At 35.1% G+C, this 72089-nt stretch overlaps 3 protein-coding genes and 1 pseudogene across 3 annotated transcripts; 2 read left to right on the top strand and 2 right to left on the bottom strand.

The window, feature by feature from the left end:
- The first annotated feature begins 36281 nt into the window (after window positions 1-36281).
- On the top strand, window positions 36282-37282 carry LOC128284000 (uncharacterized mitochondrial protein AtMg00810-like). Its single transcript, XM_053021459.1, has 3 exons — window positions 36282-36476; window positions 36667-36984; window positions 37037-37282. Exons 1-3 carry the CDS (start codon window positions 36282-36284, stop codon window positions 37280-37282), a joined length of 759 nt encoding a protein of 252 aa, XP_052877419.1.
- A 1328-nt stretch (window positions 37283-38610) lies between these two features.
- On the bottom strand, window positions 38611-41454 carry LOC108471906 (putative disease resistance RPP13-like protein 1). The gene has a single exon (XM_017773451.2). The coding sequence runs from the start codon at window positions 41452-41454 to the stop codon at window positions 38611-38613; it is 2844 nt and encodes a 947-aa protein (XP_017628940.1).
- Window positions 41455-43309: 1855 nt separating this feature from the next.
- On the top strand, window positions 43310-52305 carry LOC108473143 (ATP synthase subunit beta, chloroplastic-like; annotated as a pseudogene).
- A 12982-nt stretch (window positions 52306-65287) lies between these two features.
- LOC108471905 (putative disease resistance RPP13-like protein 1) lies at window positions 65288-71101 on the bottom strand. Its single transcript, XM_053021460.1, is given in 5 exon segments — window positions 65288-65359; window positions 65802-67339; window positions 67342-69322; window positions 69374-69840; window positions 70648-71101. Coding segments are annotated over 5 exon segments (4512 nt in total).
- Between the last annotated feature and the right edge of the window lie 988 nt (window positions 71102-72089).

Consider the following 72089-nt stretch of genomic DNA (forward strand, 5'->3'; position numbering starts at 1 on the left):
TGGGACGTAAGTGAAGCGAAACAGTCTTTTCTTCAAGTGGAGCTTATTTTGACTGTTTTTTTTCAAAAAAATTTCTTCAAGTGCCACCCATAGCTTATTTGCAGAAGTCTCCTTTGAAAAAGCATACCTCTGCTCTCGAGAAAGGCATGATCGAATTGTGCCACATGTCAACCGATTGATCGCCTTCCAATCATTTTCCTGTACATCATCTGGTTTCTCTTCATCAATGGCAATGTCTAGACCCTGCTGAAAAAGGGCATCTAGAACCTCACTTTGCCACATACCAAAATGGCCTGTGCCATCAAAGATCTCCACGGCCAATCTTGCATTTCCAATTGTCGGTCTTGTCTACATGGACGATGTTGAAGCTCCTAAACCGTCCATCTTCTCCATAATCTTTCAATATACCTAAGAAAATCTTTTCGAATGTGGAAGATCAATTTAAACTGCAACCACAGAGCATACTACGATTAACCTTCGGCTCTGATACCACTTGTTCCAATAGGGTCAGAAACGTGTAAATTATTGTACTAAAAAATCACACAAAGTTCAATCCCCAGGAAAGAGAGGTGGATCACAAGGATCTCTTAAGTACCAAGTCTTTCCTTAGTCAGAATATCCCTTCTATCGTAATTTATATTCTTCTATCGTAATTTAATAGCACAATTGAATACTACTATTATACCCTCAAATATTGAAAGAAAAATAGGACAAGAAAGAACACAAGAGTTTTAACGAGATTCGGTAAATTATACCTACGTCCTCGGGCACTAACACCAGATGATAACTTTATTATCTTACAGATGCTGGTGGTAGAAATTGGGTTTGTAAGCTGAACAAATCGCTATATGGATTGAAGCAATCCCTGAGGCAGTGGTACAAGCGATTTGATAGCTTTATGAGAAGGCAGAAGTATACAAGAAACAAATATGACAATTGTGTGTATTTGCAGAAGCTGTATGACGGATCTTTCATTTATCTACTATTGTATGTTGATGATATGTTAATCGCTTCGAAGAGCCAAAAGGAGATAGATAAGCTCAAGGCTCAGTTGAATCAAGAGTTCGAGATAAAAGATCTAGGTGAGGCCAAGAAGATTCTCGGCATGGAGATAAGTAGAGATAGACAGAGAGGCAAGCTTTATTTGAATCAGAAGCAATATCTAAAAAAGGTATTACAATGTTTTGGTGTAAATGAAAACACAAAACATGTAAGTACCCCACTTGCTTCTCATTTGAAACTTAGTGCTCAATTATCTCTGAAAAGTGAAGAAGAAAGAGAATATATGGCAAAAGTCCCATATGCTAATGTAGTTGGGAGTTTGATGTATGTGATGGTGTGTACGCGGCCTGACATTTCACAAGTTGTTGGAGTTGTGAACAGGTATATGCATGATCCTGGAAAAGGACATTGGCAAGCTGTGAAATGGATTCTACGGTATCTTCGAAAAACCGTAGACATTGGTTTAGTTTTTGAGAAGGATGAAGCACTTGGTCAGTTTGTAGTTGGATATGTTAATTCTGACTTTGCTGGTGATTGAGAAAAATTTCGTTCAACTATGGGGTATCTGTTTACTCTTGCTAAAGCCCCAGTGAGTTGGAAGTCTACCTTACAGTCTACAGTAGCTGTGTCTACTACAGAGGTAGAATATATGGCAATTACAGAAACTGTTAAGGAGGCTATTTGGCTTAATGTGTTGTTGAAAGACTTAGGAGTTGTTCAAAGTCACATTAGTCTATATTGTGACAGTCAGAGTGCTATTCATTTAGCGAAAAATCAAGTCTATCATTCAAGAACCAAGCATATCGACGTAAGATATCACTTTGTGCGGGAAGTATTTGAAAAAGGAAAAATTCTACTTCAAAAGATTCCGACAGCAGATAATCCCGCAGATATGATGACCAAGGTGGTAACAACAATCAAGTTTAATCATTGTTTGAACTTGATTAACATCCTGAGAATTTGAGCACCTTCAGGTGTATGGGGCTCGAGAGCGCATTTGTAGGCACTACAATAGATAGCTTTATCGAATTTGGGGAGTTGAAGGAAGTGTGTGAGATGTGATTATCCTAATCAAATCTTCAAGGTGGAGATTGTTAACATTAATGGGAGACAACATTAATGGCAAACAATACAAAGTGGTGCAAGTTTAGCACCCTAAAATTGACTTTGAAAAAGTGGCATGGGATAATTTTTTTTTGGTCCTTGAGATAATGGGCTATTTATTGTTTGGTCATTGAACCTCAACTATAAATAGGCTTTCTCATTTCTCATTTCAATTTACCCCAACCAATCTTTCTCTCTTAGTTTTCTCTCTTCTCCCATTTGAGAATTCTTAAGGAATTCTATTTGTTTGTAATATTTTGGAGATAATAAAGTTATCATCTGGTGTTAGTGCCCGAGGACGTAGGTATAATTTACCGAACCTCGTTAAAACTCTTGCGTTCTTTCTTGTCCTATTTTACTTTCAATATTTGAGGGTATAATAGTAGTATTTAATTGTGCTATTAAATTACGATAGAAGGGATATTCTGACTAAGGAAAGACTTGGTACTTAAGAGATCCTTGTGATCCACCTCTTTTTCATAGGAATTGAACTTTGTTTGATTTTTTAGTACAATAATTTACACGCTTCCGACCCTATTGGAACAACAGTACTATCGTCTACTAAGACTAGTACGAAGCCTCGGTCGTAGCCCATCATAGGCTTACGAGTTCAATTCGAGGGATTACATTTACTTATGCCTATGCGGAGGGACAAGTTAACTAATGAAAGCATAAGTCATATGTAACTCGGAAGTATTCACTAGCCTATGCGGAGGGATGAGTTAACTCACGAAGGCATAGCGTTTACTTCCACTTAAACGGACGGAGCCCGGTAGAGAGCTCATGTTATGCAAAATGCAAGTGCACGGTGTGTGGGAAGAAACTCACAAACTTTTCATCTTATTTTAAAACTAAGAAACTAAAACTATAAAAACATAGAGCTGAAAAGCAAAAGATAAAACAAGTTAAAAAAATATTTACAACAAGATGCAAATGCATGATTTTTTGAAAATAAAATTTGAGGATCACGACTAAATATTAATTTGAAAAGGAAATTCAAAAATTTTGACAACACGCATTTAATTCGACTCGACTCTCAAAAATAATTCCCCAATGGAGTCGCCAGCTGTAGCGATGTAAAAATTTTACTTTGATCGCTAGTGTTATGTATTAGGCTTGCTGTTGGGTTTTGGATTTTTGGTTTAAGGGATAGTTGGGTATTGGTTAGGGTCTGTTTTGGGTAGATTTGGTGTGGGTCAAAATTGGCCTGTAACAGTCTATCAGTGATCTCTTTCACCTTGGGAATCATGGAATTCTTAAACAGGAAAGAAGTGGAAGCGAAATTACTACTGGTACAGCAGGTAGGAATGAGTTTCCATACCTTGCTAGTGCTGGCTTGAGCTTGCGATTTGTTGAGCTTGAGACGTAACTCTTCATAAGCGAACTCATCCAAGATGTCATCCACATCGTAAGCCAAGTCCTGGAGATCCTCCAACCATTTCTTCACGCCCTCTTCTTGATCTGTTTCTCCTCTGCATCGTCCAACGCTGCTTGGATATCGGGCAATATGGACTGCCACTGCTTGAGCTGCTGGTGGAGTTGGTTGTGATCAGCAACAAAGTTGACTGCAGAGTCAATCAATTTGCCCACCAACAGGTCCAGGAACCCAGAAAGAGCAGTCTCTCCAATGACAGACATGGTGAAATTATAAGAAGGAAGCAGAAGGGAGAAATGAAGAAGCCAAATGGAAATTCAGGAACGGAATGGAGATTGTGTATAATCAGTGAAAGTTGAAAAAATCAGAGTAGGAGGCAGTGAGCTGATAGTCTGACAAATAAAATAGAGCCCAAGTAGTTTTTTGGGCAGTGAAACGAATAAAGAAGGCGGAAAAAGACAATGGCTGAGCCACCCACCCACATTGTTTATGAATTTTGATGCTTTTCTCCATTATCCCAATTTCCAAGTAAATGAACGTTGAGTGCCATAGCAATGGCATCCAATGCCCATATTTTGTACTTAAATTAATAGGCAATATAGCAAGCACATGTCAGTCTTTGTTTTTGGGAATGAAAAAAATTCATCCCTTTTTTTAAAAATTTCCAAAATTTCATCCCATTTTAATTCTTTTTAAAATGTATATTATTTTAATTTAATATTTTCTTTTATTTTGTTGGTGAATTTTATTAAAATTTAAATGTTTATATCATAATATTATATATTTAATTTAATTTGATATAAATTACATTCTATACATATATGATAAAGTAGAAAATGGGTTGAGCTTGAGCATTTTAATTTTGGAGTCCAAGCATGGCTCATTTTAAATAAATTTAAATTTTTTGTTTAAACTTATTTTTAAGTCTCATTCTTTTTATCTAAACCTTTTCATATTTTGAGCGTATTTAGAGTAAGTCTATCTACAAAAGAACAACTTTTAAAAAGCACATAATTAGTAATTAGAATTTGTCACACATGTAAAAGTATAATATATTATATATAAATTTAAATTTTAAAATTATATTTCATATATAAATTTTATATTTTGACAAATAATAATATTTAAAAAAATGGATAGGTTTCTTTTTCTAATAATTAGAAGTTTGAGTAGTTTAGTTTTGTGAAAAAACAAAAAATGGTTTTAATTGAGAAAATGATTTTTAAGAAGTTAGTTTAAGAGTAGTGAAATAATTTATTTTATTTTATAAAATGTTGAAATGATATAATCATCTCTATATTTAACAAAATAATAACATTAGATTTTCATTTTTACCAATTGAGTTTGTGTCACTCAACTTGAGGTACCAAATTTAACTAGACATTTTATCATAATGTAAATAATTATCCTGTAATTATATGTATTCAAATTAACTTAATTTTTAAATCCGTCACCAACCTTTATATTTTTCTCTCTTATAATTATATTTTTACATAATATTTTTATAATATATGATATGATCATAAATTAAACCCTTAATTATAGTGATAAAGCTTCCATTTTTCCACTAAAGTCAATAAATTAATTTTTATTGGGAAACATTTTTTATGTGAAAGTGTATTTAACTAATCATATTATAGAAATGTATATTTGATAATAGGCTCAGTTTACATGTTTATTGTACTTAAATTTGATAAATTCTTTAATGAGGTATCATTAATTTTGAGTTTATTATTTGATTTTTGATTAGGTGCAAAAGCAAACTTAGAAAATAAAAAAGAGTCGGAAATGCAAGTTGTCATAAAAGTTTTGGGCCATGATCTATTTTTTTGGGGTACAATAACAGGGCAAAACCCGAACAACGAATATGACTAACGTGACTCAAACCCAAACCACACTTGGGACAGTGAACACCCTTTACCATCAAGCTATAATAGGGTTTGGAAAAGAAAGAGAGTAATTTTAATTTTTGATTAGAATAATATTTTAATTTTCTAATATTTTATCTTTTGATATATATTTAGATAACACTTTAATATTGGATTAGATTAAAGAATTGAAGTAGGATTAGGCATTTTGAGTTTTATATATATTCTAAAGGGGACAGCAATTCAATTGCTTTCTTTTCTTCTCTGTTTCTATTTCTTTTCTTTCTTTGTCTTGCACAATATTGTGCCGCCACTCCACCCTCCCCTTTTTTTTTTTCCTTTCTTTTATTTGTTTATTTCTTTTATTTAATTTTTGTTGAACCCTTTATAAGAGTATGCTTAATTTCATGAGTAATTAAACTTCCCATTTAGCTTTAAGTCGAGAGTCAATTTGGGAGAGAATAGTAAGATTTGAAATCATACTTTAAAACCTTCATTCCGATATTTGTTATTTTTCTATTTTAGGAGATAGATACTATCGTTTTATAAAATTGTTTTGGCACCAAGTCAAAATAAGTTTGTTGATTCGGTATTGATAAGCTTATAGTTGAAAGAATCAATACTATCAATTGTCGTATTCAATTTACTGAAAAGCACATTGGCGTAAATATTGCTTAAACAAATAAGTACTACATGGATGCTAAGGATGAGTAAAAACTTTTAATAAGTAAAAACTTTTAATAAAATCCATATCCTTTATAGATGATGTATTGCTTTATAGAATACATTTAATGGGTTGACCCATATAAGTGTAAAGTAGGGTCGCTTTTATGAGATCTTTGACAATTTCTAGAGCACATGTGAAAACTAGGTGCATGCATGGCCTATTATATGTTCAAGAATGAATCATATAATGTGGTAAGTGAGAAAGTTAGTTACAAATTAAATAATTGGTTCATAGAAACTTATTTCACCAATTATTTAAATAAATTATATCTCATTTGTTAAAAATTCGGGTTCATAGTCCAAATGACAATATGATTATTGCATATATCAAAACACTCAGCTAAAATTGTAGCTTAACTTTTTGAAATATGTGAGAGATTATTGAAAGTTTTCATGAATTTCAAGGAACTATAAAAATCTCACATTTTTAAAGAAAGACATTGAATCCTTATTTATAAGTCATTATATTTCATTGGACTTAGTAAGAATCAAGGTAGACTCATGCACATTTGAGCCTTTTTGTTTTTGGACTTATTTTTTACTAAATTTTTTAGAGTCAAAGAAAAGTGAACTTGTAACACCTATATTTCGCTTGGCTAAATATAACCTAATCGATTGAAGTTATTTTTAATTAAGTCCAGATTCATTGAACCATAACTATTTTTAACTAATTCAATCAACTTACCATTGCTATATTTAGCCAATTAGTGAAATCCCTATAAATACCATGTATGACAACTTACAAAGCTACTCATTAGCTTTCACGTTCTCTTCTAAATTTCGTATGTATTCTCTTTAGAAAATCCTTCCTCCTACAATTTCAATTGGGTGTTTATTTGGTTGGCTCTTTAAAAAAGCCTTCAAGGATAGTAATATATTATATTGTATATTGTATCTTATAATAGTAAGTTTACAGATTGTTTGATTGATCGAAGCATTGATTATTAAGAAATTCAAAATAAGAAAAGAAAATAGAAAAAGAGAACAAAATGATTTACGAGGTTCGGGAATATTCCCTACCTTCATGTGCAAAATCAAAAATGAAATTTACTATTAATTAATGGAGATTACAATAGAATTATATCATAAAATAAAATAACTCACCAAAAATCCATCCACGATTTTTGAGTAAACTTCTAAATAATCATCGATTGTACACGTTCCACATTTTAAGAAATACCTGGCAACAATAAATAACAAGTGACCAACAACTTTTTTTCAATCTCAAAATGTCAAAATCAATAATTTATTTAAAACATCCTAGCATCTTACCAATCATCAATGGAGACCTAAGACAGGTATTTCCCTCCATTCCTTTTGTCAAGATCCGTCGACCAACGACGTTGTGCTGTTGTTGTGCTCATAAGCTGTATTGCCCTCTTTGGATGCCCACCATTCAAGGCTTAATCACCCCAATGTATGTACACCTCCTCGGTGGTACCATTTGGCCTTTTATCTGCCACCAGTTTCCTACTGTGCTTTATAAATTGCTTGCCATTTAGAGGGTGCTATACCATTTTCTGAGAAACTGAAGCCTTATACTTCTTTATTGTCAACGCTAAAAGTGGACATAATCAAAAAGGAAGACTTGTTCACTATTGTGTTGTCTATAGAATATATTGTCCAAGAGAGAATTTCTTCATATATATTAATGATATGAGACTCAAGGCACAATTTCAAATCCATGAATATGATGGGTTCATATATATTTAATTATTGACACTATCGATTAGCGGTGAGCACAATTTAATTTGATTTAAAAAAATTAAAAAAAATTAAATATCGAGTTAATCGAATCAAGCAAATTGGTCTCTCTCTCAACAAAATTACAAAATAATTTTTATAATTCAAAATAGTTATAAAAAATTTCAAAATTTATATTTTAAAAAATATAAAAAATATAAAAATACATAAAATATTAAAAGTTTTCTAAAATAATAATTTTGGGATCTAATAAATGATTCAAATTTATCATACTCAAGTATCTTATTTTTATTATTAATTTTCTTTGAATTTTTTTCAAATATATATAGTTTTAGATTTATGTGCCTTAACATGAGATTAGTTATCCTGTAACAATATTTTTATTTGACATGTTATTTTTTTAATTTAACTTGAACAATTTCACTCGAGTCGGTTTGATTCGAAAAAAATTCGAATTGAGTTAGGATGATAAAATAGGACTTGTGAACTTGATTAACTCAAATTTTTTTCACTCGATTCAACTCGATTTAATCGAATGCTCTGCTATATGTGCTTGAGAAGAAAATGGAAGAATTGGAAGTAATATTCAAATACAAAGGTAATATTCAAATATTTTAAATCATAATTTCAGAAATACAATTAAAATATTTATAACATTAAATTTGTAGGAAAAGAAACCTCCTAAAAAGAAGAGGAAGAAGACATATCTAAAAAGCAATATGAAATGACGATGACTTAACCTTGCATGACTTCAAAAATTCGAAATAGAAAGATTAAAGTAGAGGAAGATTAGTTTTTTTTATTTTTATTTTCTATTATTATTTTATTGTTTATTAGCATTTAACATTAAAAATTCTCTTAAATTCTTATTTTATATATTTATTTATAACTTCAATTTAAAATATATATTATCTTATCTATTAATATTTGTATAGATTTAATTATATTAAATTTTACAACAATCACGTGTGTAGCACTTGACATTAATACTAGTTATATAATAAAAGTAAATTTAAATAATAAAATAAATAAATTATAATTTTTATTATATAAATAATTATATAAACTTTATTCTTTTATATGCTTATGTAATAAATATAAATTTATTATCATAAAAATATTTTAATATATTTTATTATTTAATATAAGTATATTTTAAGTTTTTTTTTTTGTTTAGTAAAGATATAAATCTAGATATATGATAAGTTGTAATTGAACTAAGTGATTACAACGGTTAAAATAGAGATGGCGCCAAAAACTTTGTTCACGCAGTTCGGAAACTTCCTACCTCTGCGGCGAATTGACCAGATAATTAATCCACTATACTTTAATGAGTACAAATTCTAATATAAGTCTTACACACTCACCAAATAGTTACCTCACTTTTATATTTTAACGAAATCACCTCTCTCTAAAACTTTTCTCGGAAAGCTTAAATGTAACGAAGTATCTCACATTTAATTTACTTACAATTTTACAATCAATTAAGCAATTCAACAAATAAAGTGCCCTCTAATCTCGTACAATTTACCTAAAACAATTTTTGCATGACTTCCCAAATTGCAATCACTTTCTCCTCATAAATAGTCACATCAAAATGTCTTCAATTATCTTCAAAATGACAGAGTTTTCTTTAATATTAAATAGTCATCATGATCTGACCTTCTGAACATAGGAACTTGAATCGTATTGAAAATCTTCAATTCGATCTTGCTTAGTTTGGTTCCTACACGTTTAAGCTTCACAAATGAGCCATAGATAGTCTTCGAGATCCATCGAATAGAGGTCCATAAAGTTCGGATAAACGATAACAGATATGACAAGTTTTATCCTTTAGCCAGCTATGCCTCAAGCTGCAACATGCCTTGTAGCTGGGAGATAAAACCAACACTAACAAACTGAATTAACCATACCTCGCAGTTTACCGACCCATAAAAAAGATTAGTCTTTACCGACCCATTCAAGCAGTTTTACAAAATTACTAGTTGTTGAACTATTTCAGTGTGGGTCTGACATAAGAGATAAGCAACGTATGCAGAAAAGAAGCTTAGAAATTATAAGATGCAGATGAAAACAGAGCATTCAATTTGCTAAATAAATGTTGCAGAGCATTAAGTAACCGCTTTATTAAATCAAATAAGCTATAGAAAATCAGTTGACTATAGCTTTCAGTGCCTGCAAAATTGAATACAAAATATACACGACTGATTGCTATTATCATCTTGTTCCTGAGGACAGTCAGGTACCTGGGACTAAAACAGCTAAATGATTGCCCAATGTTTAAAACAGTTTCATACCTGTGATACAACATAAGGTATGTGGGTGAAGAAATCTTAGGTAAAGATTTATGTATAGAGAAAATGAATATTAAAATTTCTGCTTGATCCCTCTTGAGCAATACAATTGATATATTTATAGAGGTCAACCACTGACTATCTTTTCCCTAACAGCTTAACCACTAGACGTACCAGACTAACAACTTGTAACTAACTATTCTCACATGCATCCATCTTCTCAACTGGTAAGACTCGAAGAAACTGTCGAAACCGAGTAAAAAGAGTCAAAGAAAGAGGCTTGGTAAGAATGTCAGCAACCTCATCACAAGTGTACTTCGCCAACAACAAGAGTCCCGGCAGCAATCTTTTCACGAACAAAGAACAAGTCAAGCTCCACATGCTTGAACTTGGAGTGAAGAACGAGATTAGCGACAACGACAAGCTGCACTAGAACTATCACACCAGATGGTAAGAGTATCGACAGAAGAGACCTGTAACTCCTGAAGCAAGGAGAGCAACCAAGTGACATCACTAGTAGCGGCAGCAAGACTACGATATTCCGCTTCAGCCGTAGAACGAGAGACGACTTGCTGCTTATTGGAACACCAAGAGACAGGCGAATGACCAAAGTACACACAGTAGCCAGAGGTGGATCGACGATCATCAAAATCCAACCCCCAGTTAGCATCAGCATACCCCACAAGAGACAACCGGGTAGAAGGACAAAACACAATACCATAACCAAGAGTACCACATAAATATCTCAATATGTGTTTCAAAGCTATCAAATGAACCGTAGTAGGGCTGTGCATGAATTGACAAATACGATTAACAGCATAAGCAATATCAGGACGAGTGAGGACAACGTACTGCAAGGCACCTGCAAGACTCCGGTACTCAGTAGGATCACTCAACGGATCGCCATCACTCTTTAATAACCGTGAAGAACTGACCATGGGAGTAGGGACCGGTTTCGCATTAGAAAGTGAACTACGAGCAAGAAGGTCACGAATATATTTTGTTTGACATAAGTGCAGACTCCCAGAAGAGGAGCGAGTAACCTCAACCCCAAGGAAATAATGCAAATCACCCATATCTTTAAGAGCAAACTCAGCATTTAACTGGTCAACAAAATTCACGATGACAGACGAGTCACTTCCAGTGATAATTATATCATCAACATATACCAGGACATAGAGCACAGACTCAGACGTAATCCGAATGAAACGAGAGGCATCAGACTTAGAAACGACAAACCCAATTGACACTAGGAACCGCTTGAGTTTGTCAAACCAGGCTCGAGGAGCCTGACGAAGCCCGTACAAAGCCTTCTTCAATCGACAGACAAACGGTTGCCCAGAAGAATCATACTAAACAAACCCGAGAGGCTGTTGCATGAACACCTCAGTATCCAGATCCCCGTTTAAGAAGGCATTATTCACATCGACTTGACAAAGAGACCATCGTCTCGAAACTGCAATCGACAAAATGACACGAATAGTAGTCGGTTTAACAACAGGGCTAAATGTTTCCATAAAATCACAACCTGGTGCCTGTGAACATCCCTTGGCAACCAAACGAGCCTTTCGACTACTAACAGACCCATCAGGATTCCGCTTAATCTTGAATAACCATTTACACCCGATCACCTTCCGGCCAGGAGGAGGAGACACGAGATCCCAGGTTGAATTAGCCAGAAGAGCATCAAATTCATCTTGAACAGCCACCTTCCAGTCGGGATGAGCTAGAGCCTCACCAATAAAACAAGGCTCAAAATCAGCAGCTTCAGCTGTCAAAACCTTGGGTTTGAAAATTCATGCCTTCGATCGGGTAACCATAGCATGTGTATTACCAGACGGATCACACGGTACCTGGTACGGACTCGCAGAAGGACTATGCCGTGAGTCCCCCAAATCAGCAGCGCCAGACAGACCAGATTTTGAGGGAGAGTCAGAACCAGACTGCGCACCCACAGAATGAGCACCCATAGAAACAGACGCAGAGTCAGACACATGATTTGATAAGGAAACAGCAGGAGTAAGAGATGAATAGACATGTGAAGTTGGAGGGTTAGACGGGAATAGTCGAATAATTGGAACATACGTAGCAGTCTGCCCGGATTGATCCTCAGTAGTTGGTGACGAAGGCAAAGACAAAAATCGATGCTCATCAAAAACAACATGACGTGAAACAACAACCTTTCCATCAGGAGTGAGACAAAAATAACCCTTATGTTGAGAGCTGTAACCCAAAAACGTACAAGGTTGAGAACGAAAATCCAGTTTATACTGTAAGAACGGACGTAGATATGGAAAGCAACAGCAACCAAAAACCCGGAGGTGATTGTATTGAGGAGCACACCCATACAGCTTTTGAAACGGGGACTGACCTTGAAGAACAGGAGTAGGCAGTCTATTAATAAGATGAACGGCACTGCTAAAGGCATAACCCCAGTATTTCAGAGGAAGATTGGCTTGAGCAAGTAACGTTAAGCCAGTTTCCACAATATGACGATGTTTACGTTCAGCAACCCCATTCTGCTCAGAAGTGTGAGGGCACGAAAGGCGATGTAAGATCCCTTAATCAGCAAGAATGGAAGCAAATGCACGAAATTCGCCGCCCCAATCACTTTGAAACTTCTTAATACGCTTCCCAAACTGAGTCGCTATCATTTGTTGAAACTGAAGGAAATAGTCTAGTGCTTGAGACTTACGTTTGAGTAAGTACACCCAAGTAAAACGACTACACATGTCCACAAAAGAAATGTAATCTGATTCTCTTCACAGCAGCAGATCTTTGGACCCACAAGTCGAAGCTACTAATTCAAACAATTCCATATACTCAGTACTAGAATTAGAAAATGGCAGTTTATGAGACTTGCCCTTCTGACATGCAACACAAACATTAGAGAGAGTCTTTGTATTAGAAACAATTCCACATTTATTTAAAACATCATTAACAACCCGAGCAGACGGATGACCAAGTCGATTATGCCAGAGAGTAAAGGTGTTAGAAATCATCAGAGAGGCTGGACCATCAACATTATGAACCGCGGCTACTGTGGAAGACGAGATAGGTGACGCGACTGAAAAATGATAGAGCCCATCACGAACTTGGCCCCGCAACAAAATTTCCTGCGTCTTGATGTCCTTAATGACACAATAAGTGGGGTGAAATTCAAAAAACACACTGTTGTCCTTAGCAAACTGTGAAACTGACAACAAATTCTTGCGAATACTCGGAACACACAACACATTAGTCAATTGTAAGAGCTTGGAATTGGTAGAAATAATCGTATTTCCAACAGATAAAATTTGAGTAGGTACCCCATTGCCCATTAAAAGTTTCGATGTACCTGAATAGGGAGTAGAGGCATTCAAATCGGCAGCGTTTTGGCAAACATGATGAGACGCACCAGAGTCAGGGTACCAGGATGAAGACCCAACTTGAGTAGGCACATACGGGGCAACATTCCCAAAACTCGAGTCGTATTGAGACGAGTTAGAAAAATCTGAAGCACGAAAATCAGGAACACGAGGCAAGCCGATGTTAGAATCATCAACATCAAAGACCCGATCACGTGGTTTTGTAGGCCACGGGACCTCCGGTGCAGCAGTCGGACGACCCACAAAATTCACAACAGGAGATCCAGGAGACTGTTGGGACACAGGTTGAGAACCACGCATGAAACCAGGCTGCTGATCGGGTGGCCTAGTCATACGGCCTGCCAAAATTGGCCTAGGAGCAGTAGCACAAAATTGGGCCTCGTGGCCCCCAACAGGCCTGCTAGGGCGAGTATAAGTCCCAGGCGCATGGAATCGGGGCACATAAGAACCCCCATGCAGACCAATGTGTAAATCGGCCCAATTGGGCTGGGAATAACCAGCAGTAGAGGGCTGCCAGACCCACTGTCCTCCTGCAACATTGTGCATCGGAGAATATCCACGTGCACGAGCGGGACCACCACCGGCCAAAGCTCCGGCATCAGAACCCCCGTAATCTCTGTCAAACCGATAATAGCACCTCTGTGCAACATGACCCAGGCGATTACAGATCTGACACTGGACCCTCGATCGGAAGCCACGACCACCACGAGATCCAGTCGACGATCAGCCCCCACGCACAACTCGCGAGTCACAATCCACAGTCGTAGGAGCTTCAACAACATTTGCCACCATCGGAAGATCACGCGCAACCTGCGTTTGCCGACTTTCAAAAGCCATCAAGACATCAACCAATTTCTGGAATGTCAATGGCTCCGACGAGACCGAAACGAACATGAAAACAGAGTCAAACTCAGGAGGAAGACCGCCAAGAAGGACCTCTACTTTCTCCGCCTCAGACACAGCCGAGCCTGATGCCTCAAGGAGTGCACAAAGAGTTCTGATCTTCGAAACATACTCTTTGACCGTGGATCCACCTTTCTGAACAGCATGAAGATCGTGCCGGATCTGAGACACTTTCTCAATGGAAGTCGCTGCAAACAAATGACTCGCAGCACTCCAAATATCACAGGCAGTTTTAGTTGAAATAAAATAAGAAATGAGAGAGGAATTAACCGTGGAGAGGAGCCACGATGCAAGCAATTTATCCTGCTGTGTAAACAGAATCGCGTCGGGATTCGGGGCAATGGTGCCATCAGGCAGGGTCACCACCTTCGACGGAGCAGTCACAGAGCCATCCAAAAAACCTTGGAGGTCATAACCCTCAACGATGAGGCGAACCTGAAACTGCCACTAAACAAAGTTTGTTTCATCCAATTTCACGGTGTCATGGCAAGAAAAACTGTGAACCAGTCGAGAACTGGAGAAGAATGCAAATGAAGCACCACCAGGCGGAGAGTCAACGGACGGATCCATGCGCACGGAGCAAAGAACAACCACCAGGAACTAGGCGACTGATACCATGAAGAAATCTTAGGTAAAGATTTATGTATAGAGAAAATGAATATTAAAATTTCTGCTTGATCCCTCTTGAGCAATACAATTGATATATTTATAGAGGTCAACCACTGACTATCTTTTCCCTAACAGCTTAACCACTAGACGTACCAGACTAACAACTTGTAACTAACTATTCTCACAGTGGGAAATCTTGGACCACTTTCGTTCTTTATCCCTAAAAGTGGACATAATAAAAAAGGAGAACTTGTCTGTGATAGAAAATGAGGGGCTGTAATTAAATTACAACCAACCAGGATGAACTCTGCTTTTGGATTGAAATAATGGAATTGTGTTGGGTTTTTGAATAATTTATCCGGAGGAAGTATGAAGCTTAGTGTAAAACTTGAGCAACAACGTAATAAATCCGGATAAAGAATGACAAAAGCTTGTAATTCAAGTCTGGAGGTTTTTTGAGCAAATGAACAGAATTTGGCTTGAACTATGAAAGCAAAAATTGAGAGAGTATTTTTCTTGAATGATTTTTATTAAAATTCATTAATAAAAAAGATGGCATAATGCCAATACATATTCTAGCCATAAGCTGGTCAGCTTTAAAATATTTATTATTTTTAGACTTCATTGTAACTTGCACCGCTTGCACATTGCAACTTGCAAATCACAACTTGCACAATTAGGTAAGCTGATCTATCAATCTTATCAGCACCAAATGCATTAAATAAATTACCTACTTGGTTCTAATTAAATTAAGTTACAAAATATTACTTAAAGTAACAAAATGAAACCGAAATTGAACAGTAGCATCAACTTCAGTAGCTGCATGTACTTCATCTGGAAAGACTACAACAACTTGATCTTCATACTTCATCGACATAACTTGGACTGCATGGACTGCTCCTTGGCTATTCATTTGCTACATGCATGCCAACTTCAACAAATTGGTTATCAGTGACTTATTCATTAAGAACTAACTATTCTGTCACCTTATATTTTTCCTATAATTTCAAGTTTAATCCTGTAGATTTATACATTCAATTACAATCGCAACATGAACCCATGAAAACCACACTAAATGAAACTGATGTTTAAGGACCCCATTCATATGATGCAGACCTTGCAATGGGTAATTAAACCCCACATCCTTGACCTCTTTTTTCTTCTTAATTTTGAATTTCTTGAATGATGAGTTTTTATTTGTGGAGTTTATTAATCAATATTTTATATAATTGATGAATAGTTTTACATTTAAATTTAGTTAGAATTATTTATTTAATATTTGTATATTTATTTATTTAAATATATTAAATATTTTAAAAATATTGATAAATTCAAAATGGTACATTAAATAGACTAGTACCAATTCGTACCAATTCTCATAAAAAAGTGGTGTGTCCACCAATGTGGTAATGGTTACCTTGAAAGTCAACTATGTGGCATACTTGTTTGCGAAGAAATGGACTAAAACATGTTGAGTTAGTACTGTGGGTGGCTTATAATGTTTGATGCTTTGTTTTCTTTGAATATTTTGCTTTGATGCTTTTGATTTGTGCTGATCTTTAGTGTGAAACTATTGGGATATATATGGTTATCTGAATTTTTATGATTTACTATGCATTGATTGTAGTTGTTTTATTAATAAATTTATATTTTGGATTGAAAAAAAAATAAGAAATTTGAAACATAAAAAAGAAAGTAGAGAAAGTGAACACAATGATATATGTGGTTCGAGAATATTTCCTACATCCACGGACAGAACCAAAAATGAAATTCACTATTAAAAAAATGGAGATTACAATAGAATTACATCATAAAAAAAAAAACCTTGCCAATAACTATCCATAAACTTGGAGCAATTTTCTTGTAACGCCCCAATTTTCGGGAATTCTGTGAATGTTGCCATAGGTTTAATTATGTTAGTGGGCCTCTAAAAAGCCCAAACTTAAGATAGAACCCGACAATTTTAGTTAATTTTTGTTCCATAAGAAAAAGAGGGTGAAATTATGAAATAGGACCTATGTGAAAATGTTTGAAAATGCTATAGGCTAAATTGAAGTGGCCAAATAAATAGGAGTGCAAAACAGGAGGATTTGCATGACAAACCTCCCATTTTACATGAAGTGGCCAGCCATCATGTTGTTGTAGACAAAATGTACACTTGATATCCATAATTTATGGTACAAATTGATACAAATTGATAATAGGTTAGGTAAATGTTCCATGATAATGGGTTAGGTAAATGTTTCATGATAATAGGTTACGTAAATGTTCCATGATAATGGGTTAGGTAAATGTTTCATGATAAAGGATTAGGTAAATATTTCATGATAAGAATATCATGCCTTTTGTATTAAAGAATTAAATGGATGAAATATGAAGTTTTATTAAAAGAAAAAGGGGTGAAAAGAACAAAGTTTTGTCCATCTTTGTTCATCATAGCTGAAAGTTAGAGAAGAGAAAGGAGAGGAGAAAACTCTTGAGTATTCGGTCATTAGAAGGAGGAAAATTGAAGGTAAGTTCTTGGTACCTTGCTTCTATTTTGAGGTTCATGAGTTCTTCTTGATTCTACCTTAACTCTTGAAGTATATTTTGATTTTTAGTTGTGTTGTGAGCATTTAGTCATGAATTAAAATGAAGGAAATGGTTGTTGTTTCATGTTCTTTTGATGAAAAATGGAAGATAGGTGAAGTTGAGCCAAACAAATGAACATGCATGTGCCTTAGATGCTAAAGGAAAAATCGGCTAACATGTTGTGCTTTAAAATGATGAAATGGAGATTAAACTTAAGTAAAATCATAGATATATGATGATTGATTGGTGATATACATGTTTAAATAACAAGCATGCAAGTTAGGTGTGAAAGAGTGATTTGGTAATAAATCTGCTTGGGACAGCAGCAGTAATGTGACTTTGGAAAATCACCATAAATTGTGGGAGATGAGTTAGAAGCTGCATAAATTATGTAATTAAAGCTTATTGAGTCTAGTTTCTAATGAAATAAACAAGAACATATTTTGAATTCTGTACAATGAGAAATTTGATTCGTAATGAAGAGTGGTCAGATTAGTTAAACAGTGAAACATGGGAAACTTTAAGAAAAATCTGGTATTGATTGGCCATACCAAAAATTCTGAAAATTTTATGGATAAAAGATATATAAGTCTATTTTCAAGGAAAATTAACGGCACTTGATTTGGAGTTTCGTAGCTCCAGTTATAAATAATTTAGTGACCGTTGCTCAGGAAGACAGCTTGCAGTGAAATTATGATTATGTGGTAAACATTGACAAAAATTTGTTAATGAGTTGCTTATTGATTTCTTATAAGCTTACTATGATCTGTATAGGTGTGGTTGGCGAATATTGTAAGGGGGTTAATCGTAGTTTGTATTTGAATAGTTAGATTAACGTGTTAGTAATCCAATTGTAGGCGGTTCGTGTGTGGATCTAACAAGATATCGTCGCATAAGCGGTGTGTGTGTGACACCCTCTCATAGACTAGATGGCAAAAGCGAAAAGTCGAAATCTTAAAAGTCGGTATTTTGGGAATTTGCAAGTGTGCAAATGCTCGTAAGATAGTTGGGTTTGTATATTTGGTAATCTAAAGTAATAAAGCTGCGATACACGCGATTTCGTACATTTTGATAATTTGGGCTTAATGGGCCAAAGATCGGGTTCATGGGCCAACGGCCCAATTGATAAGTATGTGCGGTAAGTGTTACGATAGTACGTAAATAGTTAGGATATGCATGAAAACCCTAAAAGTAGCTAAATTACTATAATACCCTATGTATGGAAAATTAACATTATACCTCTAGGTGCAAAATTACCGTTATACCCTAGGGTTAATTTTTTCGAAAAGCATGACGATCGATTACGTATGATGTATGCCATGATTATATATCATTGCATGGGGACATGGGTTATATTATGGAGGAAGCGTTCGGTGGCTATGCCACAAATATCGATCTGGTGGCTCGCCACATATATCTGATACGGTGGCTCGCCACGATTATCTGTATCTGGTGACTCTGTCACATTATTCGCTCAGCAGCCATGCTGCAAATTACGTGGTGTGTAGCGGTTGGGTGGGTCGAGTTGTCTCCCACACGGTGTAAGGTTGGTACGGGGTGTATACGGTTGGATATGGTTGGGTTTCGCATAAACATGTAATATCATTACGTTACATTATGGGCCTATGGGCTTTATTCAGATACATTGCAGGCTAAGGCCAACTTATTCTATTTACGTGGTTTGAGCTGATATAGGCTATGGTTGGGTTAATTTACACTGAGTTTCCCCAAACTCACCCTTTTATTTTCATCCACGCAGAAATCCCCAACCATAGTGGGCTTGGAGTCGTGAGGGAATTGGAGTGGCCACCCGTTCGAAAGTTTGATTTTCTTCGGTGAACTGGACATCCTTTTAATTACGTTTGAGGTTTTGGGCTTTTAAATGTAATAAGCCCGCTTATTTATTTTGATGGTTTTAATATGTATTACTAAGATAGGTAATACTTATTTTAAGCTATTGAAATTGGATAGCTTTAGGGCGTTTTCAAAAACAACATTGATTTCAAAATAACACGACAACAAGCAAAGCTTCCGCAATGAAAGTATTTTCCAAAATTAATCACTTTTCCTAAAATGACTTAATCAAATCGGTTTCCTAGAAATATCCATGACGTTAAGGTGTGGCAATGGCGGTATGCATGTCTAGGATTGGATCCGAAGGAGCTTGGTACTTAAGTAGTCCGATGGACTCACCACCTCTTTTCCGGTTTCCTACGGTGCATGACTTCCATTCACTTTAACCCTTAATGAATTAATCTTTTGAACATCAAGTGCGATTTTACGGACTTAGAATGGAAAATTTTTTAACGTTTTGATGTGGCATGCGGATCCGCCATAACTTCGGGCGGGTTTGGGGTGCTACATTTAGTGGTATCAGAGCCTAGGTTATAACAAAATTTAGATCTTCGAAAACAAAAATTTTATAAAGATTGCGAAAAACGCAGTTTTAAAAATTTAGATCTTTAGAAGGTGGCATTCCGAATCTCCGGCCCAAGCCTGTAAGTATTACTCTGAACTCTTCTGAATATTTTTCTGACTTATCTATCTATACTGAAATCCTGCTAGGATACTCTAGATAGGATGATACTGAAACCATAGGAAAATCGATAAGAAAGCTGAAGCGTAGCTAGACTTGATTCTCGAAAACAAACTTTGAATTCTTATCGATTCATAAAACATCGTAATAAACACTGGAATATTGAATTGATGCATAAAAATTGGTAATCAAGATAAATCGATATGAGTACGAGAGCTACTCGGGGAAGAGGCCGTGGTCGAGGCCGAGGTAGTACTCAAGCTGGAACTTCGTCTTCTGAACACATACCCACTGGAGTAGCACGACCACCACTGACGGATGAGAATGGGCCGTATGATAGAGCCGCCGAGGATGATGCCCTGTCACAGGCAATACTTCGTGTTCTGGAAAGGGTTGTTGGGACAAGTTCAGGCAACGGAATTCGAGGATCGATTTCTAAACGACTCTGGGCCAACGGAGCGGAGATCTTTAGGGGTGTGTCTGGTATCGCCTCGAATGTGGCAGAATATTGGTTGGAGGCCACAGAACGGATTATGGACGACTTGGACTACTCTGAGGAGATTGTGAGTGGGGTATCTGTACTATGTCCTTTGGGTCACTCGGTTAGGGTAGACAAACTGTATAGAGATGTACCCTTAGAAACTCAAGGTAGGATTTTCCCTGGAGATCTGATGGAGTTACCGTTCGGAGAGTTTGATCTCATTTTGGGAATGGGTGGCTTGTTAAGCATAAGCGACCTGGATTGTGCTACTAAACGAATGGTGTTGAGGACCACAAAGGATGAGGAGGTTATGGTGATAGGTGAGCGAAGGGATTATTTGTCTAATGTGGTGTCGGCATTAAGAGCCGAGAAGTGGATTCGAAAAGGTTGTGAGGCCTATTTGGCATTTGTAAGTCAGTTGGAAGAGGAGGGACTGACAGTGGATAAGGTTAGGACTGTAAAGGAGTTCCAAGATGTTTTTCCGGAGGAGCTTCCAAGATTGCCTCCGAATCGAGAAGTTGAGTTTGGAATAGACTTGTTGCCTGGAACGGCGCCCGTGTCCATCGCACCGTATAGGATGGCACCGAAGGAGTTAGTGGAGTTAAAGGCTCAAATTCAAGAGTTGTTGGATAGGGACTTCATTAGGCCAAGCGTGTCTTCATGGGGAGCACCAGTGCTATTCGTGAAAAAGAAGGATGGTACGATGCGGATGTGCATTGATTATCGCCAGTTGAACAAACTGATGATTAAGAATAAGTATCCACTGCCAAGGATTGACGATCTATTCGACCAGCTTAGAGGAGCTTCTGTATTTTCCAAGATCAACCTTCGATATGGATATCATCAGTTAAGGGTCAAGGAGGTAGATATCCAAAAGACGACATTCAGGACTCGGTATGGTCATTACGAGTTTCTAGTTATGCCATTTGGACTAACGAACGCTCCTGCAGTGTTTATGGATCTGATGAATCGTATGTTCCAACCATTTTTGGATCAGTTCGTAGTCGTCTTTATTGACGATATCTTGGTATATTTTGAAACTGAAACGAAACATGATGAGCATCTCCGTATAGTGTTGTAAGTATTAAGGGAGAAGGAACTCTTTGCGAAGTTCAGCAAGTGTGAATTTTGGTTGAGGGAGGTAACCTTCTTAGGACATGTGGTCTCTGCTGAGGGGATTAAGGTGGACTCTCGGAAAATTGAAGTGATTTTAGAGTGGAAGCCGCCTAGGTCAGTGTTGGAAATACGGAGTTTCTTAGGACTGGTAAGATACTACAGAAGGTTTGTGAAAGGTTTTTCTGTGATGGCAGCACCTCTGACAAAACTCATAAGAAAATGAGTACCGTTTGTATAGACTGAGAAGCAGCAGGAAGCTTTTGAGAAGTTGAAGAAAGTTCTGACTAAAGCACTGTGTTGATTCAACCGAGTCTGGAATGATTTTCTTGTGTGCGAGTGACGCATCACACGTGGGTTTGGGCTACGTGTTAATGCAAGAGGGTAAGGTGGTTGCATATGCATCACGATAGCTTAAGCCTCATGAGGAAACTATTTGACTCATGATTTAGAGTTGGCGATGATATTTGCACTTAAGATTTGGAGACATTACTTATGCGGAGAAAGGTGTATTATATACACTGACCATAAGAGTCTTAAGTATTTGTTGACTCGAAGGAGCTGAACCTTAGGCAAAGGAGATGGATTGAGTTGCTTAAGGATTATGATTCGATCGAGTATCACCCAAGCAAGGCTAATGTGGTAGCTGATGCTCTAAGTCGTAGAGCTGTATCTGATCTGAGAGCAATGTTTGCTCGTCTGAGTCTGTATGATGATGGAAGTCTGTTGGCTGAGTTACAAGTCTCTTAAGGAAAAACAGTTGAACGATGAGTCTCTGGTCGCTCGTTTTCAGTAAGTTAAGGAAGGGGAAACTTCTGAGTTTGGGAGCCAGAAGAGACGATGCAACAACAATACCCTCATCTGTTTGGATTAGGTAAATTTCGAGGAAGAAATTTCTTTAAGGAGGGTAGAGTTATAGCGCCCCAATTTTCGGAATTTGTGAATGTTGGCATAGGTTTAATTATGTTAGTGGGCCTCTAGAAAGCCCAAACTTAAGATAGAACCCGACAATTTTAGTTAATTTTTGTTCCATAAGAAAAAGAGGGTGAAATTATGAAATAAGACCTATGTGAAAATGTTTGAAAATGCTATAGGCTAAATTGAAGTGGCCAAATAAATAGGAGTGCAAAATAGGAGGATTTGCATGACAAACCTCCCATTTTACATGAAGTGGCCAGCCATCATGTTGTTGTAGACAAAATGTACACTTGATATCCATAATTTATGGTACAAATTGATACAAATTGATAATAGGTTAGGTAAATGTTCCATGATAATGGGTTAGGTAAATGTTTCATGATAATAGGTTAGGTAAATGTTCCATGATAATGGGTTAGGTAAATGTTTCATGATAATGGGTTAGGTAAATGTTTCATGATAAGAATATCATGCCTTTTGTATTAAAGAATTAAATGGATGAAATATGAAGTTTTATTAAAAGAAAAAGGGGTGAAAAGAACAAAGTTTTGTCCATCTTTGTTCATCATAGCTGAAAGTTAGAGAAGAGAAAGGAGAGGAGAAAGCTCTTGAGTATTCGGTCATTAGAAGGAGGAAAATTGAAGGTAAGTTCTTGGTACCTTGCTTCTATTTTGAGGTTCATGAGTTCTTCTTGATTCTACCTTAACTCTTGAAGTATATTTTGATTTTTAGTTGTGTTGTGAGCATTTAGTCATGAATTAAAATGAAGGAAATGGTTGTTGTTTCATGTTCTTTTGATGAAAAATGGAAGATAGGTGAAGTTGAGCCAAACAAATGAACATGCATGTGCCTTAGATGCTAAAGGGAAAAATCGGCTAACATGTTGTGCTTTAAAATGATGAAATGGAGATTAAACTTAAGTAAAATCATAGATATGTGATGATTGATTGGTGATATACATGTTTAAATAACAAGCATGCAAGTTAGGTGTGAAAGAGTGATTTGGTAATAAATCTGCTTGGGACAGCAGCAGTAACGTGACTTTGGAAAATCACCATAAATTGTGGGAGATGAGTTAGAAGCTGCATAAATTATGTAATTAAAGCTTATTGAGTCTAGTTTCTAATGAAATAAACAAGAACATATTTTGAATTCTGTACAATGAGAAATTTGATTCGTAATGAAGAGTGGTCAGATTAGTTAAACAGTGAAACATGGGAAACTTTAAGAAAAATCTGGTATTGATTGGCCATACCAAAAATTCTGAAAATTTTATGGATAAAAGATATATGAGTCTATTTTCAGGGAAAATTAACGGTACTTGATTTGGAGTTTCGTAGCTCCAGTTATAAATAATTTAGTGACCGTTGCTCAGGAAGACAGCTTGCAGTGAAATTATGATTATGTGGTAAACATTGACAAAAATTTGTTAATGAGTTGCTTATTGATTTCTTATAAGCTTACTATGATCTGTATAGGTGTGGTTGGCGAATATTGTAAGGGGGTTAATCGTAGTTTGTATTTGAATAGTTAGATTAACGTGTTAGTAATCCAATTGTAGGCGGTTCGTGTGTGGATCTCATCGACATATATCGTAAGCAATGTGTGTAATCGACACCCTCTCATAGACTAGATTGGCAAAAGCCGAAAAGCCGAAATGCCGAAAAGTCGGTATTTTGGGAATTTGCAAGTGTGCAAATGCTCGTAAGATAGTTGGGTTTGTATATTTGGTAATCTAAAGTAATAAACTGCAGTACACGCGATTTCGTACATTTTGATAATTTGGGCTTAATGGGCCAAAGATCGGGTTCATGGGCCAACGGGCCCAATTCAGTAAGTATGTGCGGTAAGTGTTCTGATAGTACGTAAATAGTTAGGATATGCATGAAAACCCTAAAAGTAGCTAAATTACTATAATACCCCTATGTATGGAAAATTGCTGTTATACCTCTAGGTGCAAAATTACCGTTATACCCCTAGGGTTAATTTTTTCTGAAAAGCATGACGATCTGATTCTGTATGATGTATGCCATGATTATATATCTGTTGCATGGGGACATGGGTTATATTATGGAGGAAGCGTTACGGTGGCTATGCCACAAATATCGATCTGGTGGCTCGCCACATATATCTGATACGGTGGCTCGCCACGATTATCATATCTGGTGACTCTGTCACATTATACATTCAGCGACCATGCTGCAAATTACGTGGTGTGTAGCGGTTGGGTGGGTCGAGTTGTCTCCCACACGGTGTAAGGTTGGTACGGGGTGTATACGGTTGGATATGGTTGGGTTTACGCATAAACATGTAATATCATTACGTTACATTATGGGCCTATGGGCTTTATTCGAATTACATTGCAGGCTAAGGCCAACTTATTCTATTTCGTGGTTTGAGTGATATAGGCTATGGTTGGGTTAATTTACACACTGAGTTTCCCCAAACTCACCCCTTTTATTTTCATCCACGCAGGAAATCCCCAACCATAGTGGGCTTGGAGCTGTGAGGGAATTCGGAGTGGCCACCCGTTCGAAAGTTTGATTTTCTTCCGTGAACTGGACATCCTTTTAATTACGTTTGAGGTTTTGGGCTTTTAAATGTAATAAGCCCGCTTATTTATTTTGATGGTTTTAATATGTATTACTAAGATAGGTAATACTTATTTTAACTGTTGAAATTGGATAGCTTGGTAGCGTTTTCAAAAACAACAGTTGATTTCAAAATAACACGACAACAAGCAAAGCTTCCGCAATGAAAGTATTTTCCAAAATTAATCACTTTTCCTAAAATGACTTAATCAAATCGGTTTCCTAGAAATATCCATGACGTTAAGGTGTGGCAATGGCGGTATGCATGTCTAGGATTGGATCCGAAGGAGCTTGGTACTTAAGTAGTCCGATGGACTCACCACCTCTTTTCGGTTTCCTACGGTGCATGACTTCCATTCACTTTAACCCTTAATGAATTAATCTTTTGAACATCAAGTACGATTTTCTGGACTTAGAATGGAAATTTTTTTTAACGTTTTTGATGTGGCATGCCAGATCTGGCCATAACTTCTGGGCCGGGTTTGGGGTGCTACATTTCTAAATTAACATCAGCTACACGCTTTCCGCGTATTGAGAAATACCTGGCAATAATAAATAACAACTGACCAACAATCTCAAAATGTCAAAAACAATACTTTATTTAGAACATCATAGCCTCTTATCAATCATCAATGGAGACCTAAGGCAGATTCATGATTTGAGTAGATAGAAATAGATGATACTAAAAGCATTAGAAACCAAACTTACCACGTTGTGCCTTTGTTGTGCCCATAAGCTGGTATTACCTTCTTTGGATGCCCACCATTCAAGTACGTACACCTCCCCAGTGGTACCATTTGGCCTTTTATCTGCCACCAATTTCATGGTTCTCAAAGCTGAATGAAAGTACAAGATTAAATAAATAACATATTTGGCTCCTCAACTACAACTATATATCAAGCACCAAAATATGCTCCAACACCGGAAAGGAATGTCAGAAGAACAATTTTCTCCATATAACTTATACTTACCCTATCATAAACATTGATAACATCACAGTTGAAGCCTTTCAAAGCAGGGGAAATTCATAAAAGATTGGTAGAAAACAGTAAGTTTGATTACGTCGCTCAATCCACATGATCAAAGAAGCAATTCCTCATCAAGTGAAGTGATGAAGCCTTTGAATGGATTCATGGTCTGAGAAATTCGGAAAACTAAGATGGACATCTTTGAGATTGGACAGAACAATATTTTGGGAACTCTGTTGTCTTACATGTGTTAAATTGAGCTCTCTAATGCCATGTTGTAACGTGTACTGTATCCCTCCATTAATCCTGGAAGGATCAAACTATCACGTAAAAGACTTGTTCTTCTGAAAAACCATTGGTTAGTAGTACTACGAAATGTCAGATATTTTTAACTAAAATCCCATTCTTATATACCAAAATAGCTTAGAAATTAGAAGATGCAAATGAAAACAGAACATTCAATTTGCTGAATAAATGTTGCAGAGAATTGACTAACCGCTTTACTAAATCAAATAAGCTGAAGCAGATGAGTTGAAGTTCTCCACTATTTTTCGCCAATATAGCCTTCAATGGCTGCAAAAATTGAATACAAAATATGTAAGACTGATACTGTTATCATGTTGTTCATGACGACAATCAGATATTAAAAAAAAAAAAAAAAAGCTGAAATTTATAAATGTTTAACATGCGTTTCACACCTGTGGTTTGCGTTTCACACCTGTGGAGAAATCAATACCAGATTTTGCTGCTTAAATTTCAATCTAATTCCCTCGGGATGACTGTTTCATGATTAATTTTCACTAAAGGTATGTGGGAAATCTTGGACCACTCTCGTCCTCTACCCCTACTGCACCCTTCTTTTAGCGACCGGCAATAGGAAATATCTAGCTTCTCAAGTGAGAGAAGCATATCTTTTTCTGGAAGAGAGGCGAGCTTAGGACAATTGCAGATGGTCAGTTGTTGAAGAGAGGTGAGGTGTTGTAAGCCCTTGGAGCAAATGAATTCCAAATTCCCAAAATTATATATTACGATTTCGGTGAGAGAAGGAGGCAGCATCATTCCTATCGCTTCTTCTGGAAATGACACCACATGTGAGCTTCCTTCACCGGTGATGGTGAGTTGTTGAAGAGAGGTGAGTCTGTTAAATCCCCATTCAACAAGTGATGTATAAATTTTGGGTGCGTTTGAGATTGCAAGTGATGTGAGGTTGGTAGGGAAACCCTCTTCTGGAAAGGATATGTCAGCCGAACACTTCCACACCTTTAATAATCGAAGGAGGGTGAAGTTGTTGATGTACTTGGGAAGGGCTCTAAAATTTTTACAACCCTGAATCCAGAAAACTCTGAGATTTGCGGTGGGCAACCCCCTTTCTTCAAATGAAACCAGACTTGGACATCCATAAACTTTAATCTCTTGAAGATGGCTGAGCTTGTCCAATCCTCTTGGTAATGATTTAATATTTTGAGTATTCGAAATATGAATACTTACAAGATTGTTGGTTTCATAGAAATCTTGGGCTATGCATTCCAACACCAGACAATTCCAAATAGCTAGCTTCTTAAGCATTACCGGTAACTTGGCATTTAAAAAAAAATCACAAACAAAATTCGAATGAAAATTTAATCTAAATCGGGAGTGGACAAATAAACACATGTACAACAAAATATTGAATGAAATAGTTTAAAAATAAGACGGATAATAAAAATAATAGTAATAATAATAAAATATAATGATAATTATATTAAAAAAAGTAAATATAATGATGATAATAGTGTTAAAAATAATAATAATAATAAACAAACGACATATTAATGATTGAAGCATTGATTAATTAAGAAATTCAAAACAAGAAAAGAAAATAGAAAGAAGAGAACAAAATGATTTACGGGGTTCGAGAATATTCTCTACCTTCACTGGCAAAACCAAAAACTGAAATTTTCTATTAATGAATGGAGATTACAATAGAATTATATCATAAAATAAAATAACTCACCAAAAATCTATCCATGAATTTTGAGCAAACTTCTAAATGATCATCGATTGTACACTTTCCACATGTTCAAGAAATACCTAGCGACATTAAATAACAAGTGACCAACAACTTTTTTTCAATCTCAAAATGTCAAAAACAACAATTTATTTAAAACATCCTAGCATCTTATCAATCATCAATGGAGACCTAAGACAGGAATTTCCCTCCATTCCTTTTGTCAAGCTCCGTCGACCAACGACGTTGTGCTGTTGTTGAGCTCATAAGCTGGTATTGCCCTCTTTGGATGCCCACCACTCAAGGCTTTATCACCCCAAGGTATGTACACCTCCCCGGTTGTACCATTTGGCCTTTTATCTGCCACCAATTTCCTACTCTGCTTTATAAATTGCTTGTCATGTAGAGTGTGCTATACCATTTTATGAGAAACTGAAGCCTTGTACTTCTTTATTGTCAACGCTAAAAGTGGATATAATTAAAAAGCAAGACTTGTTCACTATTGTGTCTGTCTATAGAATATATTGTCCAAGAAGGAAATTCTCCATATATATTAATGATGTGAGACTCAAGGCACAATTTTAAACCCATGAATGTGATGGGTTCACACTATCTCAAAGCCTAACAATAATGTCAAAGATTAAGCAAATCAAATAAGGATTCAATCAAAGACAAAATTCAAGGAAGAATCCTTTTGAGAAAAGAGAGAATGATACATATATGGATAAGGTGAAATTTATTAAATTCCAATCATCAAAACTGTCGATTTTTAAATTTGGAAAATTAACAGACTTGTGACGACTTTTTGGACGTAATCTCTATAGTTAACAAAATAATAACTTTATTATAATATAAATAATTATCTTGTAATTATATACATACAAACTAACTTAATATTAAATTCGGTATCAATCCTCATATTTTTTTCGCTCTTATAATTATCTTTTTATACAATATTTTCATGTTTTAGCCTCTATGATAAAAAACTATATTTATTTATAAAGTGCAGGGGAGCAAGAATTTCAGCAGTGTTGTTCAATAAAACAATAACAAAGTTTCAAAAATCCTAGATGAAAGACAAGTCATACATCATATCTAATACTTCGGTGAAATCTGTTAATGTTAACCAAAAGATTGAGCTAACATTAACATCTTATACTGATGTAAGGAAGCAGAAACCTCCATCAGTTTGGAAAAGACATTACTTCGTATCATTGGAAATTCCGAAAGAACAAAACATTGGTATGTTTGATTTTATATTATATGAATTTTGTTATTTAATTACTAAATTTCAATTTGTTATATATAGATACAGTGGGTTTTGTTATTTAATTACTGACACTGTCGATTAGCGGTGAGCACAAGTTGATTCGATTTGAAAAATCGAAAAAAATTAAATTTCGAGTTAATCGAATCGAACAAATTGATCTCCTCTCAACAAAAATTATAAAATAATTTTTATAATTCAAAATAGTTATAAAAAATTCAAAATTTATATTTTAAAAAATATAAAAATACATAAAAATTAAAATATTAAAATTTTCTAAAATAATATTTTGGGATCTAATTAATGATTCAAATTTATCATACTCAAGTATCTCATTTTATTTTTAATTTTCTTTGAATTTTTAAATATATATGATTTTAGATTTATGTGCTTTAACATGAGATTAGTTATCCTGTAACAATATTTTTATTTGACATATTTATTTTTTAATTTAACTTGAACAATTTCACTCGAGTCGATTCGATTCGAAAAAAATTTAAATTGAATTAGGATGATAAAATAGGATTTGTGAACTTGATTAACTCAAATTTTTTTCACTCGATTCAATCGAATGTTCTGCTATATGTGCTTGAAAAGAAAATGGAAGAATTGGAAGTAATATTCAAATACGAAGGTAATATTCAAATATTTTAAATCATAATTTCAGAAATACAATTAAAAATATTTATAACATTACATTTGTAGGAAAAGAAACCTCCTAAAAAGAAGAAGAAGAAGACATATCTAAAGAAGCAATATGAAACGACAATGACTTAACCTTGCATGACTTCAAAAATTCTAAATCGAAAGATTAAAGTAGAGGAAGATTAGTTTATTTTATTTTCTATTATTATTTTATTGTTTATTAGCATTTAACATTAAAAATTCTCTTAAATTCTTATTTTATATATTTATTTATAACTTCAATTTAAAAATATATATTATCTTATCTATTAATATTTGTATAGATTTAACTATATTAAATTTTACAACAATCACGTGTATAGCACTTGACATTAATACTAGTTATATAATAAAAGTGAATTTAAAATAATAAAATAAATAAATTATAAATTTTATTATATAAATAATTATATAAACTTTATTCTTTTATATGATTATGTAATAAATATAAATTTATTATCATAAAAATATTTTAATATATTTTTATTTAATATAAATATATTTTAAATTTTTTTTTTGTTTGGTAAAGATATAAATCTAGATATATGATAAGTTGTAATTGAACTAAGTGATTACTACGGTTAAAATGAGATGTCACTAAAAACTTTGTTCACGCAGTTCGGAAACTTCCTACGTCTGCGGGGCCTTACCCAGATAGTTAATCCACTAGACTTCAACGAGTACAAGCTCTAATATAAGTCTCACACACTCACCAAACAGTAACCTCACTTTTATATTTTAACAGAATAACCTCCCTCTAAAATTTTTCCCAGAAAGCTTAATGTAACTAAGTATCTCACATTTAGTTTACTTACAATTTTGCAATCAATTAAACAATTCTTATACGAACAAATAAAGTGCCCTCTAATCTCGTACATCCTAAAACAAGTTGTGCATGACTTCTTAAATTGCAATTACTTTCTCCTCATAAATAGTGATATCAAAAGTTCTTCAATTATCTTCAAAATGACACAGTTTTCTTTAATATTAAATAGTCATCATGATCCGATCTTCTGAACATGGAAACTTGAATCGTATTGAAAATCTTCAATTCGATCTTGCTTAGTTTGGTTCCTACACGTTTAAGCTTCACAAATGAGCCATAGATATTCTTCGAGATCCATCGAATAGGGGTCCATAAAGTTTGGATAAACTATAACAGATATGACAAGTTTTATCCTTTAGCCAGCGATGCCTCAAGCTGCAACTTGCGTCGTAGCTGGGAGATAAAACCAACACTAACAAACTGAATTAACCATACCTCACGAAGGAGTTTGTATAGTGGAATGAGACCACCATAGCCATCAATATGGAAAACCAAGCAAAAATAGATGTTTTTGAACAAGGAGAGATCTTGAAGAAAAGAACACACTTCATTGTAATTGATTCAAAATATATATAGGTTACAAAGTAAAATGAGTAAGTTACCTACTAACATAACTACTCCCACTAATATATCAAATACAAACTTGAATTACACACAAAAGAAAGCTGGCATATCAGCTTCTACATCAATTTCAAATCAAGTTCTAATCCTATTGACTTTAAGTACAAGTTACATTTGAACAAAATAAATCAAAATGGACCAAGTTGCTGCTGCTCTTGGTTCTGCTCTAATGCAGGTCAGCTTGGTGAGCTGCTGGTCACATGTTGCATTGCAGACCAATGCTCAACAATTACAAATTACAGTGGAATCTCCAAGGCAGCCACTTCCCTCAGCTTGGCTTCGAGTTTCTCGATTCTTTCCTCCATCTCTTCTATCTCTTCACCTAAAGCTACCTCATCTTAAACTTGAAGTTCTTCTTCATCATCGACAAGCTTATCATCACTTCTGGAACTTTGGGTTCCATTTGATGTCTCATCCAAAACATCAACTTTCAAGGAACTAATGGTAACATCCTTAAAAGCCTCCATTAGAGTGCAGATTACTATACAAGTACCATTTGGTCCATTCATAGCTAAGCTGTGGGAAACTCCGGGAACACTCTTTTTACGCATTCTCGGCTGCAAAAGATCATAGAGTTTAAGCATATGAATTCAATATAGCCTCACCAATAGAACCCTGAAATATAAAAACTTCGAGCATGGAGAAGAAATGAAAGAAACATAGACACAGAGGAAACCAATAAAAGTTGGCACAAGCAAGCAATTCGTTTGACAATCATATAGCACCGGCTAAATTATTAGTTTCTTTTGAAGTCCAAAAGGCGTATGAAGTGAATTGAAAGAGACAATTACAATCCTCCTTGTCATGAAACATCAGCACCACAAATTATAGCCATAAAGAAACTAACCTCAAGCGAAAAAGCTAGTTCAATGCAGACCCATTCAAGCAAATTTACAAAATTAGTAGCTGTTGAACTATTTCAGTGAGGCTCTAATTAAGTAAATTAAGTAACATAGAAATTAGAAGATGCAGATGAAAACAGAACATTCAATTTGCTGAGTAATTGTTGCAGTGAATTAACTAACCGCTTTACTAAATCAAATAAGCTGAAGCAGCTCAGTTGAAGTTCTCCACTATTTTTCACCAATTTAGCCTTCGATGCCTGCAAAAATTGAATACAAAATATATAACACTGGTTTCTATTATCATGTTGTTCATGAGGACAATCAGATATATAAAAAGAAAGCTATGAATTGATAAATGTTTAAAATGCGTTTCACACCTGTGTGCATGGTTCGATGCCCGATAATCCGTCATGATGGATCTATTAAAATAAAGTTTAACAAAAGGTATGTGGGAAATATTGGACCACTTTCGTCCTTTACCCCTACTGTACCCTTCTTCTAGCAACGGGCAATTGTAAATATGAAACTGCTCAAGCGAGAGAAGCATATCTTTTTCCGGAAGAGATGTGAGCTTAGGACAATCATCGATTTGCAATAGTTGAAGAGAGGTGAGTCTGTTAAAGCCCTTGGAGCACATGTATTCCAAATTTTCAAAATTTCGAATGCAGATAGATGTGAGAGAAGGAGGCAGCATTCTTCCCATCCCTTCTTCTAGAAATGACACCACATTTGAGCATCCTTCACCGTCGATTTCGAGTTCTTGAAGAGAGGTGAGTCTGTCTGTTGAGCATTGGTTTGCAATGCAACATGTGACCAGCAGCTCACCAAGCTGACCTGCATTAGAGCAGAACCGAGAGCAGCAGCAACTTGGTCCATTTTGATTTATTTTGTTCAAATGTAACTTGTACTTAAAGTCAATAGGATTAGAACTTGATTTGAAATTGATGTAGAAGCTGATATGCCAGCTTTCTTTTGTGTGTAATTCAAGTTTGTATTTGATATATTAGTGGGAGTAGTTATGTTAGTAGGTAATTTACTCATTTTACTTTGTAACCTATATATATTTTGAATCAATTACAATGAAGTGTGTTCTTTTCTTCAAGATCTCTCCTTGTTCAAAAACATCTATTTTTGCTTGGTTTTCCATATTGTTTAAAATCAACCTCATTTTAGTGTTTGTTGCTGCCAATGTTCCAACAAATGGTATTCAGAGCCTAAGTCTTTGAGGGCCTCTGATTGTTGGTTGTTTCATTTGAGAAAACAAAGCACGAGAAAGTAGAAGTTTGAACCTGTTGAACTTGTTGCATCAAAATGAGCTTTACAGCACCTCCACCTCCAGTATTTGCTGGTGAAAACTACCATATTTGGATTGTTAAAATGAAGACTTATCTCCAAGCTCAAGACTTGTGGAGTGTAGTAGAAAATGACATCGAACCACCTCCATTGAGGGCTAATCCCACAATTGCTCGATAAGGCAGCATGCTGAGGAGAGCACCAAGAAGCACAAAGCTTTAGCTTGCCTGCAGAATGGAGTGTCAGATGTAATCTTCACTCGGATCATGGCCTGCAGCACACCTAAGGAAGCATGGGAAAGGCTGAAGGAGGAGTTCATGGGGTCGGATAAAACTAGGCAGCAACAAGTCATCAACTTGAGGAGGGACTTTGAAAACCTGAAGATGAAAGAGTCTGAGAGCATTAAGCAATACTCAGACAGAATCATGGCCACTGTCAACAGCATAAGACTGCTTGGTTGGGATTTCAGTGACAGCAGAGTGGTTGAGAAGGTTATCACCACACTTCTTGAGAGATTTGAGTCTAAAATCTCATCACTCGAGGACTCAAGAGACTTGACAACCATCTCTTTGTCTGAGTTGGTGAACTCCCTATATGCTTTGGAGCAGAGAAGGGCCAACAGGCAGGAAGACCATCCAGAAGGAGCCTTCCAAGCAAAGGCCAAAGAGAACTCCAGCTCAAGCTACAAAAGAAAGAAGCCTTGGCTTGACAAGAAGGATAAACCAAGGAGAGATTCAGGCAAGAGAAAGTTTCCACCGTGCGTCCATTGTAAGAAGACCACTCACTCTGAAAGGTTTTGCTGGTTTAGGCCAGACATCCAATGCAGGAGCTGCAAACAGTTTGGCCATGTTGAGAAAGTTTGTAAAAACAAACCAAAGGCACCAGCACAGCAACAGACTCAAGCTCAAGCTACTGAGCTTCAAGCTCAGGAGGAGCATGTGTTCACAGCCTCTTGTTTTTCATTTTCAAACAAGGTCAGAAGTAATTGGTTGGTGGATAGTGGCTGCTCACACCACATTGCAGGTGATGAAAGTCTGTTCAAAGATCTAGACAGAAGCCATGTCTCTAAAATCAGAATTGGCAATGGTGAACTGATTGAAGCCAAAGACAGGAGCAGTGTTACAGTCAGCACTTGTTCAGGTAACAAAGTCATTTCAGATGTGCTCTTTGTGCCTGATATTGATCAGAATCTGTTGAGTGTTGGTCAGTTGGTTGAAAAAGGGTATTCCCTTATTTTCAAGAATGATTCATGTGTTATTAAGGACTGTCATGGTCAAGAAATAATTACAGTAGGCATGGTAGATAAATGTTTCATACTTGATGTTAATCAGCTTGAAAACAAAGCTTATGCAAGCTTGGCTGATAATGCTGGTTTATGGTATAGAAGATTAGGCCATGCTAACTTTAGATCACTTGATCTGTTACAAAAACAGAATTTGGTAGAGGATATGTCTAAAGTAGAAGCAAATGACAGTGTTTGTGATGTTTGTCAGTTTGGTAAACAAGCCAGATTGCCATTCCCAGTGAACCAAGCCTGGAGAGCTCGAGAAAGGCTTGAACTGGTGCATTTTGATATTTGTGGACCAATGAAGTCCCCTTCTTTGAATGACAACAAGTATTTTGTACTGTTTATTGATGATTTGACCAGATTTTGTTGGGTTTACTTCATGAAACACAAATCTGAAGTGTTTGAGGCCTTTAGCAAATTCAAGGCACTAGTGGAAAATCAAACAAACTACAAGATCAAAGCATTGAGAACTGATAATGGGACTGAATACTTGTCTGAGAGGTTTCAAAAGCTTTGTGAGCATGCAGGGATTCATCATCAGCTCACCACTGTTTATACTCCACAGCAAAATGGAGTTTGTGAAAGGAAAAACAGAACAGTGATGAATATGGCCAGATGTCTATTGTTTCAAAGCAAGCTTCCAAGCAAATTTTGGGCGAAGCGATCAACACCTCAGTTTACCTATTGAATAAGCTAACTACAAGAGCTGTGAAGGACAAAACACCCTTTGAGGCATGGTATGGGCTCAAACCATCTGTTTCCCATCTAAAGGTGTTTGGATGCATGTGCTATGCACTCATTCCAGCAGAAAGAAGAACAAAACTGGAGAGAAGGTCTGCCCCTGGGATATTTGTTGACTATAGCAGTACAAAAAAAGGCTATAGGGTGTATGACCCTTCAACAAAGAAGATTTTGGTGAGCTGGGACATCAGATTTGATGAAGAAAAATTTTGGAGTTGGGATGATTCTGAAACGAGTCAGTTTGATGAAGATCAGCTCGATATCAGTCTAGAGCCAACTGAAAATGAAGCAGAAAGTGGTGACATCGATGATCCTCCTGTGAGAGGAACCAGAACCATTGCTGACATTTACCATAGATGCAATGTAGCAATAATTGAGCCTCCAAACTATGAAGAAGCTGCAAGGGACAGAAGCTGGAAGAAAGCAATGGAAGCTGAACTTGAGATGATCAGGAAGAATAAAACTTGAGACTTGGTTGATAGACCAGATCAGAAGAAGGTCATAGGTGTCAAGTGGGTTTTTAAAGCCAAATTTAACTCTGATGGCTCTTTAAACAAACACAAGGCAAGGCTAGTGGTAAAGGGCTATAGTCAAGAGTATGGTACTGACTTTATGGAGACATTTGCTCCAGTGGCTAGGCTTGACACAATCAAGCTTCTTTTTGCCTTGGCTGCACGCGAAGCAGATGGAAGATTCACCAATTGGATGTCAAGTCACTTTTCGAATGGTTTTCGAAAGAAGAAATCTACATAGAGCAACAGATGGATTTAAAGTTCCAGGAGAAGAGAACAAGGTTTACTGATGAAGAAGGCCTTATATGGCTGAAACAAGCACCTAGAGCACAGTATGATGAATTGATGAATATCTGTCAAGACTTGAGTTCGAGAAAAGCCTGAGTGAACCAACACTTTATGTGAAAAAAGCTGAAGATGAAACTTTGCTAATTGTTTGGTTTATGTGGATGATCTCTTGGTGATTGGAAGCGAATCGAGGCGATCAATGACTTCAAGACTCAAATGAAGGAAATGTTTGATATGAGTGACTTAGGAGCCATGACATACTTCCTTGGTATGGAAGTGAACCAGTCTAATCGAGGAATCTTTATCAACCAGCAAGCATTTGCCCTGAAGATCTTAGACAAGTTCTGCATGTCTAATTGTAAATTAGTAAACACACCAATAGCTCAAGGAGAGAAGCTGACCAGCTTTGGAAACCAAGAAAGAGTTGATGAGAAGGAATACAGAAGCCTAGTTGGCTGTTTACTTTATTTGACAGCAACTAGACCTGATCTTATGCATGCTGTTAGCTTGTTGTCTAGGTTCATGCATTGCTGTGACACTTTCACATTTTAAGGCAGCAAAAAGAGTACTTAGATATGTCAAGGGAACTTTGAAGCTTGGTGTCATGTTTAAGAAAGAAAATGAGCTTAAACTTATGGGATATTCAGACAGTGACTGGGCAGGCTCTGCAGATGACATGAGAAGCACCTCGGGTTATTTTTTCACACTTGGCTCAGGAGCATTTTGTTGGAGTTCAAAGAAGCAACAAACTGTTGCTCAATCCACGGTGAAGCGAGTATATTGCGGAAGAAGAAGATGAATCAAGCCATTTGGCTCGGGAAGTTATTATCGATTTGAATGAAGAACAAAGTGAAGTTCTTGAAATCATGGTTGACAACCAATCAGCAGATTGCTATAGCTAAAATCCAGTCTTCCATGGCAAGACTAAACACTTTAAAATTAAGTTCCATTTTGTTAGAGAGGTGAGCGAGACAGAGAAATCGGTCTTGTTCATTGCATTCACAAGATCAATTGGCTAACATTCTAACCAAGCCACTCGGTACATCCAGATTTGAAGCTTTAAGGGAGATGATTGGTGTTTGTTGCATACAGTCCAAGGAGGAGTGTTGAGCATTAGTCTGCAATGCAACATGTGACCAGCAGCTCACCAAGCTGACCTGCATTAGAGTAGAACCGAGAGCAGCAGCAACTTGGTCCATTTTGATTTATTTTGTTCAAATGTAACTTGTACTTAAAGTCAATAGGATTAGAACTTGATTTGAAATTGATGTAGAAGCTGATATGCCAGCTTTGTTTTGTGTGTAATTCAAGTTTGTATTTGATATATTAGTGGGAGTAGTTATGTTAGTAGGTAACTTACTCATTTTACTTTGTAACCTATATATATTTTGAATCAATTATAATGAAGTGTGTTCTTTTCTTCAAGATCTCTCATTGTTCAAAAACATCTATTTTTTCTTGGTTTTTCATATTGTTTAAAATCAACCTCATTTTAGTGTTTGTTGCTGCCAATGTTCCAACACTGTCAAATCCCCATTCAGTAAGTGATGTATAAATTCTGGGTGCGTTTGAGATTCCAAGTGATGTGAGGTTGGTAGGGAAACCCTCTTCTGGAAAGGATATGTCCGCCGAATAGTTCCACACCTTTAATAATCGAAGGAGGGTGAAGTTGTTGATGTACTTGGGAAGGGCTTTAAAATTTTTACAACCATGAATCCAGAAAACTCTGAGATTTGCAGTGGGCAACCCACTTTCTTCAAATGAAACCAGACTTGGACATCCATGAACTTTAATCTCTTGAAGCTGGCTGAGCTTGTCCAATCCTCTTGGTAATGATTTAATATTTTGAGTATTCGAAATATGAATACTTACAAGATTGTTGGTTTCATAGAAATCTTGGGCTATGCGTTCCAACACCAGACAATTCCAAATAGCTAGCTTTTTAAGCTTTACTGGTAACTTGGCATTTAAAAATAAGCTCATTAGCTTTGAACACTCTTTAATGTTGAGAAGTTGAAGCCGATTGTATATATCACTCATTGACGATAACCCTATTAGAGATGGACATCTTATTATTTACAGGTGCTCAAGAAGACTAGTGTTATTTTCTTTTCCATCAACCAAATATTACAAATTCTCACATTTCCAAATCCTCAGCTCTTTTAAAGCAGGAGGAAAGTCACTCTCTGCAAAAGAAACCAAGCCTGGACACTCTCCAAGTGCTATTCTCGTAATGAATGGGACAGCATGTAAGACTTTTGGTAGTCTATTGAGCCTTTCACAATTATCTATTACCAGAGATTCAACACTTGGAATCTTGTCAAGTTGCAATCTCTCCTCCTCTGTTTCCAAAGAGACCAATTGGGGACAATACTCAATCGTAATAAAGCGATGGCCAACTAAGCTTAACCCATTTTGCCATAAATATTCCAACTCACTCCAACTATAGATCTTAAAATTTTTCGAGTTTGCAAATCTCAACAATGCCTTCTCTGCTGAAATATCAAACTTTGAAATGTTTGTAAGAGAGACACTTTTCAAAGAGGTAACCTCATCTGCAGAAGAAGAGCCTTCATCCACAAATTCTTTACACCCTTCAATGCTTAATTCACATAAAGACGAAAAACTTGAAATTGAAACTACCAACCTTCTACACTCGTAGATTACAAGTTTCTGCAAGGATTGAAGAAGGGTTGGCAACCTTCTCAACAATTGAGTACATCTTCTGATTGAAAGCTCAAGAAGGCTGGGGAATTTCGAAACTTGCTCATCACCTTCATATGGGTCCCACTCCTTCCAGTTTGGCATACTCTTGAAACATAGTGTTTCTAACGATGCAAATACATTCGATTGATTTGCTCCAAACAACTCAACACCAATCTTATGTACCTCATTCAAATCACAGATTGAAAGGTCTTTTAAAAATGATAACCTTGCAATCGATGGTAGTGATTTGCAATTTTTACAGTTGCTAAGCTCCAATGACAATATATTCTTGAAGGAAGAATCTGCAATCCAAGTAGAGAATTTTGCACCACCATAATTCTGAATGACGAGTTGCTCAAGCTTTTTTGGAGGACGAAGAGAGTCCAACACCAATTCTTCAACTTCTTTATTCCTTCTATCGTTCTTAAAGTCCCAACTCCATTCCAATACCAGTCGATCAATTCCTTGCTTCTCATTTAACTTGGCTTCCCCTGCATCTTCTCCATTAACATTCTCCAACCTAGAAAGACAGAAATCACCTTTGAGGTTTGACAAATATTTCAATTCTCTGATACGATGTCCATCACCTTCCCCTATGATAAAATCAGATAGCCTTTGGAGATTGGTTAGCTTATCAATTCCAAAAGGCATCCTATCTATTGAGTAGGCATCTCTAATATCAAGATAATGCAAGTTGACAAGATTTCCCATCTTTGAAGGCAATCTTTGAAGACTGTAACACCTTCTTAATAATAAAGTTTCCAAATGATAAAGAGTGCACAAAGAATCGGGTAGGCATTTGATATCGGTGTCAGAAAAATTTAAGTAGCGAAGATGTTTTAAATTTTCAAAAACATCAGGCAACTCAGTGATGTCATACCCACTCAAAGAAAGCACCCTTAAGTAGCCAAGTTTTGGCAACAAATCAACCAAAACAACATTAGTTAAACAAGGCCTCCAACAATGTGACAACTGTAAAGGTAGAAAAGTACGTAAAGAATTCACTTGATTAAATGCTTCAAACTTCTTTACTGTGTCATATCTAGTGAGAATATACGAAGAATGTTGAGTGCGATTTGAGAACTTTTGTTGCTTATCTCTTTCCAGTTTGGAGCATATATCTCCTGCAACTACTTGAGCTAAATCATTGATAAGGTCATGAATTACGAATCGGGACTTATCTTTACTGGATGTCTGAAAAAATGACCTGGACACTAGATCTTGGAAATATTGATTTCCAAGATCTTTAATTTGAGGCATAGCTTTTTGTTGCAAGAGACCTTCTTCTCTCCATAACAAGATAATTTCTTCTTCCTCAAATTCATAATCTTTAGGTAGTATGGAGCAATATGCAAAACATCGTTTCAAGTATGACGGAAGATGATGGTAGCTTAATTGCAAAGCTGGAATTATGCCATACTGCTCTTCTGGTAAGTTCCATATCTCACTCTCATTTATTCTTTCCCATTCTGCATTGTCTTTAATTGTGCGTAGCAAGCTTCCAATGGCTTTTGCGGCCAAAGGTAAGCCATTGCACCTTCTGACAATTTTCTCTCCAATTTGTTTAAACTGGAGATGTCTATCAAAATTTCTTGCTTTTAATGCATTCTGTGTAAATATGGATAAACAATCATCATCTGATAGTTTATCCAAATGAAAAGCTTTAAGCAGATCCACATTAGATGGCACATTTTGAAAGCGAGTGGTTACAATGATATTGGTCCCTTCTCCAAACGGAGACTGTAAGATGTCCCAATCATTATAATTCTCATTCCAAATGTCATCTAAAACAAGCAAGAATCTTTTCCCAGACAACTTCTCCTTCAACTTAACTTGAAGTAAATTCAAGTCATTCTCATCACAAAAGTCAGGATCGATGGATTTTAAAATTGTCCTGGTTATATTAACTGCATCAAAATGATCAGAAACGCATACCCAGGCCTTGTGGTCAAAAGACTCGTTGATGGTGGCATCATTGTAAACAAGCTGAGCAAGAGTTGTTTTACCCATCCCTCCCATGCCGACGATGGAAAGGACTGAAATTCCACTGGAGTTATCACCTTTGAGCAACTCAATCATTTCTGTCTTCTCCTTCTGTCTACTGATATACTCCACAGCTTCATTCACCACGGAAGTTGGTTGCAGCCTGGGTTGCTTTCCTTTGGAGGTTGGAGCTTGAGACAAGATGTCGCTCAACCCCAAATTACTTCTTCGAGTAGTCAAACTATTCAGTCTATCAGTGATCTCTTTGACCTTGGGAATCATGGAATTCTTAAACCGAAAAGAAGTGAGAGTGAAACTAGTACTAGTAAAGCAGGTAGGAATGAGTTTCCGTGCCTTGCTAGTGCTGGCTTGAGATTAAGTGTTTTGGAGCTTGAGACGTAACTCTTGATAAGCGAACTCGTCCAAGATGTCATCCACATCGTAAGCCAAGTCCTGGAGGTCGTCCAACCATTTCTTCACACCCTCGTTCTTGATCTGCTTCTCCTTTGCATCATCCAACACTGCTTGGATATCGTGCAATATGGACTGCCACTGCTTGAACTGTGGGTGGAGTTGCTTATGATCAGCAGCAAAGTTGAGTGCAGAGTTGAGCAACATACCTCCCAATAGCTCCAAAAACACAGAAAGAGCAGCCTCTCCAATGATAGACATGACGAGATAATGATAAAGAAGGCGAAGAGAGGATTGAAGAAGCCAAAAATGGAAATTCAGGGAAGAAAGAAGAAAGAAATGGAGATGGACTCTGTATAATTAGTGAAAGTTGAATAACTCAGCTCAATAATTGTTTTCAGCATCTAATAATTTAGACAACGAGGCAATGAGGTGGAAGTCAACGAATTCTGATAAACAAAATAGAAAATGGCTGAGGCATCCACTGGCAGTGTTTATGAATTTTGATGCTCGTCGTTTGCTTTTGTCCATTATCTCAATTTGCATCTTGTCTTTATCATTCATCTTTGTGTTTTCAAATCAAATGAAAGCAAATCCCAGATATATTGTACAAAAATCTTTAAAGATTTCATATTTTTGGAGGATATGAAAATCAAGGAATGGAGATAGAGAATCTGTATGATTAGTGAAAGTTGAAAGAGTTGGCTCATTATTTTTAGCATCTAATAATTCAGACTGAGGCAATTAGCTGGAAATCAACCCACTCTGATAAATAAAATATTGTTGCTCATAGCATTATGGCCAAATTAATGTATTGCAGTTTTGGTTCAATTTAGTATTGCCATTCAATGTCATCATCTTTTGACATTAATATAGCAAATACCCGTCTTCTTCTTGGGATTTTAAACAATTTTTTTAATCACAAATTTCAATAATAGATCCTCAATTTAATGTATCATTTTTTAATAAAAATATAAACTGGTGGTAAAAAACAAGGACAACTATCAAAAAAATAGGAAAGAAATTTAATTATTAGGTGCTTAAAAAGTGATTAAAAATATTTGGATTTTTAAGTATATTTCTTTTTAATTAAAAGGGTTAAGTTTATTGCACTCCCAAACGGAGATGTAAGTTTAAATATTGGAAACGATATTGTTAGAAAGGACGATTACAAACCCCAAATGTTGACCATACAACGCATATGATAATACAAATTAAAAAAATGCAACAAAGATAAAGAAACCATAGTTAATATTAAAATGTACAAAATAAATCAAAATAAAGCTTTAATTGCAATGACAAATTGAGGTTTTATTGTTTCTAAGATAGGTTAAAATATTATTATTTGTAATTTTTATTGATTTTATTAAAAATATGAAAAAATATTTTCATAATAATATAACTTATTTAAAACATACAAGACTTTTTCATAATTTCCTCGGCCGAGTTGATGTCACTTAACTCGTGACACCAAACCTAGTCAATGTTATAGAATAATAATAAATATAAAAAAATTAGAATGAAATTAGATCTCCAAAAAAAATGCAGAATTTAGACATGGAGAAATAAATTATTTGATTGGCAGTAACTACTTATTATTATTATTACAATATTAGAAGAGAGGGAAGAAGGATAACAGGATTTGAATCCATGCTATCTAGGTGTTGAATGAAAGTTTTAACCACTATTCCATACAAGTCTTGAATATTGATGGTAACTATTGGGTAGAATGCCTTTTGCTATGGGTTATCAACCCACCCTCAGTACCGAAATGGGTACTTTGCAACAAAAAATTACTTCTACCAAGGAGGGATCCATAACTTCTATTCAAGCAGTTTATGTACCTGCGGTTGATTTGACCGACCCTACCCCTGCCACAACATTTGCACATTTGGATGCTACTACCGTACTATCAAGAGGATTAGCTACCAAAGGTATTTATCCAGCGGTAGATCCTTTAGACTCAACGTTTACTATGCTCCAACCTCGAATCGTTGGTGAGGAACATTATGAAACTACGCAAAGGGTTAAGTAAACCTTACAGCATTACAAAGAACTTTAGGACATTATATGTAACGCCCCGTACCCGAGACCGTTGCCGGAATCGAACACGAGGTGTTAACGGACTTAATTCATTACTTAAACAGCTCATACAATTCATTTTAAGATTTTCCAGACAAGCTGGCTAACTGCATCATAGTCGCTTTAAAAATCATATCTCGAGTTCCAAAACTCAAAATCCAATTCTGTAAATTTTTCCTGAAACTAGACTCATACATCTATCTACTAATTTTTTTCTATAATTTTTGGTCTGGCCAATTAGTACAGTTTATTAGTTAAAGTCTCCCCTATTTCAGGGTTCGACTACTCTGACCTCTGTGTATTATGGATCAGATATCTCCCTGTATAGAGCTTCAATGACTATACTGTTTGTCTCTAATAAAACTAGACTCAATAATGAATCTGAACATATAAATAATGACTTTTAATTATCTTTGTAAAATTTATGGTGAATTTCCAAAGTCATAACAGGGGATCCAGAAATCGCTCTGGCCCTGTTTCACAAGAATTTAAACATCTCAAAAAATATAGCTCATATACCTGTTTTGTTTCTTCCATATGAAAATAGACTCATCAAGATTCGATTCTTATTTAATTCCATTTCTACTATTTTTAGCGATTTTTCAAATTCACGTCACTACTGCTGTCCGAATCTATTTTGTGATAAATTTTACCTATTTCATGGTTTCCATGGATTAGCTAGCAATTTGACATACATAACACCAAATATGATCATGATTAGCCATTCCAATGGCTAATCATTACCAAACATTTCCATACCACTCAATGACCATATCATAAGACCATATATACAAAATGATTATAATGCTATACTCAAAATATATAAGCCATTTTCGCATGGCTATACGAATATATACATTACCAAAAGATACTTAATTAACAACAAAGGTCAGTCCTATACATGCCATTATCAAAGTTCAACTAAAAGAGTACCAAAAGGGCTTAGATAGTGTGGATGACTTCGACTTTGACACTTCCGAGTCCGATGGTGACGAACAAAATCTATAATCTGAGAATTTAAGCAACGAGTAAGCGTTTGATGCTTAGTAAGCTTATAAGTAAGGAAATCATTTGAAACAAAAACACAAAAGAAATAGCATTCATAAGGATAAATAAATGTCTATGCACAAGATCACATATTCATTTTAATTTACACTTCTATCAATATGTTTACACATTCAAGTCAAACTTAACTAAATTTCATTTGAATCAATTTCATGTAACTCGAGTGAGCTATAGACTTCATATAACCCTAAGGAATGGCCGGAGAGCATTATTCAATTACATAATCACAACTTATCTTTGTACCAAATTTTCCAATGTATATCGATCCATACCGGTCATATTAGGGATTATGAGCACATTAATTGGAATTATTACGACAGAATCGCACCTTTCCAAACATAAATACTTTTGGAATTTGGCTCGGATATAACAACCAGCACGAATGCCTTCGGGACTTAACCCGGTTATAATAACCCGCACGAATGCCTTCGGGACTTAACCCGGTTATAATAACCCGCACGATTGCCTTCCACATATATATATCATAACCCATTAGCATTACTAGCAAACAAGTTCAACATGCTTATCAACCCTTACTCTTACGGCTCAATAGCTACATACATGTAATACGATTTCATTTCGCTATTCCACATGAATTCTTTAACCATTTGACTCCAAGTCATATAAAATAAAAATCATTTGTTTCACTATGTAATTTATATAGAACCATAAGATCACAATTTATCTACTATGCTTTTATATGATACCTATAAAATCATAAGCTAAGTTCCGTTACTCAAAGACTTACCTCGGTATATTGGAACGATTGTGGATTGATTACTCTATTGCTTTCTCTTTTCCCCGATCCAACTTTGATCCCCCTTGCTCTTGAGCTTAATGAATACAAGTAGAAGTATTCAATATTTTTACCAATAATTTTTACTTGTTAATCACATATCAAACTCATTTTATTATAATTTATCATTACCACAATTTATTTTAAACTTACAAATTTCATAACTAATACAATTTTATACACCATGGCTACTTTTGCCAAATGTTCATATAATTTAAATAACAATTCATCATTCAACTTTCAAAACAAAACGCCATTATATGACCACATATACATACATCCATATACTTGAGCTCAGTAATTATAATATAACATCAAGTACTCATTTTACTCATGTGGCCGATTATATATACTTAGTCATACATACACATAATCAAAAATAAATTCCAAAATTTTCACATCATTTATGTACTAAGCCGAATACACTTGCCAAGTTCACATACATTCTTCAACAATTCCTTCTTTAAACAAACACATATTCGGCTAAAACAATGAAAATTTTAGCAGCTTTTAATTTAACACCTAATCAATTATAACACATTTAAGCATTCTTTTCATATTATCAACTCCAACCACATACCTTACTCAAGTATAATATTTTCATATTCGACAATAGTATCAAACATAATAGCCGATTCTTCCCACTTTGTATCTATGCATATGTTTGATCATTAGTTTAGTTCAAACACCCATACACCAAGATTCATCCAATTTAACATGAAACAAAAACCTTAATCCTCAATAACTACTATGGCCGAAAGTTCTAGTCATCCCAAAATCAAAATTTCTAACATGGGTTACCTAAAGAACTTGGTAACTAGTTCAAATTTATCTAAAATTTCAAGAATTCACATGAATTTCATGCCTTAATGAAAACCTAAAATGACCGAATGGCTCCTTTCTTCCCAACTCCTCTTCACTTTCGGCTTTTGGAATGAACAAGGTGAACACTTTGTTGTTTTCACCCACTTTCTTTTTTATTTTATTTCATTCATTCATGATATTATGTCATTTAACTAAATAAGGTTAATAGAAAATTCATATTTTATTATATAATTAGTAACATGGCCGGCCACTACCTATAATTGGTTAATTTAACATGCAAAACCATACTTTTCCACACATGCATTATTAGACCCTTATAATTTATCTATCATATTTCGAAAGTGTCACACATAAATCCTAATAATAATTAAATTCACATGCAAATGACTAAATCAAAGCTTAAACTTTCACACATGTTTTTACTCACTTCATAAACATGAAATATAACATATAATATTTTTATATAACTCGGTTTTTTTGTGGTCTCGAAACCACTTTCCGACTAGGGTCAACTTAGGGCTGTCACAACTCTCTCCCCCTTAGAAATTTTCGTCCCCGAAAATCTTACCAGCGAATAAATTAAGATATCGTTCTTTCATGGAGTCTTCAAGCTCCCAAGTAGCTTCTTCCACCCCATGTTTGACCCACAACACTTTTACTAACGGAATTGTCTTAATTCGTAATTCTTTTACCTCGTGAGCCAAAATACGAACCGGTTCTTCTTCATAACTTAAATCAGACTGAATTTCAATCTCTGCTGGATTAATCACATGACAAGGATCGGATCTATACCGACGAAGCATCGAAACATGAAAAACATTCTGAATCTTTTCAAGTTCAGGTGGCAAAAGTAGTCTATAGGCAACCGGCCCAATCCGCTCTGAAATTTCGTATGGTCCGATAAATCTCGGGCTCAATTTGCCTTTACGGCCAAATCTGAGTATCTTTTTCCACGGTGAAACTTTAAGAAACACTTTGTCTCCGACCTGATACTCTATATCCTTCCGTTTCAAATCTGCATACGATTTCTGACGGTCTGATGCTGCTTTTATATTTTCACGGATCACTTTTACTTTCTATTCGGCCTCTTTAATCAAATCAACTCCGTAAATCTTATTCTCAGTGAGTTCGGTCCAAAACAAGGGTGTACGACATTTACGACCGTACAAAGCCTCGTAAGGTGCCATCTTAATGCTTGATTGAAAACTATTGTTGTAATCGAATTCAATCAAAGGTAAATACAGCTCCCATGAACCATTAAACTCAAGGATGCAACATCTCAACATATCCTTGAGTATTTGAATTATCCGCTCGGATTGACCATCAGTCTGGGGATGAAAAGCGATGCTAAAATGCAACTTGGTACCCAAAGCTTCTTGCAATTTCTTCCAAAATCGCGAGGTGAACCTCGGATCTCTATCCGACACAATAGAAATAGGTACCCCGTGTAATCTTACAATCTGAGAAACATACAATTCAGCTAGTTTATCCAGTGAATAATCCGTACGTACGGGAATAAAATGAGTCGACTTAGTCAGTCTATCAACAACAACCCAAATCGTATCTTTCTTACTTGCCGACAATGGCAACCCAGATACAAAATCCATCGTGACTCGATCCCATTTCCATTCAGGTATCATGATCGGCTGAAGTAAACCTGTAGGCACTTGATGTTCCGCTTTCACTTGTTGACATATTAAACACTTCGAAACAAAATCGAAAATGTCCCGTTTCATACCATGCCACCAAAACTGACATCTCAGATCGTTGTACATTTTCGTACTCCCCGGATGAATTGACATTCGGCTACAATGAGCTTCGTTCAGAATCATCGAAATAAGTTCTGAATTTCTTGGAACACACAAACGACTTCTGAACCTCAAACAATCGTCATCATCAATTTGAAACTCTGATTCCATATTCGAAACACATTCAACCCGTTTTGCAACCAATTCATCATCGACTTCCTGAGCTTCACGAATTTGATGAATCAACAATGGTTTGGCCTTTAATTCTGCTACTAACACATTATCGGATTGAACAGACAAGTGTACATTCATCGTTCGTAAAGCAAACAGTGATTTACGACTTAAAGCATCCGCAACCACATTAGCCTTTCCCGGGTGATAGTCAATGACAAGCTCATAATCTTTTAACAACTCAAGCCAACGTCTTTGTCGCAGATTCAAATCTCTTTGAATCATCAAATATTTGAGACTTATGTGATCCGAAAATACAAGGCACCTCTCACCAAATAAGTAATGTCGCCATATTTTCAAAGCGAATACGATGGCAGCTAATTCGAGATCATGGGTTGGATAATTTTTCTCATGTGGCTTCAATTGCCTCGATGCATAAGCTACAACTCGACCTTCTTGCATCAATACACAACCCAACCTAAGTAAGGATGCATCACTGTAAATGACAAACTCTTTGCCTGATTCAGGCTGCACTAGTACTGGAGCTTCAGTCAAATAAGTTTTTAGTTGATCGAAACTTTTCTGACATTTTTCTGTCCATTCAAACTCAACATCTTTCTGGAGTAGTTTCATCATTGGTGTGGCTATCATCGAGAAACCCTTTACAAACCGTTTGTAGTAACCGGCCACTACCTATAATTGGTTAATTTAACATGCAAAACCATACTTTTCCACACATGTATTATTAGACTGTTATAATTTATCTATCATATTTCAAAAGTGTCACACATAAATCCTAATAATTAAATTCACATGCAATTGACCAAATCAAAGCTTAAACTTTCACACATGTATTTACTCACTTCACAAACATGAAATATAACATATAATATTTTTATATAACTCGATTTTTTTGTGGTCTCGAAACCACTTTCCGACTAGGGTCAACTTAGGGCTGTCACATTATAGCTATCCTTGGGTTGGACGAATTGTCCGAAGAGGATCGCTTAACCATAGCAAGAGCGCAAAAAATTGAGTGTTTCTTATCACAACCCTTTTCCATAGTGGAAGTATTTACCGGTTCCCCGGGGAAATATGTTGGTCTAGCAGAAAAAATTAGAGGATTTAAATTGATCCTTTCCGAAGAATTAGACGGTCTTCCTGACCAGGCCTTTTATTTGGTAGGCAACATCTGTAATATTTCGAAAATTTTTACAGTAAGATATTATCCTTGATATAGTAAAATAAGGAAATAAAGTGACAAAAAGGGAAAATTCTGGGTTATGTTAACATTGGGAAGTATATTATGATATATTAATTCAAGAAATGACTAAATTGTAAAAGTGAGAAAAGTTTTGTTGCCCAAGAGTAAATACTCAAAATTTGAGGGGCTAAAGTATAAATATGAAAAAGTTAAATGACTAATAGTAAAAATTAATTTAAGGGTGGAATGATCTAGAAACTAAGGAAAATGGATGAATTAGGACTAAATTGAATAGGAAAAGTATTGTGAGGGACTAAATTGTAATTTTACCAAATTATGTGATAATTCAATGATGGAATTTTAACAGATCACAAAGGGCAAAATGTTTAATTGAAAGAGAGAGAAATCTAGAAAGTAATGATGATGTTGATGATATTTTATAATTATTAATTAGATAAATATTATTTTATTAATATTTTAATAAGATATTTTATTATTTTATTATTTTTTATTAAGTATAAAAGGAAGGAAATGTGAAGAATTTTCATCATCTTTCCCATGCAAACCAACGTGTGAAGAAGAGAGAAAGAAAGAAAGTTTTGTTTTCTTTACAATTTGGTCCTTTCACCAAAAATCCTCCATTTTCACGTAAAAATCAAAAGAATTTTCATAGCCATCAAGAGAGAAAGATTACAAGGAGACTATGGGGAGCTAAAATATTAAGTTAGATTCAAGAAATAGAAGTTGAAGGAGAGAGAAAATCAAGTTAAAGATTGAAATCAATGGAACAAGGTAAGAACATCAAGATTTCAATATATTTTTAAGATTAATATTATTGAAAAAGTATGGAATCGATGTTAATGTAGAGTTTTCTTATATATGATCTTATGTTCTTGATATGTTAGTGAAGAAAAAATAAGAGAAAGTAATGAGAAATAGTGTAAAGAAAGAAAATAAGGGTGTTATAAACATGGTAAACAAACATCTTGCACTAAAATAGTTTTGGACAGAAGCAGTAGGCTAATTTTGAAAAATCACCATAAATTTTTGAAATTGAATTAGAGGATGAAAAAATATGTAATTAAATCTTATTAAGCCTAGTTTCTTATAGAAGAAACCGTGTAAGCAATGAAGTTGTGAATCGTGAGATATAATAAATTTAGTGAGACAAGGTCAGAATGATTTTGGGTTCCCCTGTTCTGAGATTGAAAAATCATAAAAAATTGGATAAAAATAATTAAGGGATTAAATTTATATGTTTAAAATCTCGTACGATGAGATAATTAATTCTTAGTGAAGAAGGGTTGGAACTGTCAGACAGCAGAACATGGGTAACTTTAAAGAATAAACTGTACTTATTGGTTAAATCAAAAAATTTTGAAAATTTTATGGTAAGAAGATATGTGAGTCTAGTTTCTTGGAAAATTAACGGATCTTAATTTTGAGTTTTGTATCTTAAGATAAAAATAATTTAGTGACTATAACACAGATGGATAACTTTGAATATACATATAAGTCAATAGTGAAATTATAGATAATGTTACTTATAAGCATGATATATACATCAAGGAAGTGGAATGGAGAGGAGGAGGAGGAAAATATATATGAATATTCAGCTAGTATGGCTAATTTGCATGTTTTAGGCTCAGGGACTAAATTGAATAAAAGTAAAACTTTATGGGAAATTTTGTAAAAATGTTAGAAGTGACCAAATTGCATGAAATGGATTATCTTATTATTTAAATTACAAAATTGAATGAAATTATTAATTTAGATCAAGATCGGGTGAAAACATGTTTTAGAGATTAAATTGAAAAGTGTTGAAATTATGGAAAATTTTATTATTTTATAGAAATCATGGGCTGTTATCAATATATATAAGAATAATTAGGCTCGAAACAAGGATTAAATTACAAGAACTTTATTTTTCTGAGCCGTAGGATGAAATCGTCATTAATCAAAAGTTTAGGGGTAAAATGGTAATTTTGCCTAGAGCATTAATTGAACGTATCAGAAAATGAAATAAATAAAAATGATGATCAAATTTATTTATAAAGATCTGGACGGCTTAAATATGAGACTTGAACGTGGAAAAGAAAAGTTTTCGGATTAGTGAAATTATAAACACGAATAAGCAACGAAGTAAGTTCGTGCAACTTGAATTGAATTATTGAATGTTTGAATTGTATATTTATGTGACATGAATGTGAATTCAAGTTTAATGTATGTTTTGGGCTTCGAGGGCCCAATAGAGGGACGTTATGATTATTTCAGAATATGAATAATAAATGATTCAAAATTATCTGAAAAAGTTCAGTAAACTCCGGTAATGCCTTGTACCCTATTCCAGCAATGGATATGGGTAGGAGGTGTTACAACATTGACGAAGCTACTGCGAAGGCTACGAACTTAAAAATGGAGAGCAAATTGAAGAAATGACCTTAAATCTTTGCGTACTTACCCCTAATCGAATTGTTTGGGGTTCGAAAGTGAAAGAAATCATTTTATCGACTAATTGGGGACAAATTGGTGCATTACCAATCACATGCCTATGGCCACAGTTGTAGATATATGTTTTTTGAGAATACGCCTTAACAACCAATGGTTAACGGTGGCTCTGATGGGTTTGCTAGAATAGGCAACAATGAAATCACTATTTTAGTAAATGAGCGGAGAAGGGTAGTGACATTGATCCACAAGAAGCTCAGCAAGCTCTTGAAATAGTGGAAGCTAACTTGAGGAAAGTTGAAGGCAAGAGGCGAACAATTAAGGCAAATCTAGCTCTTAGATGGGCTAGGACAAGAGTCGAGGCTACCAACGCGATTTCGTAACGAGTTAGTTAATCGAAAGAATTTTCGTAGAAACAGAACTTTCATTTATACATCCCATTTTGATTCTTCCGATTAAATAGAATCAAATACAATCAAAAGTGAAATCAGATTTTGATCTAACGAAAAATTTGAAAATATAAAACGTAAATAGAATAGGATGAAAAAGATATAAAGTCAATAAAAGAAGGTGGGTAGAAAAACTTATTAGACATCAGGATCGATAATATCTAATAAGTTCTACCTACTATTGGATTTGAACCAATGACTCCCATCGTATGAAAGCAATACTCTAGCCGCTGAGTTAAGTAGGTCATTTATTATCATAAGGAATCATAAAGAGGAAGAAAAAGGACCTATTACATCGATGGATTATAAATCCAATGTTATTTCTAAGCAATACCAATCAAACCGACCAAAATGTTGGATCATGTAATATTCATTTTAACAAGAAATTATCTACATAATATGATAAAATATGTATCACAAACACAAAGGCTATAGCTCAATTGGTAGAGCACCTCGTTTACACATGTGCCAATGTTTTTCAGAGGAGTCTATCATGCAATCAAAAGAATTTATCTTTTTGATAAATCGATGTTTTACTCCATTACTTTGAAGGAACAAAACAAGAAAACAATAGCCTGACAAATGGTTCGGTTTGATTCGGGTGTCGTTTAGGCAATCCGAATCGAACTCATCATTGATTTGAGATATTGATAGGGTGAATACCCGGTCTATTCAATGCTAGGCATAATGAGTATAAGGACCTCAAAAATGCTATTTTTGTCCTATGAATCTTAAGGTGTATGAAGTTTCATGTTTAATTTTTTAATCAGGATGGTAGAGACTCAATTTAACTTAGGTTGATCTAGGCCAGAAGCAGACCTACGTCAAGATAACCCTTCCCCTCTTTGAAACACTTTGGAAATGCTCCTACATCAGTAATGAATCAGAGCACATGAAACCGTCTTCTTTTTTTCTGTTAGAAAAAAATACATATACAATAGACTAACTGATATTTCTATCAGTTAATTAAAGAGCCTAATGCAAAAAAAAAAATGCATGTTAGGTCTTTGAAATAGGCCGAATCATTTTGATAATAATCAGTTTGATCTGTTTTACCGAGAAGGTCTATGGTTCGAGTCCGTATAGCCCTATATTTTTGAATTTTCTATTTTATTAATTTTAAATATTCATTAAATTTATTAAATTAAGAAAAATGAAATGAAAATAATATTCTTAAAACTAAAGAAAAATAAAACAATAAAGAATATCTAAATACAACTAAAAATAAAAAAGTTGTATAGTTTTTTTCCTAATTATTGTATTCTTTGCTGATTGGAATTGGTTGCTTCCAGTTGCTTGGTTAAAATCATTCCCATAAGCTCGCTCACAGGGAGATCACTCAGAGTATAACCCTGAAAACAAAAGCACATTTCAACAGAGAAAGAATAGAACCGAAATATCTTTCATAAGGAATCGTAGAAAGATGCGACGATTTTTTCAGGAAAACTCCAACAAAAAATTCATACTATTCCCTCCTTTCTATCGAATCGATTATAACCATTGCCTACATTCCAAAAAATCGTGCACCACAAATAGGAACTAATAAAGAGGACTGTGATCCTATAGAAAGACTTCATGATTCCTCCAACTAATGAAAACCCTAATGAACAAAAAAAAAAGGATAAAGGCCCAGTAGAAATTGCTTGTTTTTCTAGATCCCACTATAAATTCTATCCATATAGATTCTGATCGCCAACTCATACATACTAGATCCAGTTGCATTTTATTCGAATTGAGAGAATAACCAAAAAAATTCAACTTTACTTTTTTTGTTTCCGAAGTAACTCTCATCAACTAGTACTATTTTGATATGATCTTTTAGAAGGAATTCATCAAATTACTTCCATCTAATATCATCCCTTTTATATGATCGCCTATACAGATCTACTAGATATATAGACTTTAATTTCATACATCCGTTTGGCACCGATCCACTTGCTATAATTCATTTAACCCTATGCCATGTTTAAGTATGCATAAGAGGGCCTTTTTCATTTATGTTCGGTTCAGGGAAGTCGGATGTTATAAAATATTCTACTAAATAGGTATCCATGACATTTAAGTCTTGAAAAAAAAAAGATAAGATTTGGTCTTGGACCCATTGAATCTAAAAAATCTTAGTTTTTTGAACATACAAAGATAAAGAAGCCATTGCAATTGCCAGAAATACTAGGCCAGGCACAAAAATAGAGGGAAAACTATTAAAAGTTGTCATAAAATGGGAACCTCAATTTAATATTTGTACCTGTTATTGTTATATTGTTTAGTTAGAAATATATCTTATAACGATTATATTATAATTCATATATTATACTAATTATATCTAAATACTAAGTATATCTAAGCGAGTCTATATATCTAATAGATATCTAATAAGTGCAAGGAATGTAGAATTAAATAAAAGGACTTGCCCATCTTTCTAAATCAAATAAAATAGGTGTATATGATAAGGTAATCCACTTTCTTTATTATCTTACTTTATTTTTGCTTTTCTTATTATTCTATTGCTCGTCTTCTAATTTGAATTTTTGAATTTAATAAAGAACAAGTTTATTACTAATTTTCGAAAGGTTCAATTCATTAAAATCCGATCCACGAATGGGGATTACTAGTAAAAATAGAATTTTCGAGAGATATAGAAAGATGAAAAACTCTATATTTCTATTCTATTTTTTTCTCTAGTTAAATTATATATACATACGCAATAGAGGAAGATAAAATTCGTTTTATTTGTCTCTCCAAATTCGAATTCCATTTCACAGAAAAATACATGAATTTTAAATAAAGGCAAGCTCATTCTCAAAAGTTCGAGATGTCGTGTCCTAACTTACTGTACGTGACAATTTATTACTTCGAGACGAGAAGGTCTTTAACATTCGAGTTTTCTACAAAAAGAGGGATCGTATTTTAAAGTCTTTCAAGTTTCTTAATTTTCGACAGTAAGACACTAATTAATCAACTAGGTTCCAACTTTTGGGCATCACGAGGGTGCTAATCCTTCCTCGTACGTAACCGACTCCCGAATCCGTTTTTCTGAATTTCGTAGACCAAAATCGTTGTTTAAATAAATCAAATCATTTATTAAAAATAACCACTTTTACGAGGTGACCCGATCACACCTCATCAAAAAGGATTGGTGGCGACTCCCATTGTTTGTTTTCGTTTTCAAAACCAAAGTCGACCCCATTTTTTCAAAAAAAAAAATGGTTTCGACACAAGGCTTTATCACCCCAAGGTATGTACATCTCCCCGGTATTACCATTTGGCCTTTTATCTGCCACCAATTTCTCACTCTGCTTTATAAATTGCTTGTCATTTAGAGGGTGCTATACCAGTTTCTGAGAAACTGAAACCTTGTAATTCTTTATTGTCAATGGTAAAAGTGGACATAATTAAAAAGGAAGACTTGTTCATTATTGTGTCTGTCTATAGAACATATTGTCCAAGAAGGAAATTCTCCATATATATTAATTAATTTGGAAGAAAATTGAATGGCCGCTCGAGATTTCAATACAGTGGAAGTTGTGGTGGGTACCAAAATTTAGATACCAAGTTTCATACTTAAATTCTTTTTGGCAGTTACACAAGTTGAGTTCTCCCGAAGTGTGTATTTCTAGAACTGAACATTGTTCTTCAGTAAGTCACAATGGATTCCATCAAAAAGGAATTAATGGGTGGGTAACAAAAGGCTTTAAAAGTTATTAAGAAGTGAATTTCTCTCCTAATTAATATCTTCTTAATAATAATATTGTTAAAGTTGTCTGATACGAATCCCATAATTTGTTAAAGAAATAAAATACAATGGTAAAATAAGGGAATTTGTGGGGTGAAAGGTCGAGGGTTTTTCGACCTTTAAATAGAGGTTTTTTCTTTCTTTTTCCTCTCTTGAGTTTTTCTTTTTCTTTTGCGTTGAATCTTGTTTGTTGTCATTATTTCTTTTCGGGACTTCGGTTTACCCTCCATTTTCGATTATATCCAAGGATAATGTAAGTTCTTTAAGTTATTTTGTTGTGATTTTGGTTCTAATTCGTTTATTGTGCAAGGATGAAATTATTAGTGTTATATATTCTCGTAAGATGGAATGATAAATACTCTATGTGTTTTCTTATTAGGCGAAATGGTTGTGAATCAAGATCCTCCAGTGGTGTGATTGTTGTTTTGTTCGCTGTTTCTGTGGAGTAAGTGTCCGAACGTTGATTTTGCAAATATAGGCGGGTTTAGACAAAATTTTAAACTCATATTTCAAGTCGAGACAGACTTGGTACAAGTGTGATAAGTATACTAATTGTAACCTATTTTGCTATTGTTGTATGCCTATGACTTCAAGTTGTACTAATATTTTCATTCTTTTATCTTAGTGCCTGGTTTGAACAGTGATAGACTTGTGGAGACTCATAGAGATTGACCATGGTGCTAAGACTTTCTTCTTTATCACAGGTGCATCATAATGGACCTGCCATAATTCTCTTATTTCAGGGGCAGGGAGGACCTAGCTTATTGATTTTATCTGTCTTAATAAAGCAAACTTTTCAAGTACATAATATTCCCATTTACCTCTACAAAACCGTAACTAGAGGGATATTTTGATATAAGTTAAAAATTAAAAACACAAACCCCCAATTTAGAAAAAATTATAAAAACAACCCCGATTTTCAATTATCAAGAGTCATCCAAAAAGTATACATAAGTTTTATCCATCATTACGAGTCAATACACACTAGTATAAATCGATATTAACCGAAACAAATAAAAACACAATAAAAATTTAAACGAAACAAAACTTAACTTACTTGGCCATTTAATATTGAAACGGTATGTAAAAATCGATACCAATGCCGAAACTCCCAACTACCATGCTACAAAGCCAATTATTAAGAAAAGAAAAATAATGGAAATCCATCAAATTATATCTCAACTTACTTTCATGCTTACAATAACGAATTGCTAAAATTAAAAAATTAAGAAAACCCAGATTTCGCCTCTTTGAAAACGTTACTTGCCTGCTAAATTTTTCAATCTTTTTTTTTTTTCAATTTTCCCTCTATCCCTTTGAAAACTTTCTTGTTTCGTTTATTTTTTCCCGGAAAATTTTTAAAAGAGAAGATAAACACCAGAATTTCTTTTTATTTCTTTTTCCTTTCTTTTCTTAATTTTTGAAACAAACCAAAGGTTTTTACAACAACAAATAGATCATACAAAATAAGGCAAAACATTTAGGGGATTGTAAAAAGATTCTTTTTTTAAGAGAAAAAAAAAAGCAAGTAATGTTTATATATGACAATTGTTTTCTTAAATGGAAATGGAAAATAACATGGAAAAAGAAAATATGTGACCAAAATTATTGTGTTTTAACAATTTTTGTTAAAATTAGTCCCTATATTTTTATTTTTTGAACAATTTATTTTTATTTTTTATTTATTAAATGCGAATATAGGTTTCTAGTTTTAAAAATAGAAAACATAAGAAAACTATATTAAAAGATATAGAGAAGAGGGAAAGCAGAGAGAGAACATAAAAGAAAAGAATTAAATTTTTTGTTTGCAATGATGATTTAATGTGTCACATTAGTTTACTGTTACACTGTTAACGACAATTAACAACTCAATGACTAAAATGTTACAACACGATAACGTAAATAGCTAAAACGTAACATTTCAAACATAAGTGGCTAAAATGTAACATTAGGCAAACAAAAGTGATTATTTTTGTAGTTTGCCCTTATTTTTATTATATTCAAATGAGCCATTAATTTCTTAAGAGAAAAATATGAAGCCATTAATTTTTTTATTTACATCCTAATAAATCTTTAACCTTTATTATATATGTTTTATATAACATTTTAAAATTCATTATATAGAAAATAAAAAACAAAAAATAGAAAATTAATAGTAACAATTTTTTTGAAAGGTAAATTCATTAATTCATTCAATTAATGGAACCATACATTTCAGAGAAAAAAATAGCTAACACTCATCGTAGATGGTGAAGGGCAAGCTCCATCAACACAGCAAAAGCTTTAGCCTCAGCATCAATAGAACATTATAACACGTTGACAATTGACTTTGTCACAACTCAAGCACGACATATCTGGAGTGATTGCAAGTACTTAATACGATAAAGAAATCAGTCCTGGATGATCCAAAGAGGCGAGCAAAAATCGATAAAAGAATCGAGCATTCACCAAACTAGAGAAGACAACAACAAAACCAACCCTAAAATGACTTGTAAAACTAAGATTACATGCATAAGCATGACTAAAAAATGTGCTACAAGAGTAGACAAAAACTTCTAAAACTGAAGACTTATTAAACAATGGAAAAACAAAAAAAAACATATAAAACTTAAGCTAACATAGGTCCAAATCGACATGTGAAATCATTTATTATTCTAAAATACTCTCTTAATAGAAACAAATTAAGAAGTTGACGACGAGCCACCCACTTTTCAAGAAAAACTATTGGTGGCCGGTGGAGTTTTAGCGAACAACAAGCATCGTCATCTGTCCATCACAACTTATAGAGACAACTAAGATACTGTTGTGCGGAAGCGTGTGAAAGAGTAAAATTATTGTACTGAAAAATCACACTAAGTTCAATTCCCAGGAAAGAGAGATAGATCACGAAGATCACTTAAATACCAAGTCTTTCCTAGCCAGAATATCCCTCTATCGTAATTTAATAGCACAATAAATCACTACAATCACATTCACAAAATATGCAAAATAAATAATAAAGAACACCAGAATTTTAACGAGGTTCAGCAAATTTTGCCTACGTCCTCGGGCACTACCAAATATATTTCACTCCAAAAATTACAAGTGAAATTTACAAATAGAGAGAGAATAATGCCTTAAGTAGAGAATGGCAATTATGGGATGAAGAAAGTAAGAAATGGTTAGGCCTATTTATAGTTGAGGTTCAAGGATCAACTTGCAATGTCCTTATACAATTAGGGACCAAAATTGCAATTATCCCATGCCAACTTTAACCCAACTTGCCAACCAATATTACTTTCTACTTTGGTGCCCACCCATTTGACTTTTCAAACAATGGTGGGTTCCAATAATCTCCACCTTGAAGATTTGATTAGGATAATCTTATCTTCACACAATTCTTTCTGCTTTTGACAACAATACTTGATAGTGCCTTCTTCAACTGTTAAACTTGCAGGATATTAATCAAGTTCAAACAATGTTCGAACTTGGTTCTTTATTACCACCTTGGTCATCATATCTGCGGGATTATCTGCGATCTTGATCTTCGAAGATAAATTTTCCCTCTTCAATAATTTCCGCACAAAATGGAATCGTACGTCGATATGTTTTGTACGTGCATGATAGACTTGATTCTTTGCTAAATGAATAGCACTTTGACTATCACAATACACGTTAATATGCTCCTGAACCAACCCCAAGGTTTTAGCCATACCTTGTAACCAAATAGCCTCCTTTACAACCTCTGTTACAGGCCATGTACTCGACTTACGTGGTTGACAATGCAAGCAGAGATGTAGTGTAGACTTCCAACTTATTGGTCCTCCAGCAAGTGTAAACACATAACCGATGGTTGATCTTCGCTTGTCCAAATCACCGACATAGTCAGAATCAACGTACCCAATAACACCTTTACCAAGTGTATTATCCTGCTTGAACAGTAATCCAACATCCACGGTCTTCTGAATATACCGTAGAATCCATTTCACAGCTTGCCAATGTCCTTTTCCAGGATTATGCATATACCTGCTCACTATACTAACTGCCTGTGAAATGTCGGGTCTTGTACACACCATTGCATACATCAAGCTACCCACTACATTAGAATACGGAACTTGCAACATGTATTCTCGTTCTGTATTCATCGAAGGAGATAGTTGTGCAGAAAGCTTGAAATGTGAAGCCAACGGGGTACTTACAGTTTTGTCTGCATTCGTTCATGCCAAACTAACTTTGTAGTACCTTTTTCAAATCTCGCTACGAGACAAGCTAACTCTATTATGAGCTCTATCTCTCCATATTTCCATGCTGAGAATCTTTTTAGCTTCTCCTAGATCTTTCATCTCAAACTCGAGATTGAGTTGAGTCTTCAATCTTTCAATCTCAATTTTGCTCTTAGATGCTATTAGCATATCATCAACTTATAAGAGCAAGTATATGAAAGTTCCATCTTGTAGCTTCTGAAAATACACACAATGATCAAATTTACTTCTTGTATACCTTTGCCCTTTCATGAACTGATCAAATCGCTTGTACCACTGCCTCGGAGATTGCTTCAATCCATAAAGCGACTTTGTCAGTTTGCAAACCCAATTTTCTTTTCCAGCAACCTTGAATCCATCTGGCTGAGTTATATAGATTTCCTCTTCCAAATCACCATGTAAAAACGCGGTCTTTACATCAAGCTGAACTAGTTCAAGATCATATTGCGCAACCAAGGCTAGCAAAATCCGAATAGACGAATGCTTCACAACTGGAGAAAACACTTCATTGTAGTCTATTCCTTCTTTCTGAGCGTAACCCTTTGCTACCAATCTAGCCTTGTATCGAATTTCATTTTTATCAGGAAATCCTTCCTTCTTTGCATATACCCATTTGCATCCAATTGCCTTCTTTCCCTTAGGTAGTGTAACCAACTCCCAGGTCTTATTTTTATGAAGAGATTGCATTTCTTCATTCATTGCTTGCTTCCACTTTACACCATCAGGGTTACTTATTGCTTTTGTGTAAGTAGAAAGAATATCATCATCTGCAATTAGAATCTCTCTTCTTGGCCTTCTATATGCAATTGAATCTTGTTGCTGTAGAGGTTCTTGGGTAGGAACCTCTTCATCATTTGTCCCTTTAATATTAGCTGGATCATCGTTAACCTTTTCAAGCTCCACCTGCTGCAAAGTACTACTGGTTTTGTCATCCTTTTGTGAATCCTTGTACTTTAACATGGTTGATTCATCAAAAGTCACATCTCTACTGAAAACAATCTTCCTTGTATCAGGACACCAGAGACGATATCCTTTTACTCCATCAATTATACCCAAGAATAATGCTTTCTTTGCTCTTGGGTCTAACTTAGATTCTTTTACATGATAATATGCAGTGGAACCAAATACATGTAAAGAATCATAATCAGTAGCAGATTTACTAGTCCACATCTCCATAGGAGTTTTTCCATTTATTGAAGCTGATGGCAAACGGTTAATTAGATCTCACACATATGTAACTGCCTCAGCCCAAAATTCCTTGCCCAATCCAGCATTGGACAACATACATCGAACTTTCTCCAGTATAGTTCGATTCATGCGTTCTGCCACCCCATTCTGCTGTGGTGTATCCCGAACAGTGAAGTGTCGCACAATGCCCTTATCTTGACATACTTGTAGAAATGGATCATTTTTGTACTCAGTGCCATTATCTGATCGAAGTCGTTTGACCTTTCGACCAGTCTGAGTCTCCACCATCTTCTTCCATTTCAGAAATGCATCCAAAACTTCACTTTTTCTTTTCGTTAGATACACCCATACTTTTCTTGAATAATCATCAACAAAAGTAACAAAATAGTGCATATCTCCCAAAGAAGCCACTTTGGTACGTCCCCACACATCACTGTGAACGTAGTCCGAATTCCTTTCGTATTGTGAATTCTTTGGACCAAATTTTACCCTCTTACGCTTGCCCGAACACAATGTTTACTGAATTCCATTTTGCAAGAATTTGCACCTTTCAACAAGCCTTGCTTCGCCAATGTCGCAAAGCTTTTTCACCAGCATGTCCCAATCGCATATGCCATAATCTGGTAGCCTCTGAATCTACATCTTTTGTAGAAACTGTTGATGTTGATCCAATAACTGTACTTCCATTTAAAAAGTACAAGTTATTTCTTCTTGTGCCTTTCATCACCATCAATTGCCCAGCTACTACTTTTAGTAATCCATCTCTCAAAGTGATTGTGAGCCCTTTAGATTCTAGGGCCCCTAATGAGATGAGATTTTTCTTCAGACTAGGTACGTAGCGAACATCTGTCAAGACTTGGATTGAGTCGTCGTGATTCTTCAATTGGACTGTACCTACTCCCATTGTCTTACAAGCACTATCATTGCCCATAAGAACAATTCCACCTTCTAGCTCTTTAAGACTAAAAAACCAGACCTTATTAGGACACATATGGTAAGTACATCCTGAATCCAAAATCCACTCATCCGTTTGACATGCCATTGCCATGCCAACCAAGCTAAAGTCTGACTCCTCATCATGCTCCGCTACACATGCATTAGAAATAGCCTTGCCCTTTTGTAGCTTAGGACAATTCTTTTTCTAATGCCCTTTTTCACGGCAAAAGGCACATTCATCTTTGGTGGGTCTCCCTTTGGACTTTCCCCTTCTACCAGATTTGCTGCTGTGTGAATGACCTCTTACTGTTAAGACTTCTGCAGTTGTATCTCTGCGATCTCTTTTATCTTTCTTTCGAGTCTCAGATCTATACAACGCACTACAGACTGCATCAAATGTGATCGTGTCCTTCCCATGAAGCAATGTGGTGGTAAGATGATCATATTCATCAGGAAGGGAATTCAACAACAATAATGCCTTGTCTTCATCTTCAAATTTCTCATCCAAATTTAGCAAGTCTGCTAAAATTTTATTGAATGAGTTTACATGGTCATTCATCGACATACCGGGTGCATACTTGAATCGATAAAGTTTCTTTTTCATATAAAGCCTATTTTCAAGACTTTTCGTTAGAAACTTTTCTTCAGTGTATCCCATAGCTTCTTCATTGATGTGTCCCTCATGATGAGTACTTACGCTCTTTGGCCAAACATAGGCGGATTGTACTACACGCCTGTCTATTGATCTTAGCCCACTCCTTGTCATCCATCTTGTCAGGTTTTTCTTCAAGGGCTATATCTAGCTCTTGCTGACATAAGACATCCAGGATCTTACATTGCCACATACCAAAATTATTGGTACCGTCAAATTTCTCTACTTCAAATTTTGCATTTGTCACGATGAGTCCTTGCGATGGCGATCTTTGCGCCATTTTTCTCCTCAATCCCAACTACTGTATACGTGAACAGTGCCATATACATGAATAGTGTCATATACGTAAATAGTACCGTATATGTGAATAGTACCGTAAACGGTCGTATTCCCCAAGTACGAATCTGGCTCTGGTACCAATTGTTGTGCGGAAGCGTGTGAAAGAGTAAAATTATTGTACTGAAAAATCACACTAAGTTCAATTCCCAGGAAAGAGAGGTAGATCACGAAGATCACTTAAATACCAAGTCTTTCCTAGCCAGAATATCCCTCTATCGTAATTTAATAGCACAATAAATCACTACAATCACATTCACAAAATATGCAAAATAAATAATAAAGAACACCAGAATTTTAACGAGGTTTAGCAAATTTTGCCTACGTCCTCGGGCACTACCAAATATATTTCACTCCAAAAAATTACAAGTGAAATTTACAAATAGAAAGAGAGAATAATGCCTTAAGTAGAGAATGGCAATTATGGGATGAAGAAAGTAAGAAATGGTTAGGTCTATTTATGGTTGAGGTTCAAGGATCAACTTGCAATGTCCCTATACAATTAGGGACCAAAATTGCAATTATCCCATGCCAACTTTTAACCCAACTTGCCAACCAATATTACTTTCTACTTTCGGTGCCCACCCCATTTGACTTTTCAAACAATGGTGGGTTCCAATAGATACCCACAAAATAGATCTACAAACTAAAAAGAGGGAAGACATGTATAGTGAATGAGAAGAAGAAAGAAATAAAGGGTTGATGAGAATAGAAAAAGGCGGGCTATAGCTAATCTGGAGACTGGCACCATCATTGAGCAAAACAAAAAATAAGAAACAAATGGCTTGGAGATAAAAAGAGAAAAGCTTTTAAAATTAATAGTAACTTTTAATCACAGAGTTGTTTCCAGTAACTTGGTATTTAAAAATAAGCTACTTAGCATTGCACAACATTGAAGTATGAGGTGTTGAAACCGATTGCACATATTACCCCTTGACAATAACCATATTAAAGATGGAAATTTTCTATTTCCAAGTGCTCAAGAAGACAAGTGTTACTGCTCATACACATTATTATTTTGATTTTCATCAACCAAATATTGTAAATCACCCCTATAGGATTTATCTCATCCTATAAGATTGCATGTAATTCTACTCAATTACGTAAGATCTAATTTTAAACAGGATCTATTTAACCATGAATTTAAGCATAATGGAGAGAGATTGTTAGAACATTTTCAAAATATATATAATGTTCCAATAATTGCAAATGAAAAGTTATAAGTAATAAAATATTATATCACTTTATTATTAACAATGAATCATGATTATTCAAGGAGACATCTATTGAATAATTATGTTTATTGTTAAGATATGTGACTATCCATTGAGATAGTTGTGTACCTACGAAGAGACATGTGAACTCTTATAAATAGAAATAGGAGTCAAATGTCATTGGAGCTTAAGAAACTTGAGCAAAAAAAAAAAAAAACACTGGATTTCTTGCAGCTTGTGGAGTTGGCAATGCTGAGACTGGCATGGTGGTGCTTTGCAAAATGGCCATCGCCTTGTGAGAAGCTGGAGGATTCATTCTATCCCTGTCCAATTTCTATCCACCAAGGAAGATAAGTGAGGAGTTGAAATGTACTGCAATGGAAATCTCCTCGGTCGAGTTTTCTAAAGTTCAATGTTGATGGATCGGTATTGGATCTGTGTCCCCCTGCTGGGATTCGAGGTTTACTCCATAATTAGAAAGGGGATGTTCTAATTAACTTTTCCAAGCCTATTAACTAACTCTTCAAACCCTTCCCTATATAGTCGGTTTATAAGAGCATGAGAATGCTAATCAATATTAGACTTTCAGCTTAGTTTGAACAAAAAATGGAAAGTGTTAAAGAGTACCAGGAGTCTTTTGAAAGAGATACTCCATGGGAATTTTGTCACCAATATTTCTTCCAAATGCCTGTAAAAGAAAATCAAGGAATAAAAAAGCATATCTACAAATATGTTCCAACTACCAAAATATAGTCCAACACAAGAAGGGAATACCAGAAGAACATATTCAGAACATTCAATTTGCTGAATAAATATGGCACACAATTAACTAACCCTTTTTTTCAAATCAAATACGCTAAAAGAAGACTAGTTGAATTCATCCACTATTTTTCCCAATTTAGCTTTCAATGCCTGAAAACTTGAATACAAAATATATAAGACCGATTGCTATTATCTTGTTGTTCCGAGGACAATCATATATATGGAACTAACAATGCTATGAAATTGCTTAATGTTTAAAATGGTTTCATACCTGTGGTTTAAGTGTGGAGAAACCAGTGCCAAATTTTGCTGCATAACTTTCAATAATCTAATTCCCTCGGGATGACTGTTTTGTACTGAACACACACACAAGGTATGTGAGCAATCTTGGACCACTCTCGTCCTTTACCCCTACTGCACCCTTCTTCTAGCAACGGACAATTGGAAATATGTAGCTGCTCAAGCGAGAGAAGCGTATCTTTTTCAGGAAGAGATGTGAGCTTAGGACAACGATAGATTTGCAATATTTGAAGAGAGGTGAGATGTTGAAAGCCATTAGAGCACATGAATTCCAAATTCCCAAAATTTTCAATGCAGATAGATGTGAGAGGAGGCAGCATTCTTCCTATCCCTTCTTTAGGAAATGACACCACATTTGAGCATCCCTCTCCGTTGATTTTGAGTTCTTGAAGAGAGGTGAGTCTGTTAAGTCCCCATTCAACAAGTGATGTAGAAATTTTGGGTGCGTTTGAGATTTCAAGTGATGTGAGGTTGGTAGGGAAACCCTCTTCTGGAAAGGATATGTCAGCCGAACAGTTCCACACCTTTAATTCTTGAAGGGAGGTGAAATTGTTGACGCAGCTGGGAAGGGCTCCAAAATTTTCACAATTGGTAATTGAGAAAACTTTGAGATTTGTGGTGGGTAACCCACTTTCTTCAAATGAAATCAGACTTGGACATCCATAAAGTTCAATGTCTTGAAGATAGCTGAGCTTGTCTAATCCTCTCAGTAAAGATTTAATATTTTCAGCATCAGAAATTCTAATACTTTTGAGATCAACAGTTTCATGGAAATCTTGGGCTATGCATTCCAACACCGGACAATTCCAAATATCTAGATGTTTAAGCATTACTGGTAACTTGGCATTTAAAAATAAGTTACTTAGCTTGGAACAATTTTCAATTTCGAGATATTGAAGCCGATTGCATATATCGCCTCTTGATGATAACCATATTAGAGAATGACATTCTCTTATAATCAAATGCTCAAGCAGACAAGTATTGCTACTCCTTTTATTATTATTTTCTTTTTCATCAACCAAATATTGCAAATTCTCGCAATTTCGAATCTCCAACTCTTTTAAAGCAGGGAGAAAGTTACTGTCTGACAAACAAACCAAGCTTGGGCACCCTTTAAGTCCCATTCTTGTAAAGAATGTGAAAGCATGTAAGATTTCTGGTAGTCTATTGAGCCGTTCACAATCCACTATTAACAGAGATTCAACACCCGGAATCTTGTCAAGTTGCAATCTCTCCTCCTCTGTTTCCAAAGAGACCAATTGGGGACAATACATAATCCTGACGAAACGATGCCTGCCTAATCTTAACCCAGTTTCTGATAAATTTTCTAACTCTTTGCAATCAGAGATGTTAAAATCTTCTGAATTTGCAAATCTCCACATTGTCTTCTCTGCTGAAATGTCAAACTTTGAAATGCTTTTAAGAGACACACTTTTCAAAGAGGTAACCTCCTCTGCAGAAGAAGAGCCTTCATCCACCAATTCTTCACACCTTTCAATGCTTAATTCACATAGAGACGAAAAACTTGAAATTGAAACTACCAACCTTCTACACTCATAGATAACAAGTTTCTGCAAGGATTGAAGAACGGTTGGCAACCTTCCTTCAATTGAGAACATTCTCTAATTGAAAGCTCATGAAGGCTGGGGAATTTCGAAGCTTGCTCATCACCTTCACATGGGTCCCACTCCTCCCAGTTTGGCATACTCTTGAAACATAGAGTCTCTAATGATGTAAATGCATTCGATTGATATGCTCCAAACAACTCAGCACCAATCTTAAGTATCTCATCCAAACCACCAATTGAAAGGTGTTTTAAAAATGACAACCTCGCAATTGATGGTAGGGATTTGCAATTTTTACAATTGTGAAGCTTCAATGACAACATATTCTTGAAGGAAGAATCGGCAAACCAAGTAGAGAATTTTGCACCACTATAATTCTCAATGACGAGTTGCTTAATCTTTTTTGGAGGACAAAGAGAGTCCAACACCCATTATTCATCTTCTTTATTCCTTGAATCCTTCTCAAACTTTTTACTCCAATGCAATACCAATCGATCAATCCCCTGCTTCTCATTTAATTTGGCTTCCTCTACATCTTGGCCATTAACATTCTCCAACCCAGAAAGACGGAAATCACCTTCAAGGTTTGACAAATATTTCAATTCTCTGATATGAGGTCCATCATCTACCCCTATGATAAAATCAGATAACCTTTGAAGATTGGTTAGCTTATCAATTCCACAAGGCATCCTTTCTATTGAGTGTGCACTTCTGATATCAAGATAATGCAAGTTAACAAGATTTTCCATCTTTGAGGGTAGCTTTTGAAGCTTGGAATAGTGATTTAATAATAAAGTTTCCAAATGGTAGAGAGTACACAAAGAATCAGGTAAGCATTTGATATCAGTGTAAGAAAATTTCAAGTAGCGAAGATGTTTTAAATTTTCAAAAACATCAGGCAACTCAGTGATGATATACCCACTCAAAGAAAGCACCCTTAAGTAGCCAAGTTTTGGCAACAAATTAACCAAAACAACATTAGTTAAAAAAGACCTCCGATAGCGTGACAACCGTAAAGGTAGAAAAGTACGTAATGATTTCACTTGATTAAATGCTCCAAACTTCTTCACGGTGTCAAATGTTCTGGCAATATAAGAAGAATGTCGAGTGCGATTTGAAAACTTTTGTTGCATATCACCCTCCAGTTTGGAGCATATGTCTCCTGCAACTACTTGAGCTAAATCATTGATAAGGTCATGCATTGCAAATCGGGACTCATCTTTACTGGATATCTGAAAAAATGACCTTGACACTAGATCTTGAAAATATTGATTTCCAATATCTTTAACTTGAGGCATAGCTTTTTGTTGCAAGAGACCTTCTGCTTTCCATAACAAGATAATTTCTTCTTCTTCGAATTCATAATCTTTAGGAAGTATGGAGCAATATGCAAAACATCGTTTCAAGTAAGAAGGAAGATGATGGTAGCTTAATCGCAAAGCTAGAATTATGCCACACTGTTCTTCTGGTAAGTTCCATATCTCACTCTCATATATTCTTTCCCATTCTCCATGATATTTAATTTTGCGTAGCAAGCTTCCAATATCTTTTGCAGCCAAAGGCAAGCCATTGCACTTTCTAATAATTTTCTCTCCAATTTCTTTGAACTGGGGATGTCCACCGAAATTTCTTGCTTTTAATGCATGCTGTGTAAATATGGATAAACAATCATCATCTGATAGCTTATCCAAATGAAAAGCTTTGAGCGGATCCACAATAGATGAAACAATTTGAAGACGAGTGGTTACAATGATAGTGGTCCCTGCTCCAAACGGAGACCGTAAGATGGTCCAATCATTATAATTCTCGTTCCAAATGTTATATAAAACAAGCAAGAATCTTTTCCTAGACAACTTCTCCTTCAACTTAACTTGAAGTAAATCCAAGTTACTGTAATCACATGACTCAGAAGTGATGGACTGCAAAATTGTCTTTGTTATAGCAATTGCATCAAAATTATCAGAAACGCATACCCAGGCCTTGAGATCAAAAGACTCGTTGATGGTGGCATCATTGTAAACAAGCTGATCAAGAGTTGTTTAACCCATCCCTCCCATGCCTACGATGGAAAGGACTGAAACTCCATTGGAGTTATTACCTTTGAGCAACTCTATCATTTCTGTCTTCTCCTTCTGTCTACCAACATACTCCACAACTCCATCCAGTACGGAAGTTGGTTGCAGCCTGGGTTGCTTTCCCTTAGAGGTTGGAGCTTGAGACAAGATGTCACTCAACCCCAGACTACGTCTTCGAGTAGTCAAACTATTCAATCTATCAGTGATCTCTTTCACCTTTGGAATCGTAGATTTCTTAAACTGAAAAGAAGTGGGACTGAAATTACTACTGGTACAGCAGGTAGGAATGAGACTCCGTATCTTGCTAGTGCTGGCTTGAGATTGAGTTTTTTGGAGCTTGAGACGTAACTCTTCATAAGCAAACTCGTTTAAGATGTCATCCACATCGTAAGCCAAGTCTTGGAAGTCGTCCAACCATTTCTTCACACCCTCGTTCTTGATCTGCTTCTCCTCGGCATGGGTTAACACTGCTTGGATATCGTGCAATATGGATTGCCACTGCTTGAGCTGGTGGTGTTAGGTGTGGGTCCCACTATGTGGGAAACCCATAATTTCTGCCACATTTTTTTGTCTTCTTGGATTTGTCAAAAAAAAAAAAAGGAGCCATTCTTTTTGGCTTTTACGGGTGGTGTGGGCAGAAAAGGGTGTGAGCCAAAAATCTCAAATTCATCCAGAGAAAAAGAGAGTAGAAAATTTCATTTTTCTAAGCTTGGTGCAGCAGTGATCAACTCTTCGATCGAAGGTTCATCCGTGGTTCGATTGAGCTGATTTTTGGACAGCAGCTAGGCGATAAGGTGCTCTTGACTTTGTACGGTCAGATTTTTCATCCGAGTCTTGTAGCGTCGAAAATACCCATTTTTCAGTAGCTGCATTTTTGGTGATATTCTCTCATTTTTCTCTCTTTTGCTAAAGATTACATATTGTTAGCCTTGTTGGAGTTGAATGCTTGTTGTAGGCTTGATATTGTGATCTTGTAGTTGAACATTTGATGATAGTGGAGCTCTTGATCGGACTCTAAAGTCCCGTGGTTTTTACCCTTGATTTAAAGGGGTTTTCCACGTAAAAATACCGGTGTCTCTATTTATTTTTATTGTGGTTGCATTAGTTGATTTGTGGTTGATTAAGGTTGCTAGAGAACATATCTTGTGCTATTGTGCTTGCCATAATTTTTGACAGGAGTTATAAGGAGAGAAAGAACACCGGTTCTGCTTTCGCTTTGTTTCGGTTGTTCGGTTTCTTCCTAACAGGTGGCGGATTTGCTTATGATTAGCTACAAATTTGAGCGCAGAGTTGAGCAACTTGCCCCCCAACAGCTCCAAAAACACAGAAAGAACAGCCTCTCCAATGACAGACATGATGAAATAATGATAAAGAAGCTGAAGAGAGGATTGAAGAAGCCAAAAATGGAAATTCTGGGAAGAAAGAAAGAAAAGGAGATGGAGATTGTGTATAATCAGTGAAATTGAATAATTCAGAGTACGAGACAGTGAGCTGGAAGTCATGGAAGTCTGATAAATAAAATAGAGCCCAAGTGGTTGTTGGGCAGTGAAACGAATAAAGAAGGCGGAAAAAGACAGGCTGAGGCTCCATATTGTTTATGAATTTTGATGCTCTTCTCTTCTCTTGCTTTTGTCCATTTCCAAGTAAATCAACGTTGAGCTCCATGGCAATGGCTTCCGATGATTCTAGCTGAAGATATCTCTTCGGAATCAAAAAGTAAGAACACATATCTAGAAGAGCAAGAAATACAGAAAAAAAAAGATCCTAGAAGCCGATGACTTAACATTGAATGACCTCAAAAAAAAGAAGTTTTTTTACTTTCTATTATTATTTTATTGTTTATTAGTATTTAACATTAAAACTTCTCTTAAATTCTTATTTTATATATTTATTTATAACTTCAATTTCAAAATATATATTATCTTATTTATTAATATTTGTATAGATTTAATTATATTAAAATTTGACAACAATCAAATAGCACGTGACGTTAATGCTAGTTATATAGTAAATGTGAATTTAAAATAATAAAATAAATAAATTATAAATTTTATTATATAATAATTATAAAAACTTTATTCTTTTATATGATTATGTAATAAATATATAAATTTATTATCATAAAAATATTTTAAATTATTAATTATATATTAGTTTAATATATATAATTATTTAATATAAACATATTTTAAAAATAAATATATAAACAAAGGTTATGATAAATTACTATTTGTTATGAATATCTTATTAAGTGAATGTCCATCATGATGAAGATAAAGTTTTGATGTACTTTAAATTCTAATAGTTATTAGAATTAGATGTCTACTTCTTTTATGCTTCTTATACTTATAAATAGAGACTCTAATGAAGCATTGTAATCTTCTCATTGATCAATAAAATACATTATCTATTCCTTCCCATAATTTCTTTGTTATTTGGTCTCTCTATCTCTCTTTATTTTATAACATGTTATCAGCACAAACTTGCTCAAAGTGATAGTTTCTTTTATCGACGATCAAATTTATCCTCCATGATTTCAAATATCTTTGACGGCAAGATACAATTTTTACAGGAAGTTTTTTTTTTTATTTAATGTTTCATATTTGATTATTATTTTTCATTGTTCTTTCATTATACGTTATTGAAGTGTCCCGAAACTAACTAAAAATATGATGAAGGCAAGTGCACCTATCGATAAGTAGTATAGCTAAGGTGA

The sequence above is a fragment of the Gossypium arboreum genome, chromosome 11, assembly GCF_025698485.1.
Source record: "Gossypium arboreum isolate Shixiya-1 chromosome 11, ASM2569848v2, whole genome shotgun sequence".
NCBI lineage: Eukaryota > Viridiplantae > Streptophyta > Magnoliopsida > Malvales > Malvaceae > Gossypium > Gossypium arboreum.

Coding starts and splice junctions, on each gene's coding strand:
- LOC128284000 (XM_053021459.1), top strand. CDS start 36,282: ATGGTACTGACTTTATGGAGACATTTGCTCCAGTGGCTAGGCTTGACA. Junction 36,477..36,666: donor TTCCAGGAGAAGAGAACAAG/GTTTACTGATGA, acceptor GGTGATTGGAAG/CGAATCGAGGCGATCAATGA. Junction 36,985..37,036: donor GACCTGATCTTATGCATGCT/GTTAGCTTGTTG, acceptor TCACATTTTAAG/GCAGCAAAAAGAGTACTTAG.
- LOC108471906 (XM_017773451.2), bottom strand. CDS start 41,454: ATGATTCCCAAGGTCAAAGAGATCACTGATAGACTGAATAGTTTGACT.